Source organism: Toxorhynchites rutilus, chromosome 3 (genome assembly GCF_029784135.1).
Source record: "Toxorhynchites rutilus septentrionalis strain SRP chromosome 3, ASM2978413v1, whole genome shotgun sequence".
NCBI classification, from domain to species: domain Eukaryota; kingdom Metazoa; phylum Arthropoda; class Insecta; order Diptera; family Culicidae; genus Toxorhynchites; species Toxorhynchites rutilus.
The window spans coordinates 183,864,321-183,936,409 of record NC_073746.1 but is presented as its reverse complement, the minus strand read 5'-3'; the positions used below and the strand labels follow the sequence as shown (position 1 = coordinate 183,936,409).

Here is a 72,089-nt window from a genome sequence, read left to right as displayed (position 1 = left end):
AAAACATCCGACGAAACTAATAATCAAATGAAATTATTTTCCTAATCATTTCAGTATGGCGTGGATACCATTCCTGTATTCGGCCTTTGCCATCGCATTCCTGTCAATGTATCTACCAAAATCGATTGCATTTCCGCAACAAACATCCATACAACTCTACGACCTCAGCAACAATCCCGGCCTCGTGACATTGAGCCTGAACGAAGGAAGAATAAAGACAGGATCACACAAAATATTCCATGTAATCGAATTAAAAAGTTTCGAGCCAACCTTTCACAAACTAGAGAAAATTATTGAAGGCCTTACCATATTTAATCTAAAAGAAACTACAGACCTTGTTAATCTAAAATATAACTCAATCAAGAACACATATAACAACCTTATCCCAAAACAAAGAAACAAAAGAGGTTTAATCAACATCCTAGGAAGCACCATAAAATTAATAACAGGCAATCTAGACAACAATGATCTAATCGAAATCAACAATCAGTTGGAAACATTATTCAAAAACGAAGAAACAATTGTTACACAAAACAACGAACAAATAAAAATCAATAAACAAATTGAAACCAAAATGAATAGAATAATCAAAAAGGTTAACGAGCAACAAGATATTTTAGTGAAAAACCTAATAAAATCAAGAGACGCTTATGTAAACAATAAAGGCTATGCAGAACAGGCTACAATCATTAAAGAAGTCATGAACCTGAACATGGCACTAGATTTATTACGAGAACAAATACAAAATATTTTTGAAAGCATTCAACTAGCAAAAGCAAAGGTTATCCATTTGAACGTACTGACACCAGAGGAACTAAATGAAGCGACCACAATTTTAAGAAACAGCAACATTACAATCAACACATTCGACCAAACCTACGAGTACCTTGATCTAGCAGTAATACACAAAGATACGAAAATAATATTTGTGATTTCAGTCCCAAATCTCAAACCATCCACATTTACACATATCATCATGGAACCGATACCCAAGGAAGGAAAAATCCTGAAACTGCCAACGAACAGAGCACTCTTCAATGAATTAGAAACATACCTCATTAAAAACGATTGCCAGGAAATTGGAGAGGAAACCCTATGTAACAAAAACCAACTAGAAGACGTTTCCCAAGACAACTGTTACTCCAAAATTCTCAGAGGAGTCTCGGGCAGCTGCGATTATACAGAAGACAGGTACACCCAAGAAACGAAGAAAATAAGCAGTAACCATCTGCTAATCAGAGGAAACGCCACACTAATGCAAACAAACTGTGGGCTACCTTCCAGATACATTTCTGGAACAATGATCATCTACTTTCGCAACTGTACAGTCACAATTAACGGCACGCAGTTTAGTAATGTAGAATATTATCATGAAGATCCACCACTACTCATCCCACTCTACGGAATCCAAATATTTTCAAATAACACCGAAGCAACTCTGACATTGAAAAAACTAGACGAAATTCATCTACAAACCAGAGAACATCTGGTGTTATTAAACAGAAGACACCTCTCACTCACCCTCGGGACAGGAGTTCCAGCAATAATTATTTCATCATTTCTTGCAATCTATCTGTTGAGGAATCGTTTGAAAACTCTCTTCAGATCCACAACCAAGGAGAGTGCAGAGCCCAGTGTACCGAGACGGTCCACTCTTGAAGAGGGAGCAGTTATCAACACAGTCAACCAATCTTCAGTATCGACCAACGCCAACATTACTTATCAGCAGGAGACAGAGCAAACATCACGCATCAATGTTCTAGCGCTTAAGTAAACACTTAAGCATAAATAACGCCATGTGGTAAATGCGACCGACGAACAATTATGCAGCCACAGATAAGGACTCGAGTCGACACCATAAAACGGTTAAACATTCTTTCTGAGAAGAAGGAAGAAGGGAAACATAGAGATAGGCAGATAGGGTAGATTATAAGCTAGCTTTGTACATGAAATAGAAAATAAAGACCAGTCTTGTCGTAACCTTAACAGGAGCAACATAGCTCACTAGTTTTAGTTTTCATTATCCGAAATTCTTTCGTTATTTAACTTATATATATATATATATATATATATATATATATATATATATATATATATATATATATATATATATATATATATATATATATATAATATATAAAAATTGATTTCTGTCTGTCTATCTGTCTGTCTGTCTGTATGATTCTTATGGACTCGGAAACTACTGAACCGATCGACATGAAAATTGATATGTAGGGGTTTTTGGGGTCGAGGATGGTTCTTATGATAATTATAGTCTTATTCACTTATTCACAAAACAAAACGGTGCAACTACGAATAATAGATAACGGTACTCAGTATAAACAAAAGTTGTCGAAAAAGGAAAGGAAAAGATTAATGGAAAACTCCATGTATTGGGGCACTGTGTAGATGTAGAGAGTATTGTTCCTTATGTTAAAACAAAAAGATAAAAGTCGAAAGATCCCAAACTAATTCTTTTTTGTGATTTTGTGATGCGAAGAGTATCACACGAAGAAGAATTATAGCAAATATTTCATGAACATAAACATAAAAACATTGTTTAGTTAATACTTACCAGAAGTTAACAAAAAAACCTCACAAAGTTATACATCACGGCTTCATCATGTAAAAAAAAAGCGGCAAGTTCGACACACATGACGAAATTTAATACGACCGCAAAAAATAAAAATTTATAGGTTCAATCTTGAATCATAATCTTAACTTTAGTGTCATTGATTGGCATAGTTATTATGAATTTGACGATGTTGATGTCTATTTGAATCGTTATTTTGAAAAATCTGTAAATCTGTATGAAACTGTAATCTGTATCTACAGATTCTTGGTTTCAAAAAGTCTGAAAAATCTGTATAAATACAGATTATTCTGTAGATATGGTAACCCTGGCCAGCATATTATAATAATTTACTAAAGATATCAACCAAATAATACCTGTGCATAACGTTCAGATCTGTTTTCGCATCAAATGCCTTAAGCGTTCGAAATATTATTCAGAACGGTATATAATAAAGAATAAACCTAAGACAAATTCCGATTCGATTGACAAGCAAATATTAAAAATCTATTCGCAGTAACAAGATTTATTAATGTGAAAACTATTTCATAAAAACCAGACATATTTTCTGAAAATAGACGTGGGCGACGTCAGAAAATATTTAGCTATCAAAATCAATAAATGAAATATTACCTACTTAACCGCGCTATGTTTGCTAAGTAAAGGGTGTGTCACATCAAATCGCATCACAGAAAAAACGCTGTAGAAATTTAATTTTTAGGAATTATATCTTCAACTTTCGCTTATAATCAGATAAGAGTGTATAGATCACGTTGGCCATGCTTCACTGTCAATTTTTCGTAAATTTGGAAAAATGTCGTCGAACGAAAAAGAGCGTCGTGAATTAATCCTGTGCACTCATTTCGAGAATCCGGAGTTGTCACATCGGGACATCGGTAAGATGCTGGGAATCGTCCAATCCACGGTCAGCAGAGTACTAAAACGATACTTCGAGAACCTAACCATCGACCGGAAGGCAAAAATGAACGGCAAAAATGGATGCTCCGTCAGTGAAAATGATCACAAGCGCGTAGTTAAGCAGTTTAGACGTGATCCGAGAAGTTCGGTCCGGGATGTCGCCAATAAGCTGAATTTGTCAAGTTCATTCGTCCAGCGGACCAAGCAGCGGGAGGGCCTGCGTACATACAAGGTTCAGAAGGCTCCTAACCGCGACGAAAGGCAAAACATGGTGGGGAAGACGCGAGCCCGGAAGCTGTACACCGAAATGCTGACGAAGCCGCATTGCCTGGTAATGGACGACGAAACCTACGTCAAAGCGGACTTTCGTCAGCTGCCGGGCCTGTTGTTCTTCTCCGCAGAGGACAAATCCAGCGTTCCGGAGGAGATTCGCAAGCAGAAACTATCCAAGTTTGCCAAAAAGTACATGGTGTGGCAAGCGATCTGCTCTTGCGGAAAGCGGAGCGCCCCCTTCGTGATGACCGGCACGGTAAACGGGCAGGTTTACCTTATGGAGTGCCTACAGAAGCGCTTACTACCACTATTGAAGCAGCACGAGGGCCCGACCATGTTCTGGCCGGATCTCGCTTCGTGCCACTATTCAAAGGACGTGTTGGAGTGGTACGAAGCCAACGGGGTCACCTTCGTGCCAAAGGAAATGAACCCGCCCAACGCGCCGGAGCTTCGCCCAATAGAGAAATATTTGGCGATTATGAAGCCCTCCGAAAGAACCCAAAAGTTGTCAAATCGGAGGCGGACTTCAAGAGAAAATGGATTTCTGTTCAAAAAAAACTACAACCTGACGTTGTACAGAACCTTATGGACGGGGTAAAGAGGAAGGTGCGAGCATACGGGCTTGAGCTCGAAGTATGAATATAAAGAAAATGCCAAAAGTTGTTTAATAGTTTTTATTTTACTGTCTAAAATTTTCAAAAGGATCGGTCTACTGGGCGAATTTCTACAGCGTTTTTTTCCGTGATGCAATTTAATGTGACACACACTTTATACCCGAAGAGGAAGAGATTTCCAATTCAGTTCAATATCATGGTTTCTCTGTATGCCAAACAAAAAATAATAGTGGTGAATGGTATTTCTGATTTTCACTCATTCATTTTTCTTCCTTTGAGATCATACCCATGATATGAAATCGTTTGTTAGAAGCTGCTTTAGCAACTCCTAGCATGTTTCCAGTTTTTATAACATTCAAGCTGAGTTTTTTTATGCAATAATGCTGGCAAATAATCACCTTATAATTTTTTCAGCTGTCCTGAATATGGTTTGTCGTTGACCTTACAATTTATCACTTTTTAATCATTTATGTCTTTTTAACATATTGTTTGCAACGGATCTCGATCACTCAACCATTTCCTTCAAGCAACTGATGAACTTCTGCTAATCTTTCCACGTAGGACTGCGAGCATTTGAAGTATTAAAGGAGTTTAATTTGCTGATTTTGAAACAATCAAAAAAACTAAATACAAAAACTATTGTTCCGAATAATCATAGTCCAACATAAAGCATCCGACCATGTCCCTAGATGCAGATCCATCTACTGTTTTCTAAAATCTAAGTTATTTACCATCCAACATTTACAGGCGGGAACAAATGACCCCGTCACTCATTACAGTGAGCCCTTTCCATACTAACTGTGCGCAAGTAATATTTTACATCTCATATTATTTGCAAGGAGACCACATTAAAGAACCTACATCACTGGTAGTATATATCAATCTAACCATTTTTCTCATTGGAAAATATTCAAGGTAGACTTATTGATGTAACTCGATCAATTTTTGTTTAAGACCCGCAACTTTTAACGTCTGCTGATAAAATTTTTTAACGTCTGCTGATAAAAAATTCCAATTATCCATTTGCAGAAAAAGATCATCAACGGAGTATCATTCACTCTTACAAATTTTACGCAGAATACAAATGATCAATGAAGCAATTCAGAGCCTAAACTGAAAACGCAACAAATTTAAAAATCATTATTTTTAACCTGCTCCCACGTTTCTCGAAAGGGTAATAAGCTAATTATTCCTTCCATGTTAGTCGATTCTAACGATATTTCGTTCAAACACTTTACTTCACTCTAACATCACATTGAACGCGAACACGAGCAAACATTCTGCCGATCATCCGTGAAGGCAACAAAAATTGAGCAGTTCGAATCATCATCCTATCATATTGCATGATTGTGATGCCGATCCCCAGCGTACTTTTTTATTGCAGTATACATCTCGGTATCACTTCCGTCAGCATAAGTCAAAAGGAGCGTCGTCCCATCTTACAAAAATAGTTTACTATAATATGTTACATTTATTCAGACTATCTTCCCCACCTTTTCGCACATAATTATTTAAGTCACAGATATCTATTGTCAGTTTTCCGTCTAGGACCCTACCGCCTTTTTTCTTTGTCACCAGGGAGAAAATAGCAACATACGATTCGCTTTGGTACCAGGAACAACAATGGCGCATGCGGTCAGTGCTATGCTATCGAGCATAACAGCTGAATGAACGCTCGCTTAGTAGGATTTTGTTTGAATAATTTGTTTGTATATATGGTACATGTTCCATTCTATACCTCAATAATCACTCTTTCAGACAATCTGATAGCGAATTCGTTTTTGTTTAGTTCTAACCTAGTTCGGCACTAGTAGTTGCTTTTGCTTTCGTATTAGGGGCTATCCACATGCCACGTGGACAACTTTAGGGGGGTAGAGTAAATGTCCACGCTTGTTCACGGTGACAATGGAGGAACTAGAGACAATGTCCACGTGGACACTTTAAATATATATTTTTCAAGAAGTACATCTACATTCGAAGAGGCGAACCAGTCCAGGAGGCTTCAAGACTCTCAAATAAAGAATAAATAAAAATCTACATTCGAAAAAGAGTTAATGTTCTGTATTTTAAAGAATGTTAAAATTTTGTGCCCACCATGAGTACTTCGTATTTGTAAATTAAATGATTGAGAAGGCTGAGAAACTTACCTAGCCGAACATTCATATTTTTCTCATATCTTTGAAGTCCTTCACTAGAATCTGTATTCTGTAAAAAAAAACTCAAAAAATGTGTTTCCATTCGATCTATTTCCATTTTTTTTAACCAAAAGCTTACTTTCAATGAGGAATAAGTGGACCTACGCTTTGTCAGAATGCAAGATTCGGTTTTCGGCCTGTTCAGGTCTCACATGGAGTCGCAGGTGCTCCTGGACATCAATACAACATTTTGCAATAACTGTTTGACCGTCAGTAATGTATTCATGATGATTATTTTTTTAAATTTATTTATTTATTTATTCGTCTTCGATTTAAACGAACAGACTACTAATTACTCCTAAAAATCTTAATTCTATTTTTAAATCGATTGATTTTTGATTTGTGAGCTCCTCATTTGCCGAGGGGGCACATATAGAGGAATGTCCTGCAAGAGTTGAGGACACTCAATGTTGCCACGTAGAATGTCAAAGACCATTAGTTGCTGAATTGCTCTGCGTCTGTCATTTAATGTTTCCATTTTGATTCACATGCAGCGGGCAGGGTAATCAACAGATTTGACGGGTCATTTCATGGCAGGTTTCGTAAAGCGAATCGGATAAAGCGCCCCTGTATTCGTGCAATTCTGACGACCATGGATACATGATAAGGTGCCCAGAGAGAGGCCGCGTATTCTAAGCCACTACGAAGCAGACTGCAGAATATTGCTTTCTGTGCGTAGATATCGGTAAATTGCCAAGTGAAGCGTCGAATGAAACCTAGAAGCTGTGATGCTGTGCGACGTGTTCATTGAATTTAATTTTGGAGTCAAACGTGACACCAAGATCACAAATCGAGGCAACACGCTCTAGTGGAGAAGATCCGATAGCGAAATGATGTTCTTAAACCGTTTTTTCCTATTCAGAAACAAGTTTTGTACCCATCTCTGTACGCATTCCGTAATTTTCGAAAGATTGCGAACCAGACGCAGTACGCAATTTGGCTTCCGCCGAGGTAAAGGGACAAATGATTGTCTCGCGCTGCTATCTTCTAAAATCCAAATCGCATTTGCTCGCAAAGAACAAATGGCTTCCGTTTTTCTCGATATCAAAGGGGCATTTGATTCAGTTTCCATGGAAATTCTCTCAGAGAAGCTTCATAATCGTGGACTTTCACAAATTCTCAATAATTTCCTGTACAATTTACTGTCAGATAAGCACATGATTTTCTCTCGTGGCAGCTCGAAATCTTCTCGTTACAGTTTTATGGGTCTACCACAAGGCTCCTGCCTAAGCCCCCTCCTGTACAGTTTTTACGTCAATGATATGGATGACTAGAGACTGCACGTTGAGACAACTTGCAGACGATGGAGTTATTTCCATCACGGGTACTAATCCCGTCGTTCTGCAAAAGTCGTTGCAAGATACCCTGAACAATCTGTTCACGTGGGCCCTCAAGCTGGGTATCGAATTCTCTACGGAGAAAACTGAAATGGTCGTTTTTTCTAGGAAGCACGAACCCGCCCAATTCCAGCTTCACCTATCCGGCAAAACGATCCAACACTCTATGTTTTTCAAATACCTGGGTGTATATTTTGATTCTAAGTGTACCTGGGGGAGACACATTGCGTATTTGAAACAGAAATGCCAGCAAAGAATCAATTTTCTCCAAACAATTACCGGAACATGGTGGGGTGCCCATCCAGGAGACCTCATTCAGTTGTACAAAACATCGATATTATCAGTGTTAGAATATGGCAGTTTTTGCTTCCGATCAGCTGCCAGGATTCATATTCTCAAGCTGGAGAGAATACAATATCGTTGCTTGCGTATAGCCATGGGGTGTTTGCATTCGACACATACGATGAGCCTCGAAGTTTTGGCAGGAGTACCCCCGCTTACTCTTCGGTTCACAGAATTATCCTACAGATTTCTCATCCGTTGCAAGATCATGAATCCATTGGTGATTGATAACTTCGAAAATCTACTCCAACTGACTCCTCAGTCAAGTTTTATGTCTTTATACCAGGAGTACCTTACCCACGACGTGCACCCTTCACCAGGCATCTCCAACCAAGTTTGCTTCCCATACTTCTGCAATTCCTCTGTCATTTTTGATCTGTCCATGCGACAAAAAATCCATGGAATCCCAGATCACCTACGTTCCGATTCTATTCCGCCGATATTTTCGGCAGAATATGGGAAAGTTAGATCTGATAAAATGTTCTTTACTGACGGTTCATTCATAAACGGGTCCACTGGCTTCGGCATCTTCAATGAAAATTCCAGTGCCTCTTTCAAACTCAAAGATCCTTGTTCCGTGTATGTCGCTGAACTGGGTGCGATATATTACGCATTAGGGATCATTGAAACATTGCCCATCGACCACTATTTTATTTTTTCAGACAGTCTCAGCTCAATAGAGGCAATCCGCTCAATGAAAGTTGATAAATGCTCATCTTATTTCCTAATAAGAATAAGACAACTATTGAGTGTTTTGGTCGAAAAATTATTGAAGATCACCTTAGCAGGGGTTCCCTCTCATTGCTCGATTCCGGGGAATGAGAAAGTGGACTCGCTAGCTAAGGTGGGCGCTTTAGAAGGCACACTTTTTGAAAGGCAAATTGCTTATAATGAATTTTTCCACATTCCTCGTCAGTATACGCTCGTAAGTTGGCAGCGCATGTGGAGTGAAGATGAGTTCGGTCGTTGGTTACACACGATTATCCCTAAGGTCTCAACGAGTGCATGGTTCAAGGGATTGAATGTAGGTCGTGATTTCATTCGCGTGATATCTCGGCTTATGTCCAATCACTACAACCTAAACGCGCATCTCTATCGCATTGGGCTCGCAGCAAACAATCTTTGTGATTGTGGCGATGGCTACCACGACATCGAGCATGTTGTCTGGTCGTGTATCCGGCTCCATGCTGCTCGCTCTCAGCTCTCTAGAGCACTGAGAGCACAAGGCAGACAATCGGATATCCCTTAGGTAGCCGTGATCCTGATCTTCTGCTTCATCTATACCTGTTCCTCAGAAACGCCGATGTCAACGTTTAATGATGTTTCCTTCGTTGTGTCCCCGTTTCATATCCCTCCTATCCAAACGATAAACTTTTACTTAGTCGCGGCAATACATACACACACTCTTTACAGATACACGGGCCAAAGGTTGTGCAGTCCACTGATCATTCAACAAGAGCCAAAGGTTGTACCGCTTATGACAACTCTACACGAGCTGATGATTGCGCCGGCTAGTGACCATTCTATCCTGGATTCCTCGAGTCGAGAAAGACGCACCACGCTAGATATGGGGTACAGACTATGGGGGCGTTGCTGATTAATGGTCAGCTGCATCCCAATAGGAGGTATCCCGTGTCGGGCACACGTACGGAGCATCGAAGACTGCAACATACCAATTATGAGAACACTTGTAATACTAACCTCGAGCCAACCGCGAGTAATCGGTTACATATTACTAACATAGTTGTAAGCAAACATTGTCGAAATATTGAACTCCCGGCCCATTTAGGCTGACGCCATATGAGCCTTAATAAAAATATATATTTTGGATAAAAAAAAAACACAAATAACCCCGACTGAGTCGGAGGTTATCCAGTGTAATTCTGCATTATAAGCACTTCGGAAGTCATTTAAACACTCAATGCAGAATGGACGGAAAAAAATAAAATCGCTGATGAAGTCTTAGCCGAAATATGCAGTGGAAGACATCTTCTACTAGGAGGCGATCTGGCGCAGTGGTAACATCCATGCTTCTCACGCTGAAGGTCACGAGTTCAATTCTCACTCCCGACATTCTTCCAAAAATGAAAGTAAAAGTGACGAACCAGCCAAATGAGTTGAAAATCACTATAATACAGATAAAAAAAAATCTACTTATTTTCTGATCAATGGCGAAAAAAAATTTGTATTGTATTGACGACAAAGCTGAGATATTTGGAATGGATAAGGATAGAGTTGAGGAACGTGAATCGAGAGTCGAGAGCATGTCGATGAATATCAATGTGATCGATGTGAATAAAAATATAATATAATGTCCACGTGAACAACCGGGGGAGGGGTATAGTCAATGTCCACGCTTGTCCACGGAGGGTGAAGGGGGAGTATGAAATCGTGCTTTTTCTGTCCACGTGGTACGCAGACACCCCTTATTGGAATCGGAATCCAAATGCTATCGAGCTGACACCCTTTAGCATTACCCATCGTAGTCAAGAGTCCCCAGAGGTTCTCAATGAGATTGCAACTTGGACTACAGGCTGGGCAGCCCAGTAGCAGAATATTTTTCTTAGCAAACCAAGTCTTCCACTGCTTGGAGACGTGCATAGATGAATTGTTCTGCTGAAAAATGATGTCGCGTCGTTTTCAGCGTAACCAATAAAAACATTTTCCAAAAGTTCCTGAATGTATTGCGAAATACATTCAGGTTGAAATGAAACAAATCGGAAGATTCGCTTGGTAAGAAAACGGCACACCACAACATCCAACTTCTATCTCGAAAATTAACCCAAATCGTGCCTGTAGCAAATGTCCATCTTCTTCTAACTTATTTTTTTTTTCTCGCCAGAAAACACGTTCTTTATTCCTTTCACTCCATATATATCCGTGTGAACTTGGGCCAATTCTGCTTATGTGTGATAGTAAGTTTTGGGTTTCCTTGAAGCTTTTTTATTATTTCGGCGATTCATCCACAATCCAGGGTTACCCCGAATCGGAACTCATAGTTTTTCCTCCATCTGAGTGCAGAACATTGTTAGAACGATTGACGCCATGTTTTGCAACTTTTTTGAAAATTTTCGTGGCGCTTTTTGGGTGATCGTTCTCTTCAAATGACCTTATACCTCATTGTTCTTCATTCATCAGTCGAGTACACTTCGTCATTCCTGATACTTTCTCATTTACTAGGGTTTTTTGAAAAGTCCGTAAAAAAGAAAAACAAATTAACTCTTTGGGAAAACCTTTTTTATTAATTTTTCAACATAATATCCTTTTAGGCTTATACACTTTGTCAACGCTTCCCCGGTTTGTTGACCCCTTCTAAATATTAGGATTGGTCCGCGTCTGAAGACTGTTTCGTTTCCAAGCTATTGAAACGATTGTTTGGACCGATAAGTGACAATCATAAAACTCTTTGACATTTTATCTTTTGAATGAAATGATTATTATACAGGGTTTTCCAACATTAAATTCCGAAAGTAAATTGAAATAAAACACACTTAGAATTCGCATTTCGATGAAACTTTTATTTCAAATTGAAGTTTGGTTTATGCCATTATGTGTGAAATACAACATCATTCAAATGTCCACCTAGGGCTTCCTCGCACACCTTGATCCGGAACAGGTTATTTTCGATGACTTTTCGGCACATATGGGGCGGTATCTCGATCATAACTTCACGAATGTTGTCTTTCAAATGTTCAAGAGTTTGCGGAGAGTTGGCATAGACACGGTCTATCGCATAACCCCACAAAAAAAAGTCTAGCGGGTTCAAATCGCATTATCTGGACGGTCAATTGGCATCACCAAAACGCGGAATTATGCGTCCCTCAAATTTCGTTCACAATATGGCTATGTTCGGTCGTGTTGTGTGGCACGTGGCGCCGTCCTGCTGAAACCACATGTCATCCGTATCCATATCTTCAATTTGTGGCAAAAAAAATCGGTTAACATGCGGCCATAGCGCTCACCATTCACAGTTACCGTCTCGCCGTCCTCATTTTCAAAGAAATACGGCCCGATGACTCCACCAGACCATAATGCGCACTAAACAGTGACTTTTGGCGGATGCAATGGCCTCTCAACAATCACGTGTGGATTTTCTGAGCCCCATATACGGAAATTTTGGGTGTTCACATAGCCACCGAGCTCGAAATGTACCTCATCGCTAAAGAAAATTTGATGCGAAAATTCAGCATTTTGCTGTTGTTGTTCGTTCACCCAATCGACGTATGCCCGACGCATTCCATGGTCACCACGCTCTAATTTTTGTACCAGTTGGACTTTATATGGATGTAGGTGCAAGTCCAAATGCAAAATTCGCCACAATGATGTGTTTGACAAGCCCAATTGCTGAGCACGCCGTGGAATCGAAACATTCGGGTCATCCTCCACACTGGCAGTAACAGCAGCAATATTTTCGGCCGAACGCACATTACGATGATGCACAGGTTTCACAATATCCGCTACGGATCCAGTTTGTTCGAATTTACGCACTACATTAGCGATTGTGTGCTCTGTAGGCCGTCCATGACGACCAAAATCCATCCGTAATGCTCGAAAAACATTTGCCGGTTTTTCAAATTATACTTTAAATAATTTAACAAAGTTAACACGTTGTGCGATGCTAAAACGATCCATATTGTAAAATGGCAGACATTCAACTAACGATATGACTCTTTGGTTGACAGCTATGTCAAACGGTTGTCAGCGCAGGGCTGTATACTTTCGGAAGCCCGAAATGAAAAACCATGTACCACTCCATTCAGCCGGTAAAGAGGTATTAACGTTCAAAGCCTTGCACTCCAGCGTCACTCTTTCGTTTTCCAAACTTTGAACTTACACCTCGATACAGAAATAAAAGACGTAGTCCTACGTCAAACCTACGTTATTATCGTGGGAGGAGACGGAGTCTCAAACACCCCGAGCAAACAGGTAACTGTCACAAGATTCCAAGAGACTATATAAACATAACCTCGAAACGCGTCAATAGTGTCAACTTTCTAACTTTACACAACAAGTGACCAAGCGTTATCGATCGAAATAAATTATACTGTCTGAATAGAATATGGCGAGTAGAGTTAGACGGAGGTGTTTCCAAAACAGTTTTAACTACTTAAGAAACATAGGGCCGAGCGTTGTCGTGCAGCAAAATAACATTATCGCGCCTTTGTTCACATTGCGGATATTTTTCTTTCAATGCTCAATCAAACACATAAGCTGTGTTCGGTAGCGAGCTTCTGTGATGGTGTTATAACATACAACGCCGAATTGATTCAACGGCATGAGCTCCAAGCAATGTAACATGGACTAACCATAATTAATGACAGCACTAATATCATTGTTTTTGCTATATTTTATCGTAATCGCCCACTTTCACGTTTTATCCCCAGTAACAATTCGATGCAAGCTCATTCCGATTTTGACGTTGTAGCCAGGGATGCCAACCTTCCTGATTTTTCAGTATTTTCCAGACTTTTTGGCACGTTTCTTGACATCCTGAGAAACACTCTATTTTGTCTGATTTTACTGAAATGGACCTGATTTATCCTAATTTCCTAATTGTATTCACTTCATCAGAATTAAAACTGTCTACAATAATTATAATGGGATCCCTGCCAAAGTTTCCTTGGTGCACCATCAGATTATCACAGGTTCAGGTATTTGCAAAGTTATCTCAAGGGAAAAAACTTCGACTCTATGGACAGCATAAAAAATACCTTCAATAGTTTTCGTTGAGAAAGCGAAGATGTTCTGGGAGGATGGTGAGAGATTGGAACACAAATGTGCATATAAAACTGAATCATTTATGTCTGCCTTCAAAAATGATTCTTTTGTTTTCCCAAAAAGCGACACTTATTTTCTGGACAACTGAATGTGAGCTATCCTGTTTTCTTCCTGATTTTTATTTTCATTCTTCCTGATTTATGAATATCATAGTTAGCAACCCTGGTTGTAGCAGCTGTTCGCACGCAAACAAACGGCTTTTGATGGTTCTCTGCTTATGTACCTATGTCCGTGCATTTGGGTTATTCCTAATGCTCAATAACTATACTAGTTCTCATAGCGTCTAACCTGAATCCTCATGAAGAAGTGCCTCCAATTTACACTTCTTGTCATCGAAACTAAGATCTCCACTTATGTAGCGTTGAAAACATTCGCGTTCTATTCCTCCACTAATAGCGCTCTAATCATGTTTATGGTCATCCTTGTCAAAAGGCTTTAGCTGGATCGACTAGAACTTGAAAACGAATGATGAGCTCCACAGTAGAGGCCAATATCAACGAAAATTCAAGAAGTGGAGGTGGGTCAACCATACACTACGAAGAGGTAGAAATCAATTCTGCCAAAAAGCGGAACATCGTAGCAGAAGTGAACCTAAGGGGCTATGGCGATGGAATGTCTCAACATGACCTGTGCCCAAGTCAAGCTAGAAGCGAGCAACCGTCCAGGATGGAAATCTTTTACGTTTTCCACACCATGTTTATTCCAGAATGTCGTAAGTCGGTTTTCATAGCGAAGATGAGCATGTTCAATAGTTATCTGATATACAATGTTGTCTATTGCACTATTACCAATGAGCTAAATCACGAAGCCAACAGAAATATTTAACGACTTTTGGATTCTGTAAGCTATTAAATAAACGTCGTATCATTGAACTGAATACAAGAAAAAAATGCTTCAAAAATAATTACGTCAATTGATTGGAAAAACACTAATTCATATATTTCACATTTAAATTCCTGTAATGTTATGTTCGCCGTATGATTCATATGATTGTTTCAAACAATGTGGTTTTGTTACCACCTGTTGTGGTGAGGTGATTTCCGCGACGGTCCCTTCCCGGCGGTGGCAAACCGGGTGCCAGTGCGCACACTCGGCCGAAAACGATCGTTTCCTAATTCGCCGCACTCGATGACTATTTCGGACCTGGCTGGGCAATTTTTTTTATCAGTTGGTACCCGTACAATGTTTTAAAAAAGAGCACCACAAATCTCAAACTCTCAAGATTGTTTTAGTCTTCGACGGGAGTTGGTTTAGACAAGTAATAACATCCTCTGTTGTATCCTAGAACATTGTTGTGTGGTCCTAGTGGTTTTACTGTACTTGTAATTATAACGGATTTTGCTGCTAGCATATTAACGACAAAATGTTAGAACATGTTAACGATGATGGTGAAATAAAGTGTGCACAGTATAGACAGTTATTGTGTTGAAAAGTGCTTAAACGTACACTAGAGACAGTCACTGGCTCATCGCAAATACGCTTAAGTTTAAACGAAACATGCTGTTTCACATTGTTGCATGCAGAGCAGAAATTTGGAATCAAACGGACAATACTCAAAGGATTTTTTAACCGTTTCACCATCGCCACAACTAGGATTAATAACAATTGTGCTATTATGTGTTCATTTGTGTGAAAGTTGTACATAAAAAAAATAATTCTAATGATGATTTCTTTTCTCCAATTTCTTTTTTTAACTGCAGTTAGTTCAAGTAGAACCTAAATTAAAACACAAATCAAAATGAGTTACTCGTGGGACAAACGCGTCGAATTCATTGTTGGTCACATGTACGGTACGTATCACCAGACTAGCATTAACATAAGCGTTGTGTTCCATTATTCAATAGACGGAAACAACAAAAAATTGTTCATTGAAAATGCTCACATTAATTTCGTTACATTCATAACACCACCAATAAGACCAACGTCTTCTCATGTTACGCGAGAAGCAACGATCCCGGTAGTGGGAACCAAGTATATGAAATGTTACTAATTTTAATTCATAGCAGCTATTAATACCCTCATTATCCCGTAGCGAAAATGTAGTAACAAAATTGCACAAAAGACCAACGGTCGTACAACAGGTTTTGTTGATTCTTATCACGAGAAGAAATTCTTTCACCGTATCCTGCGCGAAGTCACCAAAGGTCCGAAGGTTCTATTTATAACCCAACAACAAGCGTTGCGGCTTAATAACTCGTGTGAACGTATTCATCATAGCGTTAAGTTGCGCTAGATGTAATTAAATCGCAAACACGTTGAGAATGTGGCCTGGGAATGGTGGTACAGCCGAAATGCAACCTACGACTTCTGTTCCGACCTTTTATGGTCCGCCGTAACGCAGTAGAAATAGTCGTAGGTCATCGTTTATCCCAGCGAAGTTGGCGAAATCTTGGCCCGTTCCCTACCCTCATTAATTAGTGCCTACTTGCGGAACACATTATCTTGTCGCGTGCTGGTTGAGACAAACGAAAAAAAAACAGGCTACAGGTTCTATAAACAATTTAGATACGGAACTGCCGTCCCTTGATCGTATTTAATTCGGAGCAGTGGCCCGGGACAGAATATAACAGAATGTTGTGACACTACGCCCACATTCATTCTCTTTTGGTTTTGTTTTTTATGGGAATGAGCTTTCCCGAGACGTTGTTTGACAATACTGTTGATTCATTAGATGTTGGATCATTTTGAAATCATCCAAAAAGTGTTTGTTTTTTTTCTTCCATCGCGAAACACTTCGTTAGCTCGTTCCTGCTAAGGTTGACCTGTTACGATAGTTCTGTAGATGCTAATTGTATTTGTCATAATGTGATAAATAATGAAAATATTTGGGATGAACAACAGCATTACTAAATTTCGCTTCAACATATTCAATTAAAGAACATATCCCATACCTCAACGAATAAATTCCAAGAATTTACATTGTATTTTAAGACTCATTCTTAGTCCCTTGAAATTCTATGTGCAACAAGGCCAATTCTCGGAAATCATAATTTAATCTTGCCTTTACGAAGAGTTTGAGAAAAGCATCTGCGAGGAAAACATTTCTGAGTGTAAAGCATAATCAAACAAATTCAACTTGCGCCAGCTGATGGATATGATTGCTATACATCGTCAATTGTTCAGTTATTGGATTGAATTATGGTTACAATATTTTAATAATTATAATATTAGAAATTCTACTAACTAATTTCCATTGCAGTGGAAGCACTTAATTTTTTTCTCGTTTTATATCATACGAAAAAGGCAACGCAAGCATGGACACAGAGTAGTATTGAACCGTTGACTATTATTTGGAATTTAATTCTGAAAAAAAAATGTTCCCCGAGGAATAACTTCGTCCCATTTATAGTTTGACATATTGAGAAATTACGACACCCTTTGACTGAAGAGTTGTAATTTATGTTCAACAATTAACCAAATTTAATAGCCATGGATATGCAATGGATCTACCTGTACCGCGAGAAGCTACCCTGAGGGGTAAGAGGCAATAAACATAGAAAATGATGTTTTTATCGAACAAATATCCCGGGAAAATTTCCATGCACTTGTTGAGGAGTTGTTGGCTCGTTTCAGAGGTACATTATGTACATAAAGCGACCTCTGGCGGTTGCTTGCTCTCCGTTTTGTTTTGCATTTGGAAATGTGGCGGCTTTAAATATGCAAAACATATCGTATTCCCATTAAAACGCGAGATGCCTCACGATAGATTTTTTGTTTGACGTCGACCTATTTTGACCTTTTGATTCGTGGAAATGTTTGGAAATTATTATCGCATATATGCATCAAGATCTGATACTACATGCAGCCATAGCTTCAACCCTCTTCTAAATAAAGAGTCTCTCGGTGACAAATACATCAAATCACGTTAAGATTCTATTAGTGTTAATAAAGTGTGCAAGTATTCGCTTTTTTTATGGGGTAATCAAAAAAAGACTTACCAAAGCTCTTAGATGCACATTGAATCCGGAATCGTAAAATCAGCTCAACCTCTTCTTCTTCTTCTGTGGAAACATTGAACCACTGGGACCATTAGTTTGTTCACTATATATATGTATTGTCAGTTCGTTCCATCTGTCAGGAAATAAATGATGGTCGCATTAGGACTTTGCATCTCCCCCCAAGAAGCATTGACTTGTTTTATGAAGTTACTTAGCTTTTTGGATCAGCAGACCAAGTTTCGTTGGACATAAGAATGCCCTTTCCAAGAATCCGCAGTATTTGCTGAATTAATACACTGCATTGACACAGTAAATGTTCCCATGTTTTAGCTCCAAAATTACAGAAACGACAATTATCATCTGTTAGTTTTCCAATTTTTTTTGAGGTTATACCTGCTCGGACAGTGTCCGGTCAATAGACCGGTCAACGTACTCAAAACTGCCTTATCCAAGCTAAGTAGTCTACGTGTTATTCTGTTACGAGGATAAATGACTAATATGGATTGGCTTGGTGTTGATAGAGCCCTCCAGTTGACAGTATAGATAATCATTGTTAGTAGCAGATAGTTGTTTTAAGAATAAAATACATACCCAAACTAGCTGTGTGTGCTTTCAATGTATCAAGAGCTGCTTGCCAATCTGAGAAGATACAGACATTGACACACCTGTATTTGCCAGCCAAACACATATTTGTACATGTTAGAATAACATGTATTTCTGTGTGAAAAACAGTAGACCACTGTCCCATTGGAATTGACATGTCGATCCCTGTACCAGTAATCCCAGCTCCTATAGATTCATCGGTATAAAACATGAGTGATCCTGGACGAGTTTTAGGACTACCTTCTTCCCATAAGCTACGATTCAACTTAATCAAACACTGAAGATAATTTTTGTTTCCATCAAGTCTTCATTTATGCTTACTGTAGTGTTCAGTTGAAGATCTTTCGGGTGTTGTAAATGCCCCTTCAGATCTCCTTCTAGAAAATGTATTGCACGTTTAAGCCTAAGCCTCGCAAGCCGGAGCAATATACAACTGGCTACTGGTAACATGCAATAAGCAATATTATCGCCAATGGGTTTTTGCATTGCATTTTTGTTGATTTCGCACACCGACGCAATACTATATCGATATCGCCTTTGTTGAGCAACATCGCTAGTAACACGACGTGTCGGTTGAAAAGCAACTATATCGAATTTAATTTGGCAAGTTTCGTTGATTAAGCAGATTGTTTGCATAATGTCAGGCGCTTTTATTGCTTTGGTATGCGGAGTACAACGAAATATATTGCCTGTTGCATATTTTGTATTGCTGCTTGCTAGTTGCTTATTGCTCCGGTGTGCGAGGCGGCTGAGATCACCTTTTTCTGCTTCAAGTTGCACAAATTGGTGCAAGGGTAGATGGTGTAAATGAGCATCTAGAGGGTGCGCTGATCATTGCTCCCGATATTGATAAGCATGCTTGACGTTGTAGTTTATCGAAACATATGTGAATCATTCTCGAATAAACACTTTTTCCCGAATAAACTGCTACAAGTCCAGAGAGTAGTATGAGCTTTAGATATTGTATACTCCAATTGGTCGTTCCAATTGAGTTTTTGGTCAAGCATGATACCTAAATATTTGGTTTGTTGTGAATGCTCCAATTGTCGCATTCTTATACTTTCTATTCCTGGTGAATGGAATTATGACTGTTTTTGAAGGATTAACGCTAAGTCCTTCGAAGTTACACTTTTTGAGTGTGTAGTTAGAACTGTTTGCTGTTCGCATTCCATTGGAAATAGCACACTCTCATTTAGCCCTCACTAAAATGATTTTGTCATCATCGAATCCTACGACTTCGTATACTACATAAGCTAGATTAAGGACTGTATCGAAAAGTCTATAGCAACATCTATTCGTGAATAAAAATAAAACGCGATTATTTTTTCAACTTTTGTTTTTGGTTTATTGAAGATCAGTACAGTGTGAAACAATAGTGTGGCTAGTATGAGTCAAAATATTTTCCTCCGCTATCCAATTTTCTCTGAATTCCACCATAGCTTGGGAAACTGTTCCCTCCTTCTTGAAAATCCTTTTCATAATCGCCCAGTAACGTTCAATTGATCGGAGCTCTGGACAATTTGGTGGATTGATTCTCGACGAAATGGATATTATTGTCTGAAAGCCACTGTAGTACTGGATTAGATTTGGTTGAAGGTAGCACACTTTTCAGTACACCAAGTGTGCAGAATTTTCTTTCTTATCTCAAGATCTATTCTGGTTGTAGCGAAAACAAGCAACTTAAACGGAATGAATCGATTGTACAAACTTCTGTTGACATGTAAACAAACTTTTGCTTGCATTCACACTAAAACAAGTACACCCATTTTTGAGTAGAATCATCAATTGATTAATTTATAATTAATTAATAAACTTATTAATAAGATCATTGACAACTAGAGACCACTTTAAAGGAGGCAGAACTCTTTCTTGAGGGCAACCTCTTGTTAATTTCGTTGGTGATGTATATCCTCCTAATCCTGCTGTTATTAGTCGGTTGGTTAGCATAGCACATGTTAAAACCACATTTTTTCATAGCTTTATTTTTAAAATTGTGGGATGCATGTCAAATGCTGCTGTAAATGAGATTTATTTAGCGTCTAAAGACTTGAAATTCACGTGTGAAGCATTGTTTCTGTTGATTTATTTGCTTGATAGGCAAATTGAAATTTGTTCAATGGTCTCCTGTTCAGATATGATGTTTAGCCATCATGTCTGCGTTGTATGGAGATCAATGATCGTTTCCATCATTTTCAAGATGACCGATGTTAGATTGATTTGTTTATACGCTTTGGGAGTCACACTTTCACGTTTACCTGCCTTGAGAATAAATATAACCTAAAAATAACTTGGGATTAAATATAAATAATAATATGCTCAACCTTGCTAGGATTTTGTTGAAATACACTCCATTGTTACGAAACCACTGAAGTGCCTCTAGGCAGTAATGACAGCTCAGTGAAAATCGGGTCAAAACTTTGCAGGTTCTTCATATGCTAGAAAATACTTACTGTAGAAAACGCTTTAGCAAGCACTCTTGATTGTAAATACTCATAGTTTCGATTCGTTGCCAGGTCAGACATTTTGCAAGTTTGTGAACGGAAACAGACTTATAATTGCTTGCAACATCTTCTAGAATGGTTACCTCCAAACCCTTCGAACGCTGTCAATGGTAACAACGCATACTTCGATCCATTTTAAAATCAGTTTTCTATTAACGAAAACGGATACCGTATACGGAATACACAATGATTTTGCGATATCTGTAGCTAACCCAATCGGATTTTCGACATGGATGTCCAAAAATCATCTTGTCAATTTGCTTCTCTCGGCTTTCGTCCCACTCAACCAGGGCGAAACAAAACGAATTGTGTATTTTCAGAAAGAGTAACACTTCAAAAATAAACCAATGATAAAAGAAACTCAAGAACCGACCACTAGGGGCGCTGTCATACAATTCCGTATACCAAATTCCGCCCCTGTTCTATTTTTCCTAGATTTTAAAACAGCTGTTTGTCCTTCATATTCTATTTTAACACTTCGCTCTTATACATTCTTCCAATAGACATTGACAACAATGGTTTCCTGGATAACAACGATTTCCAGTGCATGGCCCTCCGCGCCACCGTCGTTGAAGGCAAGGGCACCATCAACCCAGCCCGCCTGAATGAATACAAAACCATCATGAAGGCTCTGTGGGATGAGATCTCTGCCCTTGCTGATTTTGACAAGGTAAGTAGCTGATAGCCTACGCGTTGCTGATCCTATGGCGAAAACACATCAAAATTTCGGTTTCTGTCCATTCTCATTTAACGGGACGGAAAATTGGGTTCCGTGACGTTCCCCCCAGTGAGAATGGCCCCTAATATCGGTAACTTAAATTGGCAACAGAATCAATTCTTTCGACACACACAAACGATTCTAAGCGCATCGAACAGCACGACCTCCTGTTAGTTTGTTTTAAATGTCTCCATAAATCTTCCGTTTTTCCAGTCACCGTAAACCGAGTGTTCATTAACAGCTCCAAGTATGTGATTATGTTATTTCTCGCGTGCCAACGCTTCACGGCACCTTTTTCGCCTGTTTATCCGACCGCATGAGGCATCATACTGAGCGAAAAATAAGTCACGTGTGAAAATGTTCCGTGTGTTCGCACTCCTATCACATTACTTGTTGATTATACACAGTGTTTACTCTGTCTCTTGATTTGAAATAATCGGTCTGTTAGTTTCCATATTAATTTTTCCTCATTTCTTTATCCTAAAGGACGGCAAAATCACCACCGATGAATTCAAACAGGCCGTTAAGCAGACCTGCGTTGGCAAGTCCTATGCCGATTTCCCCAAGGTAAGTAAAAATGGTTTATACCAGTAACCTTCAAGGTCGCTTTTGTTCCTTCAGAATGTTTTCATGACTACGTCTGCCTAAAACCGAGAATAATGTGTAAATTTGGAAATTATAAACAAAACATTAAACCAACGGAATAAAAACTGTGACGGAAAATTCTTAGTCACCGCACAGACGTTGACGCTCGCACGGAATTATCTGCACACAGTTTTCCGTAATAAATTAAATCTCCGATTGTTTGTTTAAACGTAACAGAATATGTATATAAATATGTCGATCCGTAGATAATTAATCTTTCCTCATTCACTAGAGGAAGGACGTGATCATTGCATCACACTGTTATCTATTTTTAATACATTGCAAGTTTTAAAGAATTTTTTTTCGCACTTTTTTTTCGATACTTTGCTCTCACAGCAGGTAGCTTGTAAATATTCTTTGTACTAAATGTAAAAATCTATGTGTTTCGTTGAAGTTCATTAGTCATGCAGTGGGTGTTTTAGTGGGGTTTCATTATGTCCAAGTACGCTCTGAAATGAATTTGTATTTCACTTTTATTTTCTCTATAGTCCTCTATTACAGAGCTTCGATACAAAATTAGATTACAGTCAATCGTAGGCCAATGATCGAATTTTCGATCGAAGACTATCCATCCGACCCAACACAGACTGATTTGCGACTTTAGCCACTTTCTTCCACCCTGTGAGGAGTTTACGGTTGACTTCACATTTTTTCTCAAATATGATTTGATAAGGGTCCAAAAAGTCTTAATTGGTCTCACCTGAGGACAGTTTTGCGAAGTCATCTTCTTCGGTAGAAACCGAATTTCGTTGGATTTGTACCAGATCACCGGGTTAGCCTTAATTATTCTCAATAACTCAATCCTCAGCTTCCGACTATAAGTTCCACTACAACACGTCTTTTTACCCATCTGAACAACAGCCATAGTTTTCACGGAAACGTTTCAGCACATACACGGTAGCTTTAGCCACTTTCAGCGATTTCGAGTTTTTAGTACCTAACCACGCCTGATTTTAAATGTTAGTATCCAATATCAAACTTCTTTTCTCGGTTTCCATCCTGCACAACTTCTTCAAAACAAAACGGATCAACATGATTTTTTTCCGTCGAGAGATACAGGTTTTCAAACAATTTGCTGTTAAAATATTTCAGATAAGCCTACTATGAGCGCTGTTATCAAATGAACAGTGATGTCGGATGTGGAGGCGATCTGGCGTAGTGGTAACATCTGTACCTCTCACGCTGGAGGTCACGAGTTCAATTCTCACTCCCGACATTCCTCCAAAAATGGATGTAAAGCGACGAACCAGCCAAAAAGTGTTGAAAGCCACTATAATACAGAAAAAAAGTGATGCCGGACTCTAATCGAATCAAACCATTACTCGATTGAGCAAAGTGTTCGAAAGAGTGGAGTGTTAGAAATATTTTTCACACATGTAAATTTCCTGGTTTTTGCCGTTTTGTTTTGTTTGTCGTCGCCATTCGGAGTTACTACATTCTTATAAATCGACAGTTCGGCTAGTCAGCGCTGGTCTCTATTTTGTCGTCGCATCAGCAACGACAATATCAAGAGCAAATACCAATATCAAAATATAGGCATAATTCTGCACGCACACCTTCATAATGTTAATTGCGAGTTGATAAGTTCTCTAGCCGACATAAACCAAACATGCGTTCATCGCGTTTGGTTTATGAAACAGTTACAATACATAGTTAAACCCAACCAACAGGACCCAATGTAGTTATGAAAATGTACAGCGAACATGCTTGCCATAGACGAGTGAATTGATCTTCCAATTATTTGTTTTTTATGACCTCCTACAGGCCATGAAGGCTTTCATTGATGCTCACTACCAGATGATGGACATCAACAACGACGGCCTCGTCAGCATAGAAGAGTACCGTTATAACTGCATTACCAGAATCGCCCTGGATGACATCAAGCTGGTAGATGAGTGCTACAACAACCTTGTCAGTGTAAGTAATCAAGTTAAACTCATCAGTAATAATCAAACCATAGTTTTAAAGACGACTTTGGCTGAGTTTCAAAAATTACGTAGAGAACACAAGGTATTCATTCCATTTCTCATTCTCAACCCCGCCAGGATGAGGATAACAAGCGCGGTGGAATCACCCTGCAGAGATACCAGGAACTGTACGCCCAATTCATGGGTAACGAGAACGAAAAGTGCTCCGCCATCTACCTGTACGGCCCAATCCCAGAATAAGCCGTTCAAAACCAACATTCGAAGATTCACCATCTAAAGAAATAAAATAAAAATTTCCCACAACCGTATTGCTCCTCGAATGATAGTTCCGGGCAAAATCCATAACAACAACAACAATGATGATGCTAGATGTGAACAAGAGGAAAAGATCTAAATCAACTTCTCGATCAAACACCATCTTGATTCGAATACTAAAACATCCCAACTCACCTAGGAAGGTAAACATCGAAAGGAAGAAGTCAATGTTCATTAAATGAAAAATTTACTAATAAAAAAAACTACCAAACTCTAGCTACATCCACTCTTTTCTGAATATACGGTAGTGAGGCAGTAATCCTAACTCGAATTAGATGCAAGATGAGTTACAAAATACGTACATGTGTTTACGAGTTCATATGTTGAGTCCCGAATAACAACTATGGTCTCGGATTACTAGTTATTATCAAGGACCCGAAACACGCACATTCGGTAGTGCATTGTCAACCGTGTTCAACCATGTGCAGCACGTTGAGCTACTGTTAAAATGAAACTTTTGTTTCAAAATTTGAATCCTTTGTTCCTTTTTATCTTTTACTTTTTTTGGTTCAGAACAGCAGGGTGGATTTGTGTTAGCAAATTACCTTAGCCCGTTCACACAACTTTTAGTTTTTCGTTATTTGCTTCGATTTGTTCATAAAATCAAATGAGAATCAAAATAAACTTTTTTTCTAACAACGTTCGATTTGAGAATGATTTTTAATGAAACTAAACTAACTATTAGCGGTAGTGAAAACATATTAAGTGTTATCGATTTTTAGTGAAACTACTATTTTACTCTTATTATTATTGTTCATATATATGTTAATATTTACGGTTTTTTTAAATGTTAACTTTAATGTTTAAGAAATATTTCTCGCCTCCTTCTTTGAAAGTTTGAAAATCTGTTATAACATCAACAGCAAGCACACTAACATCGTGCAGAGAAATTGAGGTTATGTCATAATGTTCGTTTGTAATAATACCATCAAGATCAAGAAAAATAACATCAAGCAAATATCAAAATAAGACAAAAGAAGGTTTGATAGTTCTTAATTGTAAATGATAATAATTAAATGCTAAGTGAATGAAAAGACAGAAAATTAAAAAAAAGTAAGTTAACGTGTTTAAAGTTACTCAGAGTAGGAATCTATCTTCAAATCACATTGTGGAGGAAACTACTATATTATTTCGTACTTTTACTATACTACTGTATTGTTTTAAAACTGTGCTAGATCAAAACCTTGCAGTAAAAAAGCAGTGATTATTAACTGACAAATACGTTACTTAATGTTTTCTAGTACTAGCGAATTACTGGAGATAGAACTAGTTTGACCAAAAACATCCGATAAACTATAATAAAACAATATAGTTGCGAGGTAGTTTGTCCCATTAGTTATTCATTAATTGCGTGTGTCGTAGTGATCCCAAAAAAAAACAACAACAACAAACAACAACATCTTTTGAAAACAATAGCAGCTGAAATCTTTTAAACTTCGTAAAGGACTTGATTTAAGATTTTGAAATTTTTGTTCGAATAATCACTGTTTTTTTCTTCATTTAATGAAAGTTATCACAAAAATCAATCTAAAGAGAAATCTGCTTAGTTGTATAATGAAAACTTGTCAGAATATTTAATAATAACTTAGAACCACCGGCAAATAACATGAATTATTTATTATACTCTACATTTTTAGGGACAAAATAGTATGCATTTCAGAGAACTCCACCACCTAGTTATATGTATATATTTTATTCTTAAAAATTCTTACCCTTTGTCCATACAACATCCAGGGCATAGAAGCGATGGTGCGAAAAAGTAATAATAAATAATTTGTCTTATTTATATATTTTTAGAAAACAACATCTTTTAATGTGCATCAAATTCGTCTATATATTATCAGCTTTTCGCCTAACGTTTTTTGTTAACCATTAATCTGAAAAAAAACTTTACACAAGCAAAAACAAATAACATCAGCATTAGTAAAAGGAAATTGGAAAGAATAAGAATCCATCTTAAACGTACAATTTGTTTCATTTTATTCTCGCAAGCTAGGCGATTATTTTATTTGTACAGGAGGATGGCGGAAACTATTTCTGTTTTTTTAATCATTTAGTTAGGCTCTAACAGACACTAAGTGTAACCAGTGAATTTTGTGGGCTCAATTTAGGAACATAAATCGTCGCTAGTGTGGTTCCAATGACTGAAAGATATATTATACCGGGAGTTTTGTGTTCGACTCCCGTTCAGGCTGGGTGAACTTTTCGTCCGGATTGTACTGGTACACACGTATTCTAAAATTTACCTTCAGAATACAGCCAATGCGTGTTTTTTGGCATGGCGATCGCAACCAAGTAGCTACAAATTGAAAATGGCTATACTACATTGTAGCGGCGAAGCTCATCTAGAAATTGTGTCCGCTTTTTTTTTTGAACTCGAACTTGATGATTATACAGAACATGCCGATTCGCCTGTTTATCACTTTGGATATAATAAGACAGAGAAATGAAATGTATACCTCTGAGTAGAAAATTAGCCCTGAAAAGGGCCGATGGTATTTGTGGGTTCGCCGCAACTCTGTCAGTACACTTTAAAAATCATTCAAAATTAGCGCTCAGTCTTAACTGCTCGTTGCCTAGAGCGGTACTGAAATAGAAATCACAATTCACATCTTTCCTACTATCACCTGGTAAATTGTGCCTCTCTGCAACGTTAAGTGCTCGTTATGGACCTTCCTGCCAAACGTATGTCTAAAATTAAACATTGAAGCGGCATTGTTCAAAATCATCATATGCTCATAATGATGATAGATTTCAAGAATGATTGTAGATGGTTGCACACAACTCATTCCCAACGAATTGGAATGTTTGAAACCTATGGGAATATCCGTAACATTATTACGAAAACCAAGGGAGTACATTTAGGCCTTGCTAAAACTGCTGGGAAAGTATATGAGTTCCTGCATGTATTAGTGGTAATAGAGTTGAAATTGGGGAACATTTTCATGGTTATAAACACTTTAGTTCGGTGGGTATCTTGTTGATCACGTAAAGGAGTTAAAAAAATAGCAACCCGCTTTGACACCCTTTACTCTAATTCAAAATCTTTTTTCAATACAAGTTTCGTTTGAACTTGTTCGAAGCGGCCACTGAATTCTAGATCTATACTGTGTAAAATAAACATTTGTATATAACGTTTTGAAACCTGAAAATGTAGCCGGTAACCTGTCGAACCCATAACGAATAACTGCTGCCTGTTGTGGAACATAATAATGTTGGCGTTGCTTGTTCACCACAGCCTACGTTGACATTTGTCATTATGAGGTCCCATGAAGAAATTTCCGCACTACTAAGAGTCTTTCCCACTGCTGTGATACGAAAAACTATTCCGAAAAGTCCATACTCATCCAATAGAGAAACAAATTAGAAGTAAGTAGCTAATCACAATAACCAATTTGACCTGATTTTTTGACGTGGGACTACGTTTAACCGAAGTATATAGGGGTGAAATGAAAGCCTAAACACAGAACATGCAATAAAAAATGAAAGATTTCGAATGCTTTAACTCCAACATTTCTTAATAGATCGGACAGATGTTTGCATCAATTGATAGGAAATATTTCTACGCATCTATCCCTACAAACAAAATGTTACTTTTCATAAGATAAACAATTGTCAAGCGTTACCTACACGCCCTAACTGCCACGACACGATTGGCCCGATTTACGGTTTCACCAACACATACTTCAAAATCAATGTACCTGGGAGCAGTGATGGCATTTCCCCTAAAATGCTACACCCGTGCGCGAGTTTCATGTCTAAACTGAGGACACAGGCATCACTCACCAAAGAGAAACCATGCACTTTTCCCTTTCACCGGCGAATATATATATAGAGCCAGTGTGCTAGTTGGGAGAAATCTCGGTGCGAGTGAGTCCCACTCTCTTACACTTTCTTTACTCTTGTGAGTTCGAGTGTGTGAAAACCTGTGTCCAGCTCTGAAGTGCGCTGATCCACTCTCAACTACACTGAAGAATATACTGAAGAGTGCAATCTCATTCGACACATAGTCCACACGCATATTTCAACACGGTTCACTAAGTTAACACTTTCGACGCCCCGTCACCCAGATATGGGTGACACTTTCCTCGCTCTAATTGAGTAGGATTTTTAGAAGGAATTTGATAGAATAGGCACCTAAATGTAACTATAGGATATGAAGGAAAATGATTAAATCATAACCATAATATTATACTGTCTATACTATACTTTTTATTAATTTATAGTACGGATGGCAGTTTTGCAGTTTTTACAAAACCCCTTTACTATGACTTTGGCATGTGTTATTGTCATCAATTCGTCTTCAATTGAAACAAACATTGTTAGATCATGTAAAAGTTATCTATAAACTAAGTTTGATCTTCATTTAATAATTTAATCGCAAGATGGGCTCTGCAAGAAACCCAAAAACGTCGCGTTGGGTGTCGAACGTGTTAATTGAAAGCCACTTCTGTTCTTTTACCTGTGCGCATCCGCCAGAGCGCACAGGTAAAAGGTCATCAGAGTGTACTCCCCAGTGAATTTCTCCGCTACACTGTAGAGACTTTGTGCGCCACTCTAGCGCGAGCTGATCACGAGCTTGTGCACAAGTGTATTGTGTTTTGTTTACAAACAAGAATTTAAGAAACAAGAGACAAGTTAAGGCAAGATTTGGTTAGGATTGGATCGGCTGCTCATAGAGGAGTATCAACTGTCTCAAGAAGTTGTTGTCACGTCCCGAAAAGTATACGACCCATTCTAGCGTGACGTGACAACATTTTGACTCACTAAAAACATTTTTTTGCGTTTTCGTGTATCAATTATACAAAATCAAACGATGTTATTGTGAAATTAGAAAATTTTCTACAAGAATCATCAGTTGGAGAATATTTTATAGTTATAATGGCTTATTGTCAGTCAAATACTTTTGTGAAGTAACACACCTGACTTTTTGCTGTTTCGGACTGTTGAACATTAATGATGAATTCAATTAATTTCAGTTGTATTGTTTGTCAACAATAGCTGAACGTAGATTATAGATTAAAGAATATAATCTCGTTTCGACTTCTGGTTTGCTGATAAAATATTTAAAATTGCTAATAAAAATATGACGAAAAATATGGAAAGCCCATATGATATAAATATTGGGTACAGTTGTCTTACCAGCGGAAGTCGAATATCGTATTCTGATGCCATTTTGGAATCGAGGATTGTTTCTTCCGGTTCATTAAAAACGGATCTAAAAGACCATGGCATGGCATGAAATTCCACAAAACGATCGGGAATGGTAGTGTTAGCATATATGTACGGGTGCTTGAAGAAGAATTGAAAAAGAGAATAATTTCTTATAAATATTTATTTATTTATTTATTTATCACCGTCTCGAATTGTTTATAATTCCTCAGACTGAATCCTTATATTAAATTCTTAATCCTATTTTTAAAGACAGTTTTGGACACGCAAAAACAATGAAAAAAGAATATTAGAAATATTAGAGCAACGCGTGTGGAGTTAGAAAAAAAAAGTACATATACAAACGCACATGCAAACGTCAACAGACAACAGTCAAAGTCAACATCGACGTAAAGGTCATCTTCAACACGCAAACATAAACGACCTTGCACGGGTATGCGCACATTCACACGGATGCGTACATAGAGTCAATCAAAAGTTTCTAATAGCAAAATCAAATGTGTTCCCCCGGTAGCGAGCGCCGCTTGATGGACCAAGCTTGTGCGAGCATTCGATAGCAAGCACCAGAGTGAACGTGTTAAATAATCGCAATGTAAAAATTGGGGGTTGGCTTAGGACCACCCCGACAATAACGGCATGACGTGTACTGCAGGTAACAGGTAGATTTAATTTATTCACCTTTTTTGATGAACATATCATAAGAATTGAAATTGCCTTGTTTTGAGATGTTTTACAATCTTCAATGCAATAAATGTTCTTTCAACATTTCACTCATTTTCTATACAGGTTAAAATATTTTTACTCGGTTTTTGAAGCAATGGAAACGCAAAATGGCGCTAAACGCTAGAATGAAGAGAGCAAGAAAAAAGTCACCCTATTATCAAATTGTCAGCGTTGTTCATTTGACACTACTGAAATTAGGTAGGAAGCACCGTTCCTGAGATACTAAAGAGGGTAGGTTCAGGACCACCGTTTGCTATAGAACCACCTTTCCCTACAGGATGGACTTTGAAACGGGGAAAGGGGAGATCTCAGAGTAATAAAAAACATAGAAAATAGTATATAGCTTGCTACAATACGCTGAAATTCCTTTTTAATACAACTTATTGATTGATTGTGATTGTGCAACGCTTTGTGGAGACTGTTTTTTCGCACAGAGCGTGTTGTCACGTCACAAAATGCATGCCGATTTTGGCAAATCTTTTGCGAGTTTTTTTGAAAAGCTGAATATATAGGAATCCACGTTCATCCTTTGTTGACAAATCATAGAACAAAGTTTATTTGTATGTTTTGAAATGGAACTGAAAATACAACATTAATGTTCAAAAGTCGGAAATCGCAAAAAGACGGGTCACAAAAGTATTGGGCTGGCAACAAGCAAATTCAACTGTATACTATTCTCCAACTGAAGATTCTTGCAGGAAATTTTCTCAATTTTACTTCGAGCTTGAGCTTGAGCTTGGGTAGACTGTACACTTCGTAGTTGCTCTCCATGGTCAACCTGAACCAGCGAAATTGCACAAAGAACACACTGAATGGCGCTTGGGAGTAGCAAACCATTCTTACAGTCACCAGAGGAAGGAAGCGAATGTTAGTATGATATTCGCCGCCCGAAGTCCAGAAGGGTCGCCTCTATAGCGTGGTTCCCTAGCATTTATCATGGGAGGGGCAGTTGTTAGTGGGAGAGGTAACAATCAGGATTCACTGAGGTAAGTGATATGATTATGTAAACGCGAAATATCGACCAATCGACGAAACGAAATTTCGAAAATCTTATATGTCACTACACGCGGCAGAGATCATCTTTTGGTTTCCTGAAAACGAAACACTTTAGAATAATTAGTCCGGCTATATTTATATACATTATTATTAATCGGATGTATTTTTGTCGAACTTCAATCACGACGACAGAGAGTTATTCTTGGGGAACCTAAGAAAACAGCCGAAGAAACTCATCTAAAAACAATTGAACCTATGGTATATTCCATTGTTTATCGCGCATACTCTTTATCAAACTCCAGTCGCATGAAAAAAAGGCTACACAGAACTGTATCGATGCGGCCGCCACTGTCCCCTCGCCCCACACGAGTGTACAAAATAGTCTGACTTCTCTCGCACAGTCAAATCCTCGTATGTATTCCGATCCATCCGATCGATCCATCCAATAGTACTCAAGGCTCTAACGTGGATCCGAGCTCTAACGAAAACTTGACTGCACAACTGGCGAAATCCCACTTGCAGCTGAAATTCCAACTCGTACGGCCACATTCTCACACAGCCGCTGCTTAACTTAGACTGACACTTCCACTACCTCTCACAACACTGAGAGTCTCTCTGTAAGCGAAGCGCATTTCGGAATGTTTTCGGATCGGTTATCGAAATTTCGAATCATAAATAATATTGGGTGTACTGGTAAGTTTCTTCGGTTTTTCAACAGATGGCGTAACTTAATTATTATTCCAGTGAATCAAATTATCAGACATTCGTTGGAAAGCTACTGCCATTGCGCGTCTTTCTCAGTATATGTCAAAAAGTTGAAGCGTAAACAACTTAGTTTTTTGCCACTTCGAATATGTCGAATTTCGTACCAACGAGAGTGTTTTTACGGATATATGGTGAAAGTTAATGGTGACCATGCTTCAACTGAGCGAACGTGTCAGACGAGGTTTGCACGGTTATAAAGTGGTAATTTTGACTTGGAAGACGAAGAACGTTCCGGACCGCCAAAAAAGTTTGAAGATGAAGAATTTGAGGCTTTATTCGATCTAGATCCGCCACAAACGCAACAAGAACTTGCAGATACACTTGTAGTAGCTCAGCAAACCACACCTGATAGTTTAAAAGCAATGGGAATGATCCGAAAGATAGGACATTGGGTGCCGTATGAATTCAAGCCACGAGACGTCGAACGCCGTTTTTCATGTGCGAATAACTGCTCCAACGATTGATATGAGTTACAGACTAGGAGGCGTCCCTGATCAATGGTCAGTTGCACCCCAATAGGAAGTATCCCGTGTCGGCCACACATACATAGCACTGGAGACTGCAACATCCCAATTATGAGAATCTTTGTAATACTAACCTAGAGCCAACCGCGAGTAATCGGTTACATATTACTAACATAGTTGTAAGACAAAAATTGTCAAAATATTGGACTCCCGGCCCCGTCAGGCTAACGCCACATGTGCCTTAATAAAATATATATCTGGGAAAAATAAACTGCTCCAATGGCATAAAAGAAAGGTTTTTTTTTTGCATCGAACCGTTACTGGCGATGAAAAGTGGGTCCATTACGACAATCCTAAACGTCGGGCAACGTATGGATACCCCGGCCATGCATCAATATCGACGGCCGCGCGGGATATTCACGGCCAGAAGGTTATGCTGTCTATTTGGTGGGACCAGCTGAGTGTGGTGTACTATGAGCTGCTAAAACCGAATGAAACCATTACGGGGGACCTCTACCGACGACAATTGATGCGTTTGAGCCGTGCACTGAAGGGAAAACGGCCACAATACGAGCAAAGACACGATAAAGTTATTTTGCAGCACGACATTGCTCGGCCACATGTCGCGAAGCCGGTCAAAACATACTGGGAAACGCTGAAATGGGGGAGGTCCTATTCCACCCACCGCATTCCCCAGATATTGCTCCGTCCGATTACTAACTTTTTGATCGATGCAACATGGCCTGATTGACCAGCACTTCTCCAATTTTGATGAAGTCAAAAACTGGATCGATTCGTGGTTAACCGACAAACCGGCCGATTATTTCCGCAGAGGGATCCGTGAATTGCCAGAAAGATGGGAAAAAGTTGTGACTAGCAGTGGGCAATACTTTGAATATTAAATTTGTAACCATTTTTGCAGAATAAAGCATTAATTTAAAAAAAAAACAAACGAAGAAACTTACCGGTACTCCAATTACAACTACAACACTTAAAAATAAGTTAGCTGGGATGTTGACATTTCTCGACATGATAGGGTCATCGTCCTGCTAGCGGTGATTCCTCCCTGGATGTCTGCTGTAAAGATCGTGCGCTCAAATTATGTCTCTCACACATGCACCAGTACACGAAAGAGTGAAAAAACCGCAAAACTTTCACAAACAAATTTTCATGTGATTGCTAAAACCCGATAAATCGTATAACAAAAAACACTATTTCACGTTTTGAAACTTTACTCAGGCCAACCGATAGTTTTCATCGACAATCTATTTCCAATAGCGAATTGAGTCGAAACACGGTAAAATATGCTACATCCGCAACTGACGACTGTTCGCTTGAGACTCGAAATTTTCTCAATTTTACTTTGACATCGTTTACTATTTGGAAATCATGTATTTTATACATGAAAACGAGAGAAAAACTGTTTTTAGTGATTCAAAATGTTGTCACGTCATGCTGGAATAGGTTTGATACACGTGTACCAATGCTGCCTTATGGTCATGTCCGACCCACACACTCCAGAGGCGACACGTGACCTGGTGAGCTACCTGTTCAGTTAACAATAGTGTATGTGTTTTCTACCGTTTCCATCGGCTTCGCTCAGCAGAAAACTTTGAACCTCAAATGTCATTTTTACAAATAGTGATTTTTTAGTAGTAGTTATCGCTTCATACATAGCTGACTGCGTTTGACCTGTTGCGCTTGAAGATGCAGAAAAATGTTTGTATGAAGGCGGGTTCATATGAAAGGTTTGAACCCGATAGTCATCACTGCTTATTTCGTAGTGTTATGTTGTGTTACGTGCGGTTTGTGTGGTGTAGTCAAGTGTAGCCATCAGATTACATTCATCACGGTGGAGAAGTTTCATCCAAAAAAATCCATTCTTATCCATCCTACAAATGAGAAATAATAAAACTATTTTTTTTTGTCTGCTTGTCCTTTGAACAGTTTGAACAGGCGGACGAGACGTCACTGACACACTCACCGACAATTCAAACCCTATGATCGAATACGATTGTTTAAAATATACACGGTTTTAGGAAACATTTTCACAACAAACAAACCCTCAATTATCTTCTTATTTTCCTCACTCGGGTTCGAACGGAACCGCAAGGCCTCGCTCACAGTCAGTGTCAGTGGAGATTTGTGGATGTTTGTTTCCCATTCTCCGTTCCTGCTTACTAGGGTTACCCTTGTACCAACATACGACGAAAACTGCACAGTTTGAAGAGTCTCCTCCCGTTTATAACCGCAATGTTTCAATTTCTAAAATTCAGATGCACTTATTCTTTGTAACGCAAACTTATCCAAAAAGCTTGGGTTACAAGAGCTTATCAAATAAATTCAACACCCCATGAAATGGTTTAGTTTTTCGTCTATTTCCAAAGTTTCATAATAAAGTCAAATAATATAATATCGTACACGTTCAAACTACCGTTATGTATGTTTAGCTAGTAAATTTTAAAGAGATAAACATGTATAATGATACATCTATAAATAAAACGTTTCAGAAATCAAAAAATGGAACACTGTTGAACACCTTGAACATTCGAATAGGTAACTCTTCGTTCAGACAAAAATGGTCAATTGTTGCTATCATCCATTGTTTTGGGATTTATACATCCAACTACAACAATCGTTCATTTGTTTCAGTTTCAAGAACATTTTGTTCGTAGATATCATTGAATGGATTATTGGATGCTATTTCATTTAGGTTCTTGATTTCTGTCGTCATATCATCCAAGTCCCACAGTTCGGAAAATATTTCCGTTCTTCGCATTATTTTGGTTCCAGGAACATCTTCTTGTTGGTTCCTAAATGGATTCTGTGAAGCTTCGCCCAATTCGCTGCTTTCCACTGATGTATCTCCAACATCATGTGCGCTGCTGCATTCATTTTGTTCGTTTTTATCACGCGAGCACTGGTATTGTTCCTCTTCAGAGTCCACCTCGGTTGCCACATCAGTGGGAACGATTGGACCCGACGGAATGGTGAAAGTTGTCGTCAGGATATATTGCAGAAATTCAGAATCCTCCCGTAGCGATTGCATATAATAACGAGGAAAATTGAAGCCTTCGGCACGATATATTCCAATTTCACGAAACGAAGGGTAAATGCCACATTCTAACTCATCAAACCTGTGGAAACGAAAATTGTTGAATGTGGATGAAGATAGACAGACGCGAGAGCAAATACCTTGGGTACAACTCACAATACGTTTTCGAGCGATCGCGATAACTTTCTACCTGAAAATATGCCAATGATTTGTGCGTTGCATAGTTAAAAGAAGAATATTTTATGGATAATATTAGGCATTTAAGCTGTTTAATTAAAATCGTTTTACTGCTGACAGATTTCGCGCCAACTCGACCAGATGTTGGCATGAACCTCTCAGAACTCAATGAAACTTACTGGGCGTGAAGACCTTATCTAATTAAGCAACTTGGCATACTTAGTTTTCCGAAAATTTATCTACACTAACATTTGGAAAGGGCTAAATATTTCTGATCATTTTTTTATATTTTTTTTTACTCGAAAATGGTATGAGTTTGAGAGCTGTCGTTGCTCTCTGAATTGATACACATCGTATTTGACTACAATAACAAGCTGAAAACTGTACTTTAGCATCCAAGGGTCACCACAAATCCATTTCTACCTGTTATTGATTTTTTGTATAGCTGTACAAAAAAAATAGAAAGAAAATTTTCAAGAAAAAATATGCACAAGTTGCGATGTATGGAAGAGTTGTGAGGCACATATTTATCTACAATTTATCTACCATTTCTTCAAAATCTGAGATGACCATTTTGAGAAAATCAACTTTTAGTTTTGACGTAGGACTACGTCTTTCATTTCTATACCGGGGTGTAAAATCAAAGTTTCGAAAACGAAAGCGTTGAGCCGGAGACCGAGATTGTGAGCGTTAATAGCTCCTAAACAACTGAACGAAATGGTATGATCAAGACTTCATTCGAAAAATAAAATATCTACGCGTTCTATACTTGTTACTTTTTGATCCAAAAACTTGTTTCAATAGTCTTAAAATTGCTTTCAAAACAGGCTATTGAAATCACCAATCGGTATATAAGCGAGCGCCGCTCGGAAATCCACTCAGTTCTAATTGAACAGCGATTGGAGCATGTTGTCGCTGTTGTGGTGAAGCTCTTCGTTTATCATGAAAGCGCGGATGAACGGTGTCACCAAGAGCCTGTTTGTGCACCCTAGGCCAGGAGGGAATCCATCAGGAGGAGAGTGATGCTACAAACGGTTCCCCGGGAAGCTACACACACATACACGCGCGGAATTCTTTCCGTTTGGATGCCATTCAGCATTGAGAAAGTTCCGGAAAGATCTAATCATTTCTGGAAAATAATCTGCCAGTTCCTCTGGGAATTCAAAAATAAATTCATGTGAAAGAGTTTATTTGAATGTTTTCTATCCATGTAACACTGTGACCAAATATGTTTCAATCAAGTGCTATTAACAGGTGGTTATCAAATTAGTATTAACCACTGGTGGGCTTCCAGTAACGAGGAAAATGTGGAAATATCTAATCGTTACTGAAAATAATCTGCCAGTTCGAGGATAATGTGGAAATATCTAATCGTTACTGAAAATAATCTGCCAGTTCCTTTGGGAATTTTCAAAATATATTCATGTGAAAGAGTTTAATTGAATGTTTTCTATCCATGTAACACTGTGACCAAATATGTTTCAATCAAGTGCTATTAACAGGTGGTTATCGAGTTGGCATTAACCACTGGTGGGCTTCCAGTATCGAGGAAAATGTGGAAATATCTAATCGTTACTGAAAATAATCTGCCAGTTCCTTTGGGAATTTTCAAAATATATTCAATCAATCGCAATCAACAGGATAGCTTCTGAAGATTATTCTTCCCCATCAGTAGGATATTTCCGTATCCAATATTGGATGCATAAAACCTTGTGCCTCCAACGTAACGCTCTCGTTTTCGAAGTTCTCCAAATATTCATTCATTCAGAATGAATTCAGATTCAACTTCATACAAATGATCTCTAAATCAACGATAGTCCTACGTCACCCTTGCGGTTATACCATAGATATAACCCACTTCCTGTTTTTGAAATCGATTTTTTTCAGTGTAGCATTTCAAAAAATATTTTTTCTGTTTTTTTTTTCTTCATATTCAATTATTTTCCTCAAACTCTTCCTTAGATCACTTTCTTGTAGGACTCACCATATTCGAGTAAAAAAAAATATATATATAAAAATAACCAAAAATATTTAGCCCTTTCCATATGTTAGTCTAGATAAATTTTCGGAGTATGCCTAAGTTGCCTTATTAGGTAAGGTCTTCACGTCCAGAAAGTTTCATTATGTTCTTAGAGGGTCATGTCAATCCCATATACGAGTTGGCGCGAAATCCGTCTGCTTTGCAATACCTGTCTGCTTGATGATAGTAATTCATCTACTATATTTATGGAATTTATAACGATCTTCTTTCATTGCCTTTTCTGGTTTTCCTGATGAATGATGAAAATTAATTCGGCATATACAACATGAAGGGGTCTTCGTAGCCTAATTGGTTGCGTGTCCGCTACTAAGCGAACGATTATGAGCATATAACTCAGGGCCCCTCAACTGACCATCTTAGTGTGTTATTCTAGCTACTATTTCCACGCAGCAATCATCATGTGTCGGTAATCCCAGTTCCTTACCGCTCACATTTTCGGCCTGCTGCATCGGTAATTGGCACTATTAATAACGCAACAAAGGAAGCCTCATATCAACAGTCCCGCTGTGAACAGCCCAACTGTGAACATTCGAACAATAGCAATATTCTTACGCCGGAAAAAGGCGACATGTGTTGTGCATCGATAGAATCGATAGGAATTCTCTTGTGCCTAAACGGCTACTGTGTTATAGATAAAACAAATGTTTATCGATAGATAGCGATACTCTTACGCCTCACAATGGTAACAGTGTAATATACAACAAAAGTTATCTTAAGATAAAAAATGTACACGAATGAATTCGGCTCTGTTTCAGCTGAATTGCTAAATGAGCCTAATAACATAAACTGTTGGGATAAAAAAAATACAACATGCGCTTCGCGCGTATATTTTAAAGTCTCACAGATATGAATGTACCCTCATATTCATAAAACACGATTATATTAGGTTGAGGAAAAAGTAATCCATTATTTTTGCGTGAAATTCAAACCTTTTTTTAATATGTTTCGGATTGTCCGATTTGGGTCAAATATGCACCGTTTTGTTGTAAAATTCATTCTGAAGGCGGCTTTATAATGCCTCTTTCGTAGTAGTCTTGGTCCTTATTGGCGAAAAACTCTAGCACCCATTTTTTACAGTCTTCTCTTGATCCCAATTTCTTATCACTCAGGATGTTTTGCTATGCGAGTAAAAGGTGGTAATCGCTTGGTGCGGTACCGGACTGTACGGAGGATGCATTGAAATATTCGAGTCAAGCTCCCGGAGTCCCTGACGAGACACAATAGACATGCCTTGTCTTGATGGAATACAACACCTCTTCTATTGGCCAATTCAGGACGTTTCTGGTCAATAACTAGCTTTGATAAACCGTTGTTGACAGTAGAGATCTGAATTTAGTGTATTGCACTAAAACAAAACAAAAATTTTAAAAAAAAATAATAAAAAGTTAAAAAAAATTGCACGCATTTTTCTGTTACAGTTTCGACAACATAAACACCATTCACAATTTCAACGGCTGGCCTTCATCTTCGCCTTTATCAAAGAAAAATAGTAAAATTTGCCGAATTTTCTCTTTGTTAGCTTCCATTGTTAACACCCTATAATAGAGATGGACAAATGGGATTCATTTCAGTAAGCGGTTCAGAGCCACTAGTTCATTGAAACGAGCCGACTTATTTGAGCGGCTCGATGGCTCTTTTCGAGAAGCGATTTATTTGGATATGTAAAAAAGGAGAACGTGAAAAATAAAGTTTAAAACATTAATTTGTTCATAGAATAACAAAAATATTACTTTATTCTAGTTTTTTTCTAATGAATTTTCATCACAATCATGATCATTGCATATTTTTGTTTATAATCATGATTTTTCCGATGCTATCTGATGAAAGTCTATTCTGTCTTTCACTGCAAACATGTTGATCTATCCTGGAACGAACGCAGGATAGTTGGAATGGTGGACTGAAATTTTGGGATCTTTCGATTTCAATAGACCTTAGGTCGAATGTAAGGATTAACGGTAACGGTATTGAATTAAAGAGACTTTAAACTCTGAGAGTTCATTCGTCTCTTAAGGATTAACACGGTTCGGATACGTTTTATATTTATTTGCTCGATGTTATCGGTACAAAGGTTGGAATAAAACTATGTTGCTTTTAAACCCGTCATTGGGCGCACATACAAGTTGCATGTTTTCTTCTTTTCTTCTGTTGGCATACCGAACACATGTTCTGCATTCGAAAAATTCGATCATTCGATCTCATGGCGCTGAAGTCTTTTCAGAACGATTTCGTAGAGCCGAGAATGGACAATTTCTTTCTTTTCTCCAAAGCAGTGAGTCGCTCATTTTTTTGCAAATGTGGTTCCGCTAAATATGTGTCTAGCTTAACTACTAGAGCATCTTCTGGATTATGTTATGCTTGAAGTTTGCCAACCAATGTATAGAACTCCTTCCACACAGATGACAGATTATCATCTGCAATACTATAAAAAAATTATTTCTTACTTGGTTTTTTTCTGAAGATGTTGATGATGATGATGATGTTTTTTTCCATTTGATACCAATATGCGGGAGTTGAATTTGATGAAAAGTAATTGGCCATTTTGTGACTACGGCCGTCTTGGATTTGGATTGTTTATGATCTGCTGTGTTCTACTAGTCAAGCCGTTTCATTTGACACCCATATTGATGGACTTTTGAAAAGAAATATGTATTGCTATTTTGCGACGCCAGCCATTTTTGATTTGTATTTTTCACAAATAACCGTATTCCACTAGTCGTGCCCGTTCCTTTGATACTCATATCGATGTGGTTTTGAGGAAAAATATGCATTGCTAGTTTGTGGTAGCGGCTATTTTGGATTCACATTTTTCACAAATAACTGTGTTCGACTAGTCAAGACCTTTCATTTGATACCCATATTGATGTGGTTTTGAAAAAAATATATATCTCCATTTCATGGCGGCAGTCATTTTGGATTTACATTTTTCACAAATAACTCTGTTTCTACTTGCCAAAACCTTTCTTTTGATACCCATATTAATGTAGATTTGAACCGCGGCTCTTTTTTGAGCTTTTTTGAGTATGATCGATATTACGCGAGATATCGATTACTACAGTCAGCTATCGAGAAAATAATGGATTACTTTTTCCCCAGCATAATATAATGCTGCATGAATTTAGATATCAAAGTTAAAACAACTCTTTTCTCGCATTTTTTATTTCTTTTTCACGATAAAACATTCCTTTTTAAAGATTTATGAGCGCCCCAAATAAAATCTACTCGAATGCTGGATATAAATGGAACGTTTCACTGCCGAAGGGAACAAGTTGACGGATTATGAATTTTGGTGAACTTTGGGAGCATGTATATTCCCAAACAACGTCAAAGTATGGACAATTGACAATCTCTTTCAGTTTTTATGACGTACGCTACCTTGCTCTAATCAACAGGTAGTATTCCAGCAATCCTGAAATTTTAGGTAGTTTTCCAGTAAATCGAAGATATGTTATTACTGAAAACTAAGTACTTTTGAATATATTCTAGTCAACTTTTTTTGTAAACTTTTACTGTGAAGACGTAACCCCTCGTTACAAGAACGCCATAACAGCCATAGCAGCGATCTATTCACGCTGTTATCGAACACGGCGTAATTCCACAGAAAATGGAAGGGTAAAAATATAAAAAAGCAATAGGGGTAGTGGATAGAAAGTTGAGCGAAAATTAAATCTGTATACCTTTTAGAAATTATTCGAGGAACCAAAAAAAATGGTAATTGAATATAATATAAAAAAATATGAAGGCTGCCTCATATCAATTTTATGATTATTTGGAGAGTTTATCGAAGCTGAACAACAGGAAAGATCATCTATTAAGGATTCACTAAAATTGTAAGAAAAATTAAACTGAATACTGAATGTATCCTTCTTCTTCTTCAATGGCACTAACGTTCCTAGAGGAACTTCGCCGTCTCAACGTAGTATTACTTGCGTAATTTTTATTATTACTTAGTTGAGATTTCTATGCCTTGAATGCATTCTGAGTGGCAAGCTCTAGAATACGCGTGATCACAGTGCAAGTCGGAGGAAATTTCTTTGACGAAAAATTCCCCCGACCAGAACGGGAATCGAACCCGAACACCCGGCATGTTAGTTATGACGCTAATCTCTCGGCCAAGGGAGCACCCAATGTATACTGAATGTATACTAAATGAAATAGATTTCAGTTTAAAGCGCACTAAACATAAAAAAACCGAGTCTCGCTCTTTCATTATGTATTAGTGTTCTACAAGTGTTCCCGTAAGGCAAGGCGCAAATTGAGAAGCATATAGCGCGAGTAACTTGGCGCGATATAGCGCCTGTTTTTGTGGCTAATGAAAACAGATAGAACGGCGCAAATTGGCCAGTTGACGCGAGATGGTAGAGCGCTCGTGAGACACGACTCGCGCGACGCTGTGGCTGAACCACAGTTTCTCGTGCTGGTTATGCCGGTTGTGGTAGTTGTGTTGGTGAACAATCATATAGCGCCGTGGGTTTGACACTGTATGGCTGTACTGGTCGGGTGAATGTGTTAGTAAATAAATATATCGCGCAACTCTGTGTTAATCAGTCATTGTATGCGAGTGGCATGTTATTTACACCCAACTGCGACTCAATATGCGCTCCACCACGCTACGTTTGTGGCACGTATGAGTCGTGTTGCTAGTCTCGCGTTCGCTTACGAGCGCTATACGCTTCACAATTTGCGCCTAGCCTAACATAGTCCAGGCCCACCAAACGTGCGCGAGGCTCAAATTTTCGTAGACAACGCTTATTTTTTTTACAATATACATTAACAAAAAAGCAAAAAAAAATCATCATCATGAGAACGAACATGTAAAACCTGTTCGCAAAACAGATTTTACGTGTAAAATACACATTTTCTTAAACTCTGCCATTGTTGCCGCACATTTAATTTCTCTGGGCATCGAATTGAAGAAATTTATACCTTTACATAACAACGAGTTCTGCGACCTGCAAGTGCTCCCGTGGTCAAGTGGTTAGTGTCACACCTAACATGCCGGGGGTTCTGGTTCGATTCCCGTTCTGGTCGGGGAAATTTTTCGTCAAAGAAATTTCCTCCGGTTCGCACTGTGGTCACGTGTATTTTAGAGCTTACCACTCAGAATGCATTCAAGGCGTGTTATTTGGCATAGAAATCTCAACTAAGTACTAATAAAAATGACGCAAGTAATACTACGTTGAGACGGCGAAGTTCCTCTAGGAACCTGAGTGCCAATTAAGAAGAAGAAGAGCTCTGCGACCTATTAAACATAAAGTTGGGTTTTCTTGCATCATTCGCGTTGCTTGTATTATATCTATGAATATTACATCCTCTTTCAATTCGATCACACAAATATCGAGGCAGCATATTGTTTAAAATTTTGAAGATGAACACCATTGTCAAGTAATAGATTCTCTGCTTCACAGATAGTCACTGTAGCGCGTCCAACATCGAACTAGAGGAAGTGTATCTACTACATCTCAAAATCAAACGCATTACTTTATTTCGCAAACGCTGTTATCTCTATAATTGTGTATTCTTGATATTATTTGCAAGTAGTAGCAAAAATCTATGTGCGGTGAAATCAGAGATTTGTACAATTTAATTTTACTGTTTACTGTCAACTCTTTTTTCAAACGACACAAAACGCCGTACTTCTTGGCAATCTTTTTGATGACATTATTAATGTGAGATTTGAAAGTTCACGTGTCATCAATCACAACTTCTCTTTACGCGTTCTAATGTCTCACCGTCTATTTCAAAATTTACGTCAATATTGAAGTTTGCTGTAGAAATGAGCATATATTATGTTTTACCAACATTTAACTTTAATTGTTTGAATTCAAGCCACTGAGCCAGAGAATGTAAATCTTCGTCTATGTGTTCCGCGGTTTCTTTTATGTCCTTAGCTGCGACAGTATCATCCGCGAACAAATTAATGTCACAATATCGTAAAACTCGTCGCAGATCATTTATGTATAAAATGTATCAGCTGACCTTTTACAACAAGTTCTAACAGTTTGTCTAATATGTGCAGCATGTTAATAGGGCGGTACTCTTCGGTACTCGGTACTCTTCTTTATCCGTCCCATTAACTTTGGAGATTGGAATCACAAGGGATTCCTTCCAAACTCTTGGCACGTACCCAGTTCGCAAAGATTCATTTATCAGGTCCAGCAGATTGTGTCCAATGATATGAAAGCAATCTTGAATTACTTTCGCGTTGACATTGTCGGTACCAGCCGATTTTTGCAATGAAAAACGGATACCTTTCAACTCAGCAAAAGTGATAGGTGAAAAACAATGTAGTCTGCAATTGAGAATAGAGATGGGCAAAACAGTTCACTTTGATGAACGGTTCAGTCACTAACCGTTCATCTAAGTGAATCAGTTCTTTTGAACCGTTCATTCGCTCTTCATAGAATGTTAGCTGGAACCCAACATCAATAGAAAGCTATTCATTGATATTGTTGGATTGGATAGGATTTTTTTTATTCGAGTGGGATTAAATTTTTTTTGCCCTTTCTTTAAAAGTCGTAAACTGTATGTGAAAATATGTTTATCGAAGGATAATAGTATATATATGCATTAGAGGCGCACAAAATATGTGCATTTTTTCATATTTCCTGTTAGGACAAAACACAGGTTCGCCCCAGCTTACCTCAATTTAGTTACGTGGAATTGAAATAATACATTAAATTGAAAATATATAGCTTTCCCTTTAAAATCGTAATTTAGATTATCGTAATTTAAATTACATCAACAAAATAAACCCTGCGTTACATACGTTTTGCTCGTAAGTAAAAATATCGTTTTATTTTTCTTACAAGCGTTCTCGTTATATTGACGTAGGACTACGTCTTTCGTTTCTTTACTGGGGTGTAAGTTCAAAGTTTCGAAAACGAAAGCGTTACACCGAAGAACGAGAGGAGATATTATAGTTTAGGAGATATTAACGAGACGTTAATATCTCCTAAACAACTGGACGAAATGGTATGATAAACATAAAGTGACCAAATGGTCAGATGTCTAACGCGGGACACAAAAAACAAAACGTTATGTATATACGTTATGTGAACATAAACCATAGTTTAGTGAGTCTAAACTTATCAGTATAATTTCTTTCTGAGTATCGGCACTCAGTTGTGATTTTTCGGTGGTTTAGATTTTGTTTACGCCCGAAAATCACTCGCTCAATCTAAGCATTTACGCCTGGCAAGCACGATTCAAATTCTACAATTTTCTTCAAATGGAATGCTCGAAAATTCCAACTCATTTTTCATCGATTTTAGTGTTAACGTATGTATTCAAAAAATGAACTAATTTCGGATGGCGATGAAAGATAATTTATAGGAACAAATTTTCTTTAAATCTTACGTTTATTAGGTCTACCACAAAAATGATTCAAGGCTGTTGATTTGCTGCAGCAGCACTGTCAAGCAACTTGATGATTTTTCCATAGTGCAAGCTCCACCCCACAGCGAAAGAGTTGGACACCCTGAGGCACTTTGTGTCCGCCAGATATAGCCGATCTGGTATTTACAATATCATCTCTTTGCCACTCCTTAAGCCGGGAGATCGAAGCAACAGGCCAAACAGTGGAGAAGAATCTGGCCAAAACGGACATTTTTATGTGGAAGCGTCAGACGAGACCGGCCGTATCTGAGCAGCAGGCAATCACCCACAAGAAGTAGCTTGAGGTGCTGGTGAAAAACTTCTTTCCAGCGAAAGAAGTGAAAAACTTCTCTTCGTACTCATATTGAAAAACGAGACGTACTTAATGCCAGAATTCAACGAATGACAGGGGACCGGGTACTTTACGTTCCCCAGGTAAGCGATGACGTCGAATATATCATCGAGCTAGGGGACCAAAGATGAACTTTTCGTCTGACTCACGTTGGTCCCTGCGGATCAATAGGAGACATTTATAAAAATCATTTTCCAATTTGGTTGCTGTCGCTTCCAGTTGACACTCTCTAAACAAAAAGCCCCTTTGTCGGTGCGATGAAACCAGCTCAGCGTATTAATCTTTGGATGCATTAGAAGCGCTCTTGAACAGTCTGCCAAATAAAAGTTTTTTTGAGGTTCATCCATTTAAGAAAATCAACATGATCAAATTGTGATATTGAATTATATTGATATCGCAGGACATTTTCGTTACACTAACACAGATTTCAGAAACATGGAGCCCAGAGAAATTGGCATTGCAAAATAGATGCAAACTACGGGTACTTTTGTACTCGCTTGCGTTTTTGCAAACCGAAATGTGTTTTCCCAATACAGATTCCGAAACCAAGGAGTTGGGAAAATCGGCATTGCGGATACATTCAAGTCGGCAAAACTGTTATACCCCCAACATTTTTACACTCCGGAATTCGTTTTGCTAACACGGTCTACAAAAGCGGATACAAATGCAACGCATTGGCTCGATTATTCAAGACTGCATTTGAAGATATCTCTTCATGTCGCCAGCTCACTGAACTTCTACGCATACCGTTTGATGATTAGGCCAAATGTTGATAACTATTTGCTGCGATAACTACTACCATAATGCATGAATAGACTTCAATTGGGATTTGTTTGCAATTGAATTCGTAAATAGTTTCATTCATTCACTAGTTTAAAAATAGTTTAATCAATACACACAAAAGATAGCTCTGCGCAGCGGCGATATCGTAACCAATTAGGAACATCCGAGGTGCGAGTATTGCTAATTGAAGAAACACAAACGATTACTAAACCAACGGAAGTCCTACGTTAACATTGCGGCTATATCGTAGGTATAACCCATTCATAGTTTTTATCCATTCAGTCCAGCGCAAATCAGTTCAGCTGCACTCGTTCATTCGCAAACAGTTCATTCCCATACAGTTCACTCGCAAACAGTTCGTTCTCAAATATTTCTTTTCCATACAGTTCACTCGCAAACAGTTCCTTCTGAATCAGTTCGTTCTCAAACAGTTCACTCGCAAACAGTTCTTCCGAAATCAGTTCGTGGGGTGAACTACCGTTCTTTAAAAAAGAACGACCGTTTGATCACTCTTTTTAGCGAACTAATTCTTTCGTACCATTCGTGAATGGTTTGCCCATCTCTAATTGATAGTAATCGGCTGTATTATTTCGTCAGTTTCTCGGACCATGGCGATACTATGGTTGATCAGCAGAACACTATTAACGAAATAACTGTTCAATTTCTCTGCAATAATTTGGTCTGACTGTTCTTCTGACCCTCCGAAAACTATGGAACGCGGTATACTATTTTTCGATTTTTTTTCGAATGTTTTTAATATTCTCCATAGTCCTTTACTATTATTTTGATGTTCATCGATTCTCCTCTGTATATGTTCACATCTAATCTTTTTCAAGACCCGTGAATATATGTTCTGGTATATGGTTTGCTAAATTAGTTCTCAAAAATATTTTGTACGTTTTGTCTCTTTTGCGTTTGAGGCTCATTAGATCCAAAGAGTACCAGCTGTTCGAATTGCCTAAATCAACATGTTTCTCAACTACTTATTTGTTCGTACACTCTCTCAAAATATTAGTTAGATAAGCTGCTTTATCAATTAGATGTCCAGTTATTGCTACAAAATCCAGGCTTGCCGACACAAGCTGAGACAAGGCTTCTTCAGTGTATCGTTTCCAACTCTTGATCTTTATTTCTTCATTTCCATCACTGTAATTATGTCCATTCTGAATGTAAACAAAAATTATCTCAAGGTCAGTTGTTTTAAATTTAACCTCGTCGGAGAACGAATAGTAGAAAAAGTTTGAAAAGACGTGATCAATCAGAGTTCTACTATGTTTAGAAATTCTAGCAGCTTCGATAACCGTTTCTTTCATGTTGAAATAATGCAATAATTGTTTCAATAGATTCGAATTTCGTACATTGAGCCAATCAATATTAAAATAACTAGAAATTACATTGAATTTACTGCAATCAACGATATTTTCCCACCAGTTCTCAAAAAATTTCAATAAACCGCTGGTCGCTGGAACTAGGGGAATGGTATACAATTCCATAATTTCCCATCTGCATGCCTCTTTCAACTGAAATAGCCAAGAACCAATTATTTTCAACAGCTTCGTTTAACCGAATGTTGAAATTAACTGTTTCTTTTTAGAGTGCGACAAGCAAAAAACAACTTTGTAACCCAGTATGTTGTACTGGTCAAATGATTCTTCATTAACTATGTGAGTTTCAGAAAGAAAAACCATCTGAGGACGCATGTTTTCATAGCAATCCAAAATTGCTATTTAGTTTGAAAAATGTTGCTTTTTTGCTTCTCCATCAATCTTCGATACACAAGACACTCTGTACTATAAGTTGGATGATTTTTATCCAAATTCATTTTTTGTTCCTTATTAACTTTTAAGCTATTTATACATTTCCATTCTGTAGATGAACACTCAGATGTTTTATGTTTTCCATTACATCTTGAACATGTTTGTTCTTTTTCGCAGTCTGTTTTTTATGTCCAAATTCTCCACATTTAAAACATCGCAAAACATTAAAGGCCTCAATCACATTACATTTATCCCACCCAACACTTACTTTACCAGCAGTCATGAGGTGGACATAAGTATCATGATCAACTTCAATAAACGTGTTATATTTATTATATTTCAAGCGTAGATTTTTACACTCCGCAACAACTTTAACATCCGTGATAGAAACGTTTTCATTCTGACTCTTTAAATAATCGATAAAAACCTCAGAGGAGTATCGATCACTCATCCCAATAATTTTCAATTTTGGTTTAATTGGTTTTGGTATAAAGCATTAAACCTCTCTCCAAGATTGCTTTCAATTCCTGCAATTTTAGATTTTCTATGTTATCTTCTGCCGCACATTCGCACAATAATCGAGCCATCTTTCCCGTTTCTGAAATTGGCTATTTTGTGTATTTTGGGTCTAATTTAGTTTTTAAAATTTTTCTTGTTTCTTCACTCTTTTTATTAGACTCAACTGGTTTCACCACAATCACTGGACGAACCTTACGAGCAACGACATTCGCATAACTTAAAATGTTCTTGCTGTTATTATTCTGCATCACCTTTCCTTCAAATTACCTTTTTGCATCAAATCATTATTTTTATTCATCAACATATTTTTTTTACACGGTGTGTCCAAATTGGCACTAGTTGTGCTTGGACTAACATGTCGCTTCCTGTTCATACCAGCTGTGTCCCTATCTACATTTTTTTTCAGAGAATAACCTTTCTAAATTTTCCAACTTTTTGGCAACACTAGTTTCCAAGCATGCAAGCTTCTCTTTGAAAAGCTCGTCGAAAGAACTAACAAGCTTATCCCTTTCCTTCTCAATCGCAATGTTTATTTGCTCAACTATGTTTTCTTGTATGCTAGTGAGAGAAAGCGAGACTTTTCCCATCTCTCTTTGTAATCCCACAACATCTAAACCATCATCTCGCACGCCACATTTCCGGTTCGATAAACATTCGTCACATACAAACTGAATATTTGCATTATCTGCAATCAGTTTCGCTGTTGCCTTTGTAAGTGAAGTACAGCGCCGATGAAATCGAACACCGCACTTACCTACACAAGCAACAGGGTCATCGCTTATCATTATTTTGCCGTCACACGCCTTACACTCGCTCATCTCGAGTAGGCCTCGTGCGGCAGCAATGGCAAAAGCGGACGAAAAAAAAACAATACAGCAATACACAAAACACAACACAAGCAGCTACGGTTGCTATCATGAGCGAAAGCAAGCCGTAGAGCCGTGAAAAAAAGTCACACAAATAAAGCATTGAATAATTATCAACATGCAAGCAGCTTGTACTTTTCTGATAATCATTCAAATTCGCCGTCTGTTGCACAATTTTTCAGCAATTTCAGTCGTGAATTCCACACACAAAATACCCTTTGAATTCAGCACTATAGCCTTACAAATTACCATGTTCGACGAAAAAAAGTCTCGCTCTTGAGGTTTACTGAAACCTACGCCCACACTTATGTTTACAAAGATTTTGAATTCCTAGTTGCAACGAAAATTTGAAAAAAATGAAACAATGGGCCTGATCACGAACGTCACGGTGAAAACGATATGAAGTGCATTAACCTTGCATACAAATCATTTCGTTTTCACCGTGAAGTGACGTTCGTGATCATGTCCAATTTAAAGAACCATGTTTAACCTCAATGAATAAAATGATTTCTTTCAAGTTCATTGACACAAATATTGTCCTAAAGATGTTCATAACAAATATAATTACTTTAAAACATTCAATGTTGTTGCTTCTGTTTAGCAGATAAAATCAAACAAATATGTCGTCATCATTACAGTGATCAAATCACATACATATCAGTGCCTTAACTTACGGTTTTTTCCTTGTACGGCATATCATCCTCCCATGTCGCATGCCCTTTCACAAACAATTGCTGGTTTACAATAATGTCCTGCGTTCCACTCGTGTCTATCAGCACCACGTCGATTACATTATCCTGTTCCAAAAAGTGCACAAAATTCAGTATCAATAACGGGTAATTTACGTATACTCTGACAAAAATACCTTCCGGTCGACGTCAACAATATATGCATACAACAGTTTCTCATAAACCAGTGCAAGCAACGACAAAGATGCATTCCGTGTCCAACGATGGGCAGCTGGCTTCACATACGCCAGAGAGGCACGCATAGCTTGGGCGGGAAGCTGCGCGAAACATTTTGCCAAGAACTTGATGTCCTTCAACTCGACTTCACTCACTGTACCGTAGTCAATATAGAAAACTTTTACTTTGGTTTGCAAATAAGCTTCCACGATCTTTGCTCTGTGCCATAGCCCATTATACTTGGCCGCACAAAAAAGCCCAACAACAGCATTGGCCGCTTTGATACGCCACTCTTCCTTGTGAAGCTGTGTATAAAACACCTCAATTTCATTCATCAGATCATCAATCTTTTCGGTGTTTTCTCCTATATGGAACCAGAGTCGATTGGGATTATGTACTTCAGTAACAAATATTTTCATCGATTGTTTTGGAGCGATTGTTTCCGGGAACGTGGCATCATCCACCTTGTCTCCTAGAATCATCGCTTCTTTCGGAATTTCTAATGAGTTGATGAGTAGCAGAGCGACGTCATTTGGGATAGCATCATTATGTCGGGTCCGTTGGGGATAGTTTTTCTGTTCTTGGGCTGAATTTGCCACCTGTTCTTTCTTCTTGGCTCCGGTGATGTTAAACTTTGGCATACTAGTCGCATGTTCTGCTTCATTTCCATCAGATGTTGTTATCTCTAAAATGTTGTATTCTCCATTTTGAACCTTTTTGGGGGCATCGGAATTTAGTGGATTATTTCGATTAGCATCATAACTCGAGTATTCTCCATTCACGCTGTAACTGTTGTTGCAGTAACCGTTTATTTGATTTTGCAGTGGTCTTGCGACCTGTTCAAGCTTTTTGTCTTCGGTCATGTTGAATTTTGGCATACTATCCGAACTGTCTGACTCATTCCCATGATCAACTGTCTCCAGATAGCAGTACTCCTCATTTTGTATCTTTCTGGGAGCATTCGAATTTTGGTTACCATGGTGATTCGTACAATAACTCGAGTATCCTTTATTCATCCTGTTATTGTTATTCCTACAACCCAGTCGGAATATATTAAAATATACAATCATTGTCATAGTTGAAACACGTTTGTTTAACTTACCCATAGCTTGAATTGTTATATCTCTGCTTAGGTCGAGTTTTCTGTTTCTTACTATTTTGAACCAACGTCCGAATATGCTGATTACTCTGTGTTACGACGGGCTCCACTAAAGCTGAAGAACCATAACCTTTCACCTAAAAAAATCGCAAACAATTTCTCTTCCCGAAAACAAAAATCCAGATTGAACTAGATTGTTATCCTACCTTTACAGTGTCTGTCAAAGTATGTAGGAATTGATCAACGGACAGAAATCCCAGCCTTCGATATGGCAGCTCAAATCCTTCCATTTTTTTGAAATCACGAGCTAACTCTTGTGTTGATAAATAGTTAGAAGTACCAGAAATCGCAATCGAGCGAATAATCTGCTTTATTTCTTCCAAGGTATATTCTTCCATAACGTCACTTTGTTGCTAACAGTTTCAATCGTTTTAATCAAGGATTTACTTTTAGCTTAAAGCCGGGTTCAGACGGTGCGAGTAAGCATACGAGTCGGTCTAGTCAGTTACTGCAGTGCAGCTACTCACACCGTGTGAACACATCATGCCAGTTATTGTCATGTGTGATCCGGCGTGCGAGCTACTTCAAAGTTTTTTGAATTTACTCGCACTTGCATGCTTCACAACGTCAAAAACAGAATTTAGCGTTCGAATCAGTGATGCCAAATGTAATGAAATGTCTCTATTTTTAAGATATTTGAAAATATGTGAAGATATTTATAGACTTGAAAATTATTGGAAAAACAAATAAAACCCTCATAGTTTCTAAACGAAATAATTGTTATTTCGTTTTGCACGCTGGCGGGGCACGCTTTCTTTTTGAGATAGTTTTCTTGAGAATCTCTAATATAGAATCATTATCAGATCACAACTTACAAAAAAAAGTATTGTTCTAAGAAACAGAATACATATTCGATTTAAAAAAGTACATTTTCATTCATTATTAAAAATTTTGAAGCGTATTTATTGCACCTGCAAATCGACTATCATTTTCATTTCACAAAATAAATAAAATTTAAAAAAAAATCTTTTAGACTACCATTTATAACATCACATCCTTTCGGAATTATCTGAGCTATGGATGTTTTCGAGATTCTAAAAAATATCGACAACAATCCCAACGATATTCCAAAACAAAGGCACATCAATGTCATTTCTAATTTAACTCTTGCAGGTACAGCATCCCTCATGACTGTATCTTGGCGTTGTATTCGTGGAGCAATTAAATCCAACAGTTTTTTCACTTGTTCAGGTGTTATTATCAACACTGCTCTGTAATCTCGGGGATCCTCATCGTAGAGTTCCTTCAATATTGTATTTGTTGCTCCTTTGCATCTAATTCCTGGCCCGAATCCTTTTCTCTTTCTGCTTTTTCGGATAGTACCTTCAGTTCAAAGAAATTCAGCACAAAGTATGTATTTTTAAACACGATCAGCGTTTGTTTTGCTATAAAATTGTGTGATGATACATTCAACTGAAAACCTAAGATGAAAACTGCCAATAAAGAAGTCGATTTTGGACCAATCATTTGACAAATTCGGACCTGATTGCTGTTTCTGACTGTTTGATGGACATTTGAAAAGTCGCCTGGCATCCCTGGTAAACCCGTGCCGTAGTATCTAGTTTCTCGCCAGCAGCTCACACTGTGTGAACGGACAAGGCGAGTCAACCAATTGTCAAGCGAGTCCACCGGGTCAGTAGCTGCTCATTGTCAAGTCAGCTACTAGCAACGTATAAATGGGCCTTAAAACTTTAGAACCTTTAATGAAAAACAAATAAACGGAATAAACAGCTCACAATAAGCAAACTTTCAAAACAAACATACCCACCGGTATGAAACCGAGATGGAAAATGTAAGGTGGGAAGATTTTTAATAGCGAATTCGTTTTTGTTCAGTTTCAACCCCAGTGCCAAACTAACTGCTGTCCAAATGTTTTTTCATTCACTCAATTTCCAAAGTACGTAGAATTCGCAACATAGAAGGTACGCTGTCGCCATCTAGCGGATATTATGAATGAATGAGGAAAAAGTAAACAAACGCAATAAATACCTTCATTGAGACTAGCATGCTCAAATGCAGTTGTAAATTTTCATACATTGAATGAAAATTAATTTGAAATGTTGTTGGCATGGTCAGGTTACATAGTCCGGATGCGTGTATAATCATCACTAGAAGAACTCCTAAATATTCTCACCAAAACCTTTGAAAAGTGGGCCTCAAAAGATTAACGAAATGCCTTTACAATGAGGAAATTGCTTTTGTTAGTAATACTGAAAAATATGATCATAACGCTGAACCTAACTGTCGCTCGATTTTTAGAGTCGTTCCAGATTATAAATTAAGATATTGGCCCAAAATAGTGTAATCTTTCATCGAAAACAGATGAAACCTAATACCTCGAATAGCTTTAACGGCTCCGCATGGAGATTGAGCCATTGATAAACAACCATACCTGAAATCTTCTTTCCACCAGATATGTAAAATTACCCTCGACGACGACAAACGACTTCCTCCGGCAGTGAAATTAAAAATATCTCCGAGGCCCACAAATACATTGCATGTTACGTTTTCTCCCAATAATGGCTTTTGAAAAAACGCCAATAAATCATTACTAGACACTGTTTTCGCTCGCGATTTTTTTATCACTTGTATAAAACTAGTTACACTTTTACTTAGAATACTCATTTGATACGGACAATTTGATTTTCATTCATAATTTTGTTCCTGAAGCTGTGTTAATTTTTCCTGCCGCAGTGAAAGCGTCATTTTCTACAGCAATAAGAAGATGATTTTTAATGTTGCTAGTGTATATATTTCAACCTAATTAGTTCTGTAGAACATTATTCTACCATTCAACGCTTACCATTTTTCAAACCAATTCATTACCGTTGTGGAACTACTTGTTAAAATCCACCACTTTTTGCTTTGCGTTTTGTCTATCTTTGTTTCATATAAACTGGTTGTCAAACTCAGCTTCGATGTCCCGAATAGAAGGGAGTCTCCTCCCTGCTTTGTTCAAGTAGTGGTAGGCAAAGAAAAAAAGCAAAAAATTGTAATAAACCATCGATCGAATCCATATAAATTCTAACATTTTTGAATTTTTTAAATTATAACAAATAGAACTGTCTGAAAATATTAGGCTGCCAAAAAAGTCCTGCGGTATTTTTTTTGAATTTTCATTAGTTCATAAAATTAGTTACAATCATCTGTTTCAAGTCAAATATGCGCCGTTTTGTTCGATGACTTGTTCCCAACGAGATGACAACTTCATAATACCCCTGTTATAGAAGCTCGCTTCCTTATTGGCAAAAAACTCGGATAGCCAATTTTCACAGGCCTCTTTTGTGGCTAACTTCTGACTACTTAGCTCGTTCGCCATGGACAAAAACAGGTGGTAGTCACTTGGTGCAAGGTCCGGACTATACAGCGGATGCAAAAGAACCTCCCATCCTAGCTCCCGGAGCTTCTGGCGCGTCACCAAAGAAGTGTGTGGCCTGGTGTTGTCCTGATGGAAGACAATGCGGCCTCTGTTTATCAAAGATGGCCTCTTCTTCATGAGTGCTACCTTCAAGCGGTCCAGTTGTTGGCAGTATAGGTCCGAATTAAGCGTTTGGCCATAGTGAAGCAGCTCATAATAGATTATTCCTTGACAATCCCACCAAACACACAGCAGAACCTTCCTGGCCGTTAATGAGTGCTTGCCCACCGTCTGAGCCGCTTCAGCGGGCTTCGACCACGACCGTTTGCGCTTCACGTTGTCGTAAGTGACCCACTTTTCATCGCCAGTCACCATCCGCTTCAGAAACGGGTCGATTTTGTTGCGATTCAGCAGCGATTCACATGCGTCGATACGGTCAAAGATGTTTTTTTCCGTCAACGTGTGTGGCACCCATACATCGAGCTTCTTTGTGAATCCAAGCTTCTTCAAATGGTTAATAACGGTTTGATGACTTATCCCCAGCTCTTGGCCGATGCTACGGCTGCTACTATGCCGGTCTTTCTCGGCTAATTCAGCGATTTTGTCGCAATTTTCGACGACAGGCCTTCAGAAGCGTGGCGCATCTTCGACGACCTCTACACCAGAACGAAAACGTTGAAACCATCGTTGTGCGGTGGAAATGGAAACTGTATCGGGTCCATAAACTGCACAAATTTTGTTGGCAGCTTGAGATGCATTTTGCCTTTGTCATAGTAGTACTGTAAAATATGTCGGATTTTCTCTTTATTTTGCTCCATATTTGCGACACTATAACTCACGAACGACTTAACCAAACAAAACACTGTCAAGGACTATATTATAGCGCGCAAAAATCCCTTTCCAACAAGCTATAGTATGACTCGATACAATAAATACAACTATAACTACGCGCTTACAACGACACCTCGCGGAAATACCGCAGGATATATTTTTTGACAGCCTAATATGTTTCTAAATGATGAAATAGCAATTTACTTAATCATTTTAAAATTGAAAACAGTGAAATTATCGCAGTGAAATAACGCAAAAACCGATGAACAAATGGATGGAGAGGTTATATCGAAGCAGTGTCGTTCCCGCAAATTAATAATATGACGAAAAATTAACTCCCACACTGCTGATTTTTTTCTGTTTTATTGAAGCATTCATCAAGAACCATCGCGACGCTTTCTTTTGTTTCGGTTTGGAGGGTTCAGCCGTAGTGAGGCTTAAGAGACCAAATTGGCGTTTCTGGAAAACGAGAAAAACATTTCCTCCATTCTGGATCATCTTCCGAAGTGATCAAAATTTATATAAAACACACTTATTTACAGTACGAAGACGTCTTTTTTGCTGATTATAGATTAAAACAAAGGAATCCGACGAAAAATGAAGCGGGCAAACAAATATATTTCGCGTATCGAACGAGCTTTTGTATCCGAAACAGTTTAGCCATTTCCGTCTAAACAATTTGTTGGTCGGAAAACGGGGGAAAGTTATTTCTTCAAAAATTTTCAAATCGCGGGACGTGGCGGTTCGACAAATTGCTGAAGTAAACAAACACTGTTCAGAATGAAATCGATAAAAAATCACGTCAAACCTTACCTGCAATGAAAATGCGGTACAATATCGTGTTTATCGTCGGCTCGACTTACGATTTTGTGACTTTTTACGATTTTTTGAACTTTGAAAAACAAAAAATATTAAAAAACTTCCGAACATCGAACAAATTGAGGTTTGTTCATTACTAACTTCTTTGTGTGTGTAACACATGCACGCTCCGTGTGTATACACAGGTAATATCACTTACCTTCTATTCTACGTACTTTGGTGCGTTATCGGTAACTCAGACAATTGTCATCCCTGGCAACCGCGAAAAACTATCTGTCATTATATCAATTTTCGCCGAGCTGATAACAATAAAGATAAATTATTTTGAATCATTTTTAAACATTGCATTTTAACGTTTGTTTTATTGCTTATTATTTCATTCCTTTGCTGTATTATAGGTTTTCACTTATGGTCCACCTAATCGCGCAGAACGCAGAGAAACCGATTCACAGTGGTGGTACTTTGCGAACCACTAGTGGAGGTGGAGGTATCGTGTTGGGAATAACCGGCGAAGATGGTGATAACTCGACCGATAAACATTTATTTGTGAACCATTCTGCTAAGCTGGTTAATATGTGATAAGTGTCAGAAATACTTGCGAGGGCTGATACATCAGGGATCGCTATGCAAGCAGCTATGAGATTACATAGTGCATCGACAGTGCTCGGCCACGGGATTTGAACCGTGCGCAGCGGAAACTGGCAGTCGGACGGTAACGTTGACCAGCTGTAGTCAGCAGGTTTTTGGAATTGGCAGCTTAATGTGGCCGAGCTGCCAGCGCCGCAGATTATCATAATACTTTGCAACGAGCTCGAACAGAAAGCGATGTGTAACTTGAACCTGGATCTGTACAACCTGTATCGAACGACGCCACCGAACTACGACGAGGTTAACAAACTGCGTGACTCACTCAACGAAAATCTAATCAACACCGATCTGAGCAGCGACTCACCGGAGTGTGTAGCCACGGTGCTAAAAAGTTCTTAAGGGAGCTGCCCGATCCGATCATTCCGGCTATGTATAACGACAAATTCGTCGTAAGCCTCAAGTAGGATATCCGATACTTGTTTTATATAACTTCTCACTAACTTTCCATGTATCTGTCCACACAGAAATTACCAGTGATGCGTAGCAATTCGATTGCATATCCAGGATCTGCCAATTTACCACAACATGACGCTCAAGTACATCATGATCCATCTGATACGAATATGCCGAATGCAGAGCCAACGGTGACTGAAAGAGAAACCGATAAGCTGATACAAGTGTGGTCCCATATTCTAATACGTTTTCCTAGGGAGAAAATTGTGTAAGTATGCCTAACAGCCTTGTCTGAGTGTCACATGTTAATGCGTTTGTTTATTTTTTCCAGTCAAATCGTGTGTAACACGGAATACCACTTGCGAATAATGGAACTATTACTCTATAAGCTAGACTGGAACGAAAAACTACCAGAATTTCTGTCTGCTTCTTCAGTACCACCACGGAAAATCTCCCGAAGTACGGCTGTGTTACAGCAGCAGCAGCAGCAGCAACAACAAATACCCGGTTCATCCACTGTTTTACCAACAGCATAGCCTGCTTCAAAAAGCCTGCGATCACATTCCCGGCATCTGTGATACAAGCGCCCTTGATTGGGGTGTATAATAATGCCGGTAGGAATGACAGTAATGGAACAATGGCTGCTGAAAGTCGGGGGATAGCGTTGATACGAGCAAGGCGTTGTACTATAGGCGGACCGCAATGTCAAAATTGCTGTTCGGCCATTGCTCGTGAAAAACAAATTTGTTTACAAAACAAATCGTATTTGAATCATTTTTAAACATTGCATTTTAACGTTTGTTTTATTGCTTATTATTTCATTCCTTTGCTGTATTATAGGTTTTCACTTATGGTCCACCTAATCGCGCAGAACGCAGAGAAACCGATTCACAGTGGTGGTACTTTGCGAACCACTAGTGGAGGTGGAGGTATCGTGTTGGGAATAACCGGCGAAGATGGTGATAACTCGACCGATAAACATTTATTTGTGGACCATTCTGCTAAGCTGGTTAATATGTGATAAGTGTCAGAAATACTTGCGAGGGCTGATACATCAGGGATCGCTATGCAAGCAGCTATGAGATTACATAGTGCATCGACAGTGCTCGGCCACGGGATTTGAACCGTGCGCAGCGGAAACTGGCAGTCGGACGGTAACGTTGACCAGCTGTAGTCAGCAGGTTTTTGGAATTGGCAGCTTAATGTGGCCGAGCTGCCAGCGCCGCAGATTATCATAATACTTTGCAACGAGCTCGAACAGAAAGCGATGTGTAACTTGAACCTGGATCTGTACAACCTGTATCGAACGACGCCACCGAACTACGACGAGGTTAACAAACTGCGTGACTCACTCAACGAAAATCTAATCAACACCGATCTGAGCAGCGACTCACCGGAGTGTGTAGCCACGGTGCTAAAAAGTTCTTAAGGGAGCTGCCCGATCCGATCATTCCGGCTATGTATAACGACAAATTCGTCGTAAGCCTCAAGTAGGATATCCGATACTTGTTTTATATAACTTCTCACTAACTTTCCATGTATCTGTCCACACAGAAATTACCAGTGATGCGTAGCAATTCGATTGCATATCCAGGATCTGCCAATTTACCACAACATGACGCTCAAGTACATCATGATCCATCTGATACGAATATGCCGAATGCAGAGCCAACGGTGACTGAAAGAGAAACCGATAAGCTGATACAAGTGTGGTCCCATATTCTAATACGTTTTCCTAGGGAGAAAATTGTGTAAGTATGCCTAACAGCCTTATCTGAGTGTCACATGTTAATGCGTTTGTTTATTTTTTCCAGTCAAATCGTGTGTAACACGGAATACCACTTGCGAATAATGGAACTATTACTCTATAAGCTAGACTGGAACGAAAAACTACCAGAATTTCTGTCTGCTTCTTCAGTACCACCACGGAAAATCTCCCGAAGTACGGCTGTGTTACAGCAGCAGCAGCAGCAGCAACAACAAATACCCGGTTCATCCACTGTTTTACCAACAGCATAGCCTGCTTCAAAAAGCCTGCGATCACATTCCCGGCATCTGTGATACAAGCGCCCTTGATTGGGGTGTATAATAATGCCGGTAGGAATGACAGTAATGGAACAATGGCTGCTGAAAGTCGGGGGATAGCGTTGATACGAGCAAGGCGTTGTACTATAGGCGGACCGCAATGTCAAAATTGCTGTTCGGCCATTGCTCTTGAAAAACAAATTTGTTTACAAAACACATCGTATCTTTTGGTGACGAATGCATTCGTTGGCAAAATAGCTGCTCGCGCTTTACTGTCGAATCATAACAGTGCAGAAGGATGTTTTTAGTATATCTTTTCGCTTCAAGCTGAGCAATCAATGCCTTCCTTTCCAAGCAAAATGTACTTATGTTTAGCTCCCATCCGCGGGGAAAATAGTACTATCAGCTTACGGCGATGGTGACAAGAAATAACGTTGATTGTGGCTCCACTGATTTCGTTCAGGGAAGAGGAGAATGCTGTGCATATACCGGGAAGGAGATTAGCAGATCCAGAAGATCCGGAAAGTACCGTCACAAGTAATTGGCTAGAGTAAAGGAGGTTGTGCACTATTTTTCACGAATATATATTTGCTTATTTTTTTTCTTCTGATATTTTCCTCACCGAGTTGATATGAAACCATAACCACACACCCAAACCAAAAGTAAATAATTCTGAAAGTTACGTCTCGCTACTCATCTCACGTCATGTCCTGAAAGTGTCAAAAACGAAACACCTATCGTTCAGCATCTTGAATACGAGCAGTTGATGATGCAAACACCAGCTGAGCTGATGGATCAAATCGGCCAATTCCTTCCTCGAGTTCCAATTTTATTTGTATAGAAATGAATATTTATCATTTTTATTGATTACAATAAAACAAAAAAAATGTTTGTTTTCATTACAATTGAAAAGAAAATATTACGATTCTATGCCTGATCAAAATACCATTGAACCGACGTTGGACTGACAAATGACCCCGTGTTGAGCAAATTACATATACATTTAGGGTATATGTTAAACCAACGTTGAACCAACCGCTTATGGTGGGTCATACTAGCCGGTTTGACATCTGTTTACCATTGTTATTGTGTAAAATGCACCCTTAGAAAAATCCTCGGTCGAAAACTACTAAATACATTTGGTAATGCAAAATTAGTAGAATGTACAAATTTTTTGTACATATTGTCAACAAACCCGCATCCCTACCAGAGATTAGTATATTTTACTCGATAACATTAGTAAGCTTGGATATTGTCATATCTGAAAATTGGTGAGAAAAGCGCGTATTAACCATTTTCATTGTTCCCATAAGGCAATACGGAGGTATAATAAGGATATAATTCTGATACGTGCATTTTCGGCGAGAAAATGTAGCCGATATTGGGCTTCCGAATCATTGTTCTGCTTGACATATGTGTTTATTAGTACGGTCGAAAATGACTATAGATTGGTAGTATTTACCAAAAAATTCGTTATATTTACTTATTATTTCTCTCAGTGTACGAATAATTCGTATTGAAAAAATTTACTAATCATTGGTAATATTTACCAACAAATTCGTTAGATATACCAATTTTTTGGGTCAGTGTATATATCAATCGCATTATTATATCTTTCAAATCATTTCTCATAAGAGTGTTCCCGATTTAATATCAGCCCTGCATCGAGCACACATGTTGGATTGACTGAAACTTCTGAGCTCGACCATTTTTTTGACATCCGCTAGTTTTTTGGCGAAGGTAGCTGCGATTGATTAGAAAAAAGGATAATATTCTTTTCATTCAGGAATCCTAATTACCTAGTTCGGTGAAGGTTAGTTCGCACATCTTAAATATGCTAAAGTGTGGAGTGCTTATCGCCGGATGTAGCGATAGTTGACAATTCATTGCAGAAAATATTCTTACATAACAGTATTTTTGCTTGTGTATGAATATTCTCCACCGCCGGGAACTAAATATTGTGTAACAACTACAAATGATTAAGATACTGGTATCAACTATTTTCAGACAGACAAAAAATGTTCAAATCCATTGCACCGATCCTTTGTCAAGCTCCAGTGGAGACTTGCCTTGGCCAGCAAAACCGCGGCATGGCTACACTGAAAGCCATCTCCATTCGTTTGAAGTCGGTCAAGAACATTCAGAAGATCACTCAATCGATGAAGATGGTGTCTGCTGCCAAGTAAGTTATCCCACTATATTATTTTATTAAATCAAACATAGAATCGTTCACTTGTAATACAGGTATTCCCGCGCAGAACGTGACCTTAAGCAGGCCAGACCCTATGGTGTTGGTGCCCAGCAGTTCTACGAAAAGGCTGAGGTTGTCCCAAAGGCGGAAGAGCCCAAGAAACTGTACATCGCTATCACCTCAGACAGAGGTACGTATGCACGTCATGTAGATTTGGCTATCGAATAATGATGTGGATTTTTATCAAGATATAAAATGATATCGAGAATACAAGTAGTAATTATTTTGTAGAACAAAATCTGGAACGAAATGATTTTATAATTGGAACTAACAGAAAAAAATTCGTTTCAGGTTTGTGCGGAGCGGTTCACACCGGAGTGGCCCGTCATATTCGCGGTGAGTTGGCTGAGGATGCCAACATCAAAGTTATCTGCGTCGGTGACAAGTCACGAGCCATATTGCAACGTCTTTACAGCAAGAACATTGAGATGGTGTGCAATGAAATTGGGCGTCTGCCACCAACCTTCTTGGATGCGGCAAAACTCACCAATGCCATTCTGAATCTGGGATACGATTACACTGATGGAAAGATCATCTACAACAAGTTCAAGTCTGTCGTCTCGTACGCCGTCGCTGATATGCCAATCTTCAGTTTGAAGTCTGTTGAAGCTGCTGAAAAACTGCCCGTATATGATTCGCTCGATTCCGATGTCATCCAAAATTACTTGGAATTCTCAATGGCTTCGTTGTTGTTTTACGCGATGAAGGAAGGCGCTTGTTCGGAGCAGTCATCCCGTATGACTGCTATGGACAATGCTTCCAAGAACGCCGGTGAAATGATTGACAAATTGACATTGACCTTCAACAGAACTAGACAGGCTGTCATTACCCGAGAACTGATTGAAATCATTTCGGGTGCTTCTGCTCTTGAAACCAAGGATTAGATGCAGACGGGTTTATAACATTCGAGCAGTTCCAGAACATCATTTCAATGTGGTTTAAAATCGTATATCTGTGTCGAGTTGCGGCAAAACACTGCGTTAACATCTAAGCGATAAATAGTTCACAATGTTCGATTATATAAAAATAGTAACAGAGACGTTATTATGTGTTTTTGCGAAAGAAAGTCCATTCGGGAAGCATTTTGACGTAGGACTACGTCTTTCATTTCTATACCGGGGTGTAAAATCAAAGTTTCGAAAACGAAAGCGTTACGCCGGAGACCGAGATTTTGAGCGTTAATAGCTCCTAAACAACTGAACGAAATGGTATGATAAACACTTCATTCGAAAGATAAAATGTCTACGCGTTATATACTTGTTACTTTTTGACCCAAAAACTTGTTTCAATAGTCTTAAAATTGCTTTCAAAACAGGCTATTGAAATCACCAATCGGTATATAAGCGAGCGGCGCTCGGAAATCCACTCAGTTCTAATTGAACAGCGTTTGGAGCATGTTGTCGCTGTTGCGGTGAAGCTCTTTATTTATCATGAAAGCGCGGATGAACGGTGTCACCAAGAGCCTGTTTGTGCACCCTAGGCCAGAAGGGAATCTATCAGGAGGAGAGTGATGCCTCAAACGGTTCCCTGGGAAGACATCGCTACACACACATACACGCGCGGCTATTAACAGGTGGTTATCGAGTTGGCATTAACCACTGGTGGGCTTCCAGTATCGAGGAAAATGTGGAAATATCTAATCGTTACTGAAAATAATCTGCCAGTTCCTCTGGGAATTTTCAAAATATATTCATGTGAAAGAGTTTAATTGAATGTTTTCTATCCATGTAACACTGTGACCAAATATGTTTCAATCAAGTGCTATTAACAGGTGGTTATCGAGTTGGTATTAACCACTGGTGGGCTTCCAGTATCGAGGAAAATGTGGAAATATCTAATCATTGCTGGAAAATAGTCTGCCAGTTTCTTTGGGAATTTTCAAAATATATTCATGTGAAAGAGTTTAATTGAATGTTTTCTATCCATGTAACACTGTGACCAAATATGTTTCAATCAAGTGCTATTAACAGGTGGTTATCGAGTTGGTATTAACCACTGGTGGGCTTCCAGTATCGAGGAAAATGTGTAAATATCTAATCGTTACTGAAAATAATCTGCCAGTTCCTTTGGGAATTTTCAAAATATATTCATGTGAAAGAATTTAATTGAATGTTTTCTATCCATGTAACACTGTGACCAAATATGTTTCAATCAAGTGCTATTAACAGGTGGTTATCGAGTTGGCATTAACCACTGGTGGGCTTCCAGTATCGAGGAAAATGTGGAAATATCTAATCATTGCTGGAAAATAATCTGCCAGTTCCTTTGGGAATTTTCAAAATATATTCATGTGAAAGAGTTTAATTGAATGTTTTCTATCCATGTAACACTGTGACCAAATATGTTCCATCAAGTGTTATTAACAGGTGGTTATCGAGTTGGTATTAACTACTGGTGGGCTTCCAGTATCGAGGAAAATGTGGAAATAACTAATCGTTACTGAAAATAATCTGCCAGTTCCTCTGGGAATTTTCAAAATATATTCATGTGAAAGAGTTTAATTGAATGTTTTCTATCCATGTAACACTGTAATCAAATATGTTTCAATCAAGTGCTATTAACAGGTGGTTATCGAGTTGGCATTAACCACTGGTGGGCTTCCAGTATCGAGGAAAATGTGGAAATATCTAATCGTTACTGAAAAAAATCTGCCAGTTGCTCTGGGAATTTAAAAATACATTCATGTGAAAGAGTTTATTTTAATGTTTTCTATCCATGTAACACTGTGACCAAATACATTTGGTTTTGTGATTTTTCAATCAATCGCAATTAACAGGATAGCTTCTGAAGATTATTCTTCCCCATCAGTAGGATATTTCCGTATCCAATATTGTATGCGCCCGCAACCGATTATTGCTCAGTCGCCGAAAGTTCCGAGCTCAGAGAGTTCATTCCCCTCTAGTTTGCCTTCCAAATTGCCATCGTAAACCACGCCTTCTCTCGATTCAATCACACACAAAAAGCATACTTAAGCGATATTCTGGTGGTGAGACGCATTCATTTTTCGTGAGGACATCGACAAGACAACATCGAGATCTGCCCTGAAACGCGAGCAGTTTGTTTGAAACTGTGAGGGAGCTCAGAGAAGCCGATCCTTCAGGAGAAGAGAAGGTGACCATCGAAGCAGCCGCTACACACACACATACACACACGGAATTCTTTCCGTTTGGATGCCATTCAGCATCGAGAAAGATCCGGAAAATAATCTGCCAGTTCCTCTGGGAATTTAAAATTACATTCATGTGAAAGAGTTTATTTGAATGTTTTCTATCCATGTAATACTGTGACCAAACACATTTGGTTTTGTGATTTTTTAATCAATCGCAATTAACAGGATAGCTTCTGAAGATTATTCTTCCCCATCAGTAGGATATTTTCGTATCCAATATTGGATGCATAAAACCTTGTACCTCCAACGTAACGCTCTCATTTTCGAAGTCCCCCAAATATTCATTTATTCATTCATTCAGAATGGATTCAGATTCAACTTCAAACAAAGGATCAACGATAGTCCTACGTCACCATTGCGGTTATACCATAGATATAACCCACTTTCTGTTTTTTGTCATTTTCTTCGACAGTCTCAGTTCGATGAAAACTAGCAGGCACCTATCTTATTTCCTCACAAAAGTGAGGCAGCAGATGAGTGCACTGATCGAAAGATCTTATAAGATAACATTTGTATGGATCCCCTCTCATTGCTCAATTCCTAGCAATGAGAAGGCTGACAATCTCGCAAAGATGGGTGCCCAAGAAGGTGAATTGTTTGATAGACAGATTTCGTACGATGATTTTTTTTTTCAATTACAGCGTCAGAATTCCTTTCCCGATTGGGACACTGGAGTCTTGAGCGATCAATTATTTCGAAATGTTTCGAAAACGTGGTTCAAAGTTTTGGACGTAAGTCGTGACTTTATTCGTGTAATGAGTAGACTTATGTCCACCCACTACTCGCTAGATGTGCATCTTCACAGAATAAATCTTGTTCAAAGCAATGTCTGTCGGTGTAGAAACGGTTACGATGACATCGATCACGCAGTTTGGCATTGTACGGATATTTACGCAGCCAGAGAGTACCTTTTGAATGCTCTTGAGGCCAAAGGAAGACAACCCTATGTTTTTATCAGAGACGTGTTGGGAACTCGCGACATTTGCTATATGCAGTCGATCTATGTGTTTGTGAAACGGTCTAGTATAAGAATTTAAGGTAAAGGTGGAAGTTAGCCACAAATGGCTGCCACAATGGTGCTCATTTCTTTCAAATCTCTCCCTCACCTCTCGCCCGAAAATCAATAGTTTTGCGAAACAGTGTGAAGAAAATGATCGTTTTCGCATACTTCCCATCAAGTAATATCAACCAAACTCTAATCGATTACTCACAAGATAATAAATTTTCATCTGCTGTCGCACTGTATAGTGAAGAACGTTGGAAAACTCGAGCTAGTGTTCTGAAAGTTAAATTTTCATTTTTCAATCTTCGGCAATGGTTTTGTTTGTATTGGTGAAAGCATCGTTATTTTTTCGACTCTGATGCCAGACAACATCATCGAAACAGCGATAAAAACCACTGAATAAAATGTTATTCCTGAGTCTTAGCGTTTCATGTCATTAAAATCAAAAGAATAAAATTGTGCTGATATCAATACAATTATTATTTCTACGTTTAATGGGTCTATAATGTAAGTTCTAGCATTTTTAACATTGGGTGAGAAAATTGTGTTGCAGAGCTCGGAACACTACCACGGCTGCCTATGCTTTCAAAAAAAGTAAACGGAAAAGTATTACATTCAATCGAAATGCCGTGAATATGTGAAAACTCTCGTGAATATGTGAAAACAATACGATACGATCGACTCTTCAACGTGAATTTTTTTAGAGGCGAATGAACTGAAAAGTTTAAGGCCTCTTTAATCCAACATCATCATCATTCAACGTGAATATGTGAAAACAATACGATCAACGAAAGAAAACATTATGATCAGTGATGTCAGATGAGAAGACATGTTTTTGTTTTGAGAAAAACAACAAACACTTTTAAAATTGATCAATCGAGTATTCTTTTCTCAGTGCCAAAATATTAAAAAAACATAACAAAAAAGAATAAGTTTCGTATATCTTTTGGTTTCATTGATATTTTTCCTCGAGCGTATGGTTTCATCACTCAGATGTTTTGTTATTATGGATTTGTTGAGGGCAATGTTTGTTCACCTTATCAACGATCTATCAAGGAAAGTTTTAAATCTATATATATATATATATATATATATATATATATATATATATATATATATATATATATATATATATATATATATATATATATATATATATATATATATATATATATATATATATATATATATATATATATATATATATATATATATATATATATATATATATATATATATATATATATATATATATATATGTATTTCCAATGAAGTAGTTGTTTTGAATAACTCATTTTCGTTCAATATGTGAAGACCCTTTTCGTGCCATGTTAATATATTCAAAACAGTTGTGTTGTTTGGAAGAGGCCCATTTGAAAATCTGTAAAATCTTGCAATTACTGAATTGAACTTTGTTTGTTTGTTTATTTGGAAGAGGCCCATTTGAAAATCGGTAAAATCTTGCAATTACTGAATTCAACTTGATGGTTGCAGTTGAAAACATACATTGCTTATGCAATAATAGTTTACCATTTTTGAAGATAAAGGCGGTTCAGAAGAATACCGATGCTTTCAATCAACAAGGTGAACAAACACATCAAACAAACTAGACGATTCGACTGATTCATTGACGAGCGCGGCCAAACGGTCGTCGAACCAGACGAGCTACTCGTCTGTTTTTAGTCGAGCTCGGTTTCTGGAATATGAAAATAAACGTTTTCTGGAATAGGGCCCTTTACTACATATTTTTTCAATTGTTCATCGGAACATATCGTTCATACATTTTACTTTAGTATTGAATTGTTATTTTTTTTTCAAATTTATTCAAAGACTCGTGCCAATGTAGCGCCACACAGTCTGATAAGTGAATTGATCTATTTACGTTTGCTTTGCTCTTCTCTCACAAACACTATTACCCCATTTTAACACGTTGGCTTACCTATACTACTAAAATGGCTAGCTTCCACCTTCACCTTAATCCGCGTTGACGACATTGAGCATGACATGACAATAAGGGTTTGCAGAAGAAATGAACACACTTTCAAAATAAAAATGATGAATGAAAATAATTTTTGCCAAATCAAATCAGTATTCTATGTAAATGAAAATCACTTTTGCTTGCAAATAGGGAAAAAATATCATACAAAAATAGTGTCTAAAGATAATTTTATATTATAATGGTAAGTTTTGGTGAGGATATTTGAAAATTCATAGAAAATAGTTTAAATTAGGGTCAGAAAAACGTAGTTGTAGTAGGTAAATAACGCCAAGAAAAAATTTTCATACACATTTTAGCAATTTAAAACTGCCTTAGGGCCAGGTGTATGGCACGATTATCGCTATCTCACTCTACCTACCGTTATCGCATATCTCACTATCTATCTGCTGTAAAAGTTTATCATCGACATCACGATATGTCAGCTGGTGGTAAATTGGTAATTCGCGATGGTGTCGACGTCTGGTGGCGACTTCAAATTAGGGCCATAATTTGTGTCCCAAACTCGATAGTATAATCTCTATCAGATTATAAGACACGGAGCTGGTTTTTAAATTTTTAAATTTGAATGAAAATTTTCACATCATGTTATTTAATTACTTGAAACACGTATTTCTGGCTTTCATTCAACCATATGGCTATACAATTCCAAAATTGTTGCTGATTTTTTTCATTATAATATAAAATTGTTATCATAAACAATTTTCGCATGAGACTTTTTCACCAACTGCAAACTAAAATGTATTTAATTCAAATAGAATACTAATTTGATATGGAAAAGCTAATTTTCATTCATAATTTTAATTTTGAAAACGTTCATTCCGACTGAAAATCAGCTATTCGTTGACGCTACCCTAAACTAGTAAACGAAGCACAATGCCGCCAATGCGGATCGTTATTTTGAAGAAAATAAATACTTTTGGCGTTTGAGATATTGGCACCAAAATCATGGCAAAATCAATCTTGTTCAAAGCAATGTCTGTCGGTGTAGAAACGGTTACGATGACATCGATCACGCAGTTTGGCATTGTACGGATATTTACGCAGCCAGAGAGTACCTTTTGAATGCTCTTGAGGCCAAAGGAAGACAACCCTATGTTTTTATCAGAGACGTGTTGAGAACTCGCGACATTTGCTATATGCAGTCGTTCTATGTGTTTGTGAAACGGTCTAGTATAAGAATTTAAGGTGAAGGTGGAAGTTAGCCACAAATGGCTGCCACAATGGTGCTCATTTCTTTCAAATCTCTCCCTCACCTCTCGCCCGAAAATCAATAGTTTTGCGAAACAGTGTGAAGAAAATGATCGTTTTCGCATACTTCCCATCAAGTAATATCAACCAAACTCTAATCGATTACTCACAAGATAATAAATTTTCATCTGCTGTCGCACTGTATAGTGAAGAACGTTGGAAAACTCGAGCTAGTGTTCTGAAAGTTAAATTTTCTTTTTTCAATCTTCGGCAATGGTTTTGTTTGTATTGGTGAAAGCATCGTTATTTTTTCGACTCTGATGCCAGACAACATCATCGAAACAGCGATAAAAACCACTGAATAAAATGTTATTCCTGAGTCTTAGCGTTTCATGTCATTAAAATCAAAAGAATAAAATTGTGCTGATATCAATACAATTATTATTTCTACGTTTAATGGGTCTATAATGTAAGTTCTAGCATTTTTAACATTGGGTGAGAAAATTGTGTTGCAGAGCTCGGAACACTACCACGGCTGCCTATGCTTTCAAAAAAAGTAAACGGAAAAGTATTACATTCAATCGAAATGCCGTGAATATGTGAAAACTCTCGTGAATATGTGAAAACAATACGATACGATGGACTCTTCAACGTGAATTTTTTTAGAGGCGAATGAACTGAAAAGTTTAAGGCCTCTTTAATCCAACATCATCATCATTCAACGTGAATATGTGAAAACAATACGATCAACGAAAGAAAACATTATGATCAGTGTCAGATGAGAAGACATGTTTTTGTTTTGAGAAAAACAACAAACACTTTTAAAATTGATCAATCGAGTATTCTTTTCTCAGTGCCAAAATATTAAAAAAACATAACAAAAAAGAATAAGTTTCGTATATCTTTTGGTTTCATTGATATTTTTCCTCGAGCGTATGGTTTCATCACTCAGATGTTTTGTTATTATGGATTTATTGAGGGCAATGTTTGTTCACCTTATCAACGATCTATCAAGGAAAGTTTTAAATCTATATATATATATATATATATATATATATATATATATATATATATATATATATATATATATATATATATATATATATATATATATATATATATATATATATATATATATATATATATATATATATATATATATATATATATATATATATATATATGTATTTCCAATGAAGTAGTTGTTTTGAATAACTCATTTTCGTTCAATATGTGAAGACCCTTTTCGTGCCATGTTAATATATTCAAAACAGTTGTGTTGTTTGGAAGAGGCCCATTTGAAAATCTGTAAAATCTTGCAATTACTGAATTGAACTTTGTTTGTTTGTTTATTTGGAAGAGGCCCATTTGAAAATCGGTAAAATCTTGCAATTACTGAATTCAACTTGATGGTTGCAGTTGAAAACATACATTGCTTATGCAATAATAGTTTACCATTTTTGAAGATAAAGGCGGTTCAGAAGAATACCGATGCTTTCAATCAACAAGGTGAACAAACACATCAAACAAACTAGACGATTCGACTGATTCATTGACGAGCGCGGCCAAACGGTCGTCGAACCAGACGAGCTACTCGTCTGTTTTTAGTCGAGCTCGGTTTCTGGAATATGAAAATAAACGTTTTCTGGAATAGGGCCCTTTACTACATATTTTTTCAATTGTTCATCGGAACATATCGTTCATACATTTTACTTTAGTATTGAATTGTTATTTTTTTTTCAAATTTATTCAAAGACTCGTGCCAATGTAGCGCCACACAGTCTGATAAGTGAATTGATCTATTTACGTTTGCTTTGCTCTTCTCTCACAAACACTATTACCCCATTTTAACACGTGGGCTTACCTATACTACTAAAATGGCTAGCTTCCACCTTCACCTTAATCCGCGTTAACAACATTGAGCATGACATGACAATAAGGGTTTGCAGAAGAAATGAACACACTTTCAAAATAAAAATGATGAATGAAAATAATTTTTGCCAAATCAAATCAGTATTCTATGTAAATGAAAATCACTTTTGCTTGCAAATAGGGAAAAAATATCATACAAAAATAGTGTCTAAAGATAATTTTATATTATAATGGTAAGTTTTGGTGAGGATATTTGAAAATTCATAGAAAATAGTTTAAATTAGGGTCAGAAAAACGTAGTTGTAGTAGGTAAATAACGCCAAGAAAAAATTTTCATACACATTTTAGCAATTTAAAACTGCCTTAGGGCAAGGTGTATGGCACGATTATCGCTATCTCACTCTACCTACCGTTATCGCATATCTCACTATCTATCTGCTGTAAAAGTTCATCATCGACATCACGATATGTCAGCTGGTGGTAAATTGGTAATTCGCGATGGTGTCGACGTCTGGTGGCGACTTCAAATTAGGGCCATAATTTGTGTCCCAAACTCGATAGTATAATCTCTATCAGATTATAAGACACGGAGCTGGTTTTTAAATTTTTAAATTTGAATGAAAATTTTCACATCATGTTATTTAATTACTTGAAACACGTATTTCTGGCTTTCATTCAACCATATGGCTATACAATTCCAAAATTGTTGCTGATTTTTTTCATTATAATATAAAATTGTTATCATAAA

The 72,089-nt window shown here is 38.0% G+C and overlaps 3 protein-coding genes, 1 long non-coding RNA gene and 1 pseudogene across 7 annotated transcripts; 4 read left to right on the top strand and 1 right to left on the bottom strand.

The window, feature by feature from the left end:
* Positions 1-15,219: 15,219 nt before the first annotated feature.
* Positions 15,220-24,893, top strand: LOC129779718 (sarcoplasmic calcium-binding protein 1). Of its 2 annotated transcripts, none has more exons than XM_055787361.1 (6): positions 15,220-15,287; positions 15,730-15,819; positions 21,575-21,741; positions 22,276-22,356; positions 24,199-24,351; positions 24,480-24,893. In XM_055787361.1, the coding sequence occupies exons 2-6, from the start codon at positions 15,768-15,770 to the stop codon at positions 24,600-24,602; spliced, it is 576 nt and encodes a 191-aa protein (XP_055643336.1). In that variant the 5' UTR covers positions 15,220-15,287; positions 15,730-15,767; the 3' UTR covers positions 24,603-24,893. The 2 variants fall into 2 exon arrangements, with proteins under 2 accessions (XP_055643336.1, XP_055643337.1); XM_055787362.1 differs by lacking the exon at positions 15,220-15,287 and adding an exon at positions 15,372-15,394.
* Positions 24,894-35,204: 10,311 nt separating this feature from the next.
* Positions 35,205-53,597, bottom strand: LOC129779712 (tudor domain-containing protein 5-like). The gene is made up of 7 exons (XM_055787349.1): positions 53,468-53,597; positions 51,932-52,178; positions 51,729-51,862; positions 50,587-51,658; positions 50,396-50,518; positions 35,993-36,042; positions 35,205-35,934 (listed from the first exon to the last, which is right to left on the bottom strand). Exons 2-7 carry the CDS (start codon positions 52,121-52,123, stop codon positions 35,424-35,426), a joined length of 2,082 nt encoding a protein of 693 aa, XP_055643324.1. The 5' UTR covers positions 52,124-52,178; positions 53,468-53,597; the 3' UTR covers positions 35,205-35,423.
* Positions 46,703-46,861, top strand: LOC129780990 (U4 spliceosomal RNA; annotated as a pseudogene).
* Positions 53,598-57,070: 3,473 nt separating the features above from the next.
* LOC129779719 (uncharacterized) lies at positions 57,071-60,702 on the top strand. 2 transcript variants are annotated; one of them, XR_008743752.1, is made up of 6 exons: positions 57,072-57,841; positions 57,906-58,102; positions 58,166-58,448; positions 58,675-59,324; positions 59,389-59,585; positions 59,649-60,702. It is a non-coding gene; the product is annotated as an uncharacterized LOC129779719 (long non-coding RNA). The 2 variants fall into 2 exon arrangements; XR_008743751.1 differs by having other exon boundaries at positions 57,071-57,841; positions 58,166-59,324.
* Positions 60,703-61,515: 813 nt separating this feature from the next.
* On the top strand, positions 61,516-63,149 carry LOC129779717 (ATP synthase subunit gamma, mitochondrial). Of its 2 annotated transcripts, none has more exons than XM_055787359.1 (4): positions 61,516-61,672; positions 61,867-62,041; positions 62,104-62,240; positions 62,402-63,149. In XM_055787359.1, the coding sequence occupies exons 2-4, from the start codon at positions 61,878-61,880 to the stop codon at positions 62,992-62,994; spliced, it is 894 nt and encodes a 297-aa protein (XP_055643334.1). In that variant the 5' UTR covers positions 61,516-61,672; positions 61,867-61,877; the 3' UTR covers positions 62,995-63,149. The 2 variants fall into 2 exon arrangements, with proteins under 2 accessions (XP_055643334.1, XP_055643335.1); XM_055787360.1 differs by having other exon boundaries at positions 61,520-61,672; positions 61,871-62,041.
* Positions 63,150-72,089: the final 8,940 nt, after the last annotated feature.

What these genes read in the sequence shown, in the direction of transcription:
- LOC129779718 (XM_055787361.1), top strand. Translation starts at nt 15,768, where the DNA reads ATGAGTTACTCGTGGGACAAACGCGTCGAATTCATTGTTGGTCACATG. An exon ending in CATTGTTGGTCACATGTACG is followed by an intron (nt 15,820 to 21,574) that starts GTACGTATCACC and finishes TTCTTCCAATAG; the next exon opens with ACATTGACAACAATGGTTTC. An exon ending in CCTATGCCGATTTCCCCAAG is followed by an intron (nt 22,357 to 24,198) that starts GTAAGTAAAAAT and finishes GACCTCCTACAG; the next exon opens with GCCATGAAGGCTTTCATTGA.
- LOC129779712 (XM_055787349.1), bottom strand. Translation starts at nt 52,123, where the DNA reads ATGGAAGAATATACCTTGGAAGAAATAAAGCAGATTATTCGCTCGATT. An exon ending in TGCCGTACAAGGAAAAAACC is followed by an intron (nt 36,043 to 50,395) that starts GTAAGTTAAGGC and finishes GCATATTTTCAG; the next exon opens with GTAGAAAGTTATCGCGATCG. An exon ending in TATTGTGAGTTGTACCCAAG is followed by an intron (nt 35,935 to 35,992) that starts GTATTTGCTCTC and finishes TCGTTTCCACAG; the next exon opens with GTTTGATGAGTTAGAATGTG.
- LOC129779717 (XM_055787359.1), top strand. Translation starts at nt 61,878, where the DNA reads ATGTTCAAATCCATTGCACCGATCCTTTGTCAAGCTCCAGTGGAGACT. An exon ending in AAGATGGTGTCTGCTGCCAA is followed by an intron (nt 62,042 to 62,103) that starts GTAAGTTATCCC and finishes CTTGTAATACAG; the next exon opens with GTATTCCCGCGCAGAACGTG. An exon ending in CGCTATCACCTCAGACAGAG is followed by an intron (nt 62,241 to 62,401) that starts GTACGTATGCAC and finishes AATTCGTTTCAG; the next exon opens with GTTTGTGCGGAGCGGTTCAC.